Source organism: Nicotiana tabacum, chromosome 21, assembly GCF_000715075.1.
Source record: "Nicotiana tabacum cultivar K326 chromosome 21, ASM71507v2, whole genome shotgun sequence".
Lineage (NCBI taxonomy): Eukaryota > Viridiplantae > Streptophyta > Magnoliopsida > Solanales > Solanaceae > Nicotiana > Nicotiana tabacum.
Window position 1 is genome coordinate 3,146,402 of NC_134100.1, and position 72,089 is coordinate 3,218,490.

General features: G+C 38.8%; 1 protein-coding gene across 1 annotated transcript; it reads left to right on the forward strand.

Moving 5' to 3' along the window:
* The first annotated feature begins 41,743 nt into the window (after nt 1-41,743).
* On the forward strand, nt 41,744-47,410 carry LOC107785606 (protein transport protein SEC23 G-like). The gene is made up of 2 exons (XM_016606949.2): nt 41,744-42,658; nt 45,627-47,410. Exons 1-2 carry the CDS (start codon nt 41,990-41,992, stop codon nt 47,280-47,282), a joined length of 2,325 nt encoding a protein of 774 aa, XP_016462435.2. The 5' UTR covers nt 41,744-41,989; the 3' UTR covers nt 47,283-47,410.
* Nucleotides 47,411-72,089: the final 24,679 nt, after the last annotated feature.

The following is a 72,089-nucleotide window of genomic DNA, read 5'->3' on the forward strand; positions in this document are numbered from 1 at the left end:
TAGTATTAGGGCCAGTGTGAAGTTGGCCACGAAGTTTGCCAAAATTTGGGATTTGATGGCGGTTCGGGGTCGATATTCGATATCGTACCCGCTGATTACCACGGCCCATTTGGCCAATCGTCCTGAGAGCTCAGGTTTATGCAATACGTTTCTCAATGGATAGGTAGTTACGACACATATGGGATGGCATTGAAAATACGGCTTTAACTTTCTGGAGGTGATTAGCAAAGCCAACGCCAATTTTTCTAGGTGAGGATACATAGTTTTGGCCTCGCCTAGAGTCCTGCTAACATAGTAGATAGGAAATTGCATACCTTTCTCTTCTAGAACAAGAATCCACTTATCGCTATCTCGGATACCGCTAAGCATAGGTGCAGCTGCTCGTCTGCCTTTTGCAGTATGAAGCAAAGGCGAGCTCAAAAAGTATCTCTTGTTTTCTTCCAAGGCTTGTTGGCAATCCAGGGTCCATGAGAAGTTATTCTTCTTCTTCAATAACAAGAAGAACCGATGTCTCTTGTCGGAGGACCTTGAAATGAATCGATCAAGTTCAGTTATACGCCCGGTTAGCCTTTGAACAACCTTGACATTGTCCACCACGGTGATGTCCTCTATGGCCTTGATCTTGTCGGAGTTTATCTTGATTCCCTGGTTGGACACCATGAATCCAAGGAACTTTCCAGACTCGACTCTGGATGCGCATTTCTCTGGGTTCAGCATCATATTGTATCTCTTCAATATGCTGAAGGTTACCTAAAAATGTTTCAAATGGTCTAATGCTTGCAGGGACTTAACTAACATGTCATCAATGTAAACCTCCATTAATTTTCCTACTTGTTCTTCAAACATCCGATTTACTAGGGTGGGTAAGTGGCACCTGCATTTTTTAGTTCAAATGGCATTACGTTATAACAGTAGGTGTTGTATTTAGTGATGAATGATGTTTTTTCTTGGTCATACAAGTCCATCCGAATTTGGTTGTACCCAAAATAGGCATCGAGAAAGATAAGTATCTTATGGCCGGTCGTTGCATCGATCATGCGATCGATGTTAGGAAAAGGGAAAGAGTCTTTGGGGCATGACTTATTTAAGTCTTTATAGTCTACACACATTCTTAATTTATTTCCCTTTTAGGCACTACCACTATGTTTGCTAACCAATCCGAGTACTTAACTTCCCTAACGGAGCCTATTTAAGGATTTTGGATACCTTGTCTTTGATGAATGTATGCTTGACGTCGGACTGAGGCCTCCTCTTCTGTTTAATGGGGTGAAACTTCGAATCCAAGCTCAGCTTGTGAGTAGTTATTTCCGGCGAGATCCTTGCCATGTCAAGATGGGACTAAGAAAAACAATCTATGTTAGCTATAAGGAATTCAATGAGTTTTTCCGGAGCCCGGGAGTTAGTCTCGTGCCCAGGTATACCTTTCGATCGGGAAAATGCTCGATCAACCTGATTTTCTCTAGCTTCTCAACCCTTGACTTGGTGACATCAAAATCGTTAGGGGCTATGAAAGACCTAGGGACTCCGTAGTCGACATCCTCACCTGTCTCCTACGTCTTCAGTTCGGTTGGGTCCGGCATCAGTGATTTCTATTTGGTTGCTCCCTTGCTGACTAAAGTCGAGCTCTTCTATGTCGAAAATGCGGATATTAGGACCACCTCATCGACCGTGAACATTTATTTTGCAGCCTATTTTTTCCCGTAAATTGTTTTGATCCCTCCAGGTGTAGGAAATTTCGACGCCTGATGTAGCGTCGAGGGTACTGCCCTCATGTTGTAAATCCATGGCCTCCCGAATAAAGCTTGTACCTCATATCTCCTTCGATTACATAGAACTTTGTGTCTTGAATAGTCCCGGGCGGTGTTCACTAGTAGGGTTATTTCCCTTTTAGTGGTCTCGCATGCCATGTTAAATGAATTTAAGACTCGGACTGTAGGCACTATTTGGTCTTGCAGAACCCAGTTATTCCACGACCATCGATCTGATGATATTGGCCAAGCTACCCGGATCAATTAACACACGCTTAACTCAAGATTTATTTATGAGTACAAATATTACCATTGCATCATTGTGTGGTTGCATGATGCCTTCAGCGTCCTCATCGTTGAAAGATACAGTTCCCTCCAGTACATAGTCTAGAGTATGTTTTCCCTTGTAATAGATACTTTAGTGTGTTTTAATATCGGTATCGGCCCTTAGAGGATGTCAACTCCACCAACAATCATGTTAATAACGTGATAAGGTTCCTCTTGCTCGATCTGTTTGTTGGCGTCCCTATTCCTGAAGTGGTTTTTGGCTCGATCACTCAAAAATTCTCGGAGGTGGCCGTTGTTGAATAACCAGGCTACTTCTTCTCTCAGTTATCGATAGTCTTTGGTTTTATGGTCGTGGGTGCTATGATATTTACACATTAGATTGGGGTCCCTTTGGGCAGGATCGGACTGCAATGGTCGAGGACACTTGGTATCTTTAATATGCCTAATGGCTGATACATTATTCGCAGCATCGACGTTGAAGTTGTATTCGCTTCCTTGGACCCGATAGGTCTATCAAAATCGTTCTTGCTTATGAATCCCCGATTATTATGAGCTCAATCACTCCTTCTTTCACTTCTCGCAAGGTTGCGTCTGGGACCCACTTCTCCTTCGATCTCTACTATATGGTTAATACTGATCTCTATTCGGTCTCTATTTCATGATCGACGACTCTCTTGGATCTATCACTTGTCTTGATAGGGTAAATGGACCCAGAAGGGGCCCCGAGCTGATCATCTTCGACCCTGATTCTTGATTGGTACTTGTTATGGATGTCGACCCAAGTTACTGCCAAGTATTCTATCAAATTTTACTTCAATGACTGTGAAGCCAACAAACTTTGGGGATTGAGTCATTGGGTGAATGCCTGAACGTCCCAATCGTCTGCAACCAGAGTCAGATCCATCCGTTCCATTTGAAACCTTGACACGAACTCCCTGAGCATCTCGTTATCTTTTTGCTTTACCTTGAAAATGCCTGACTTCCTGGTCTTAACCTTGATGGCTCTGGCGTGCGCTTTTACAAAGGCATCTGCAAGCATAGCAAATGAGTCAATAGAATTAAGGGGTAAGTTGTGATACCATATCATGGCTCCTTCTGACAAGGTCTCTCTGAACTTTTTCAGTATAACGAATTCGATTTTATCATCCTCCAAGTCGTTCCACTTGATGGCGCATGTATACGAGGTCACATGTTCATCTGAATCAGTCGTTCCATTATACTTCGGGATTTCGGGCATACGGAACTTCTTAGGGATCGGCTTCGGAGCTTCGCTCGAGGGGAAAGGCTTTTGGATGAACTTCTTAGAATCCAGGCCTTTCAGTATCAATGGTGCTCCTGGATTTGGTCGACCATATAGTTTTAAGTCTCCACCTTTTTGTCGTTAGCTTCGATTTTCTTTTCTCCCGATTCTACCTGTTTTATCAATTCCTCGAGCATCTTTATTATCTCGGGGTTGGTACCAGATTTATCTTCACTCAGCCTTTCTGTGACTAGTTCATTTTTGCGAGTGTTTTCCCGGGATGGTTCGGGCTCAACTCTACTGAGAGCGCGGATTTGGTTCTGCAACTAGGCTATCGCTACCTGTTGAGCCTGTAGCATTTCGAAGATCACTTGCAAATTGATCACATTGCCTTCACCACCGTGTGTATCCCTGACTACCGACCTGGCTCCCCCGCGAACGTTGTTTTCCAAGTCGGTGGGCAAGTTAGCATCGATGGCCACATGGCAGTTGGCATCGAGTAGATCTACGACCGGGACCCTGTTGGGGTCAGAAGGGTGAACCTCGTTGCTAGGCACTATATTGTTGTTTTCGTTGTGGTGGCCAGATTCAGCATCAACATTTAGGTGAGCAGACTGAGAGTTTGACATCTTTAAGTCTTCCCAAAATTAAGATCTCAAAGAACAAGAGTAAAGCAGAGTGTGTTGTAGAAATTTGTATCAAGTAGCCACTATTATCCTTAGCCCTCGGTGGATGCCAAACTGTTTACCCTAAAAACGAAAAACAATTAAATTTTTATGTGATTTTAAGGATATGCGGATTAATTCAATACAAATGATAAATTGCGTTAGATTAAACACATAAAGGACGTAATAAATTGTCAAACCACTTAAGAGGAATGATTCCGGACTTAGTTACAGCCTTAATGGAATGCCTGCCTTCGATTCCGGATTCACAATATTGAAGCACTGATGAACAAAAGTAAGAACCTTGAATGATGGAGAAAATAAGAGTATATTGTCTTGGTATGCGCGTTACAATGTCCTCAATGAATATCAGACTCCCCTTTATATAGTAGCGGATTTTTACCCTAAGTAAAATTCTATAAAATGGAAAAATCTTTTGTTTAACTAATCACTTATTCTCTGTCGATATGTGCCGAGATTCACGCCGTGACATCCAGTCGGTCGTTGATATCACGACCTTCTGTTGGTCGTGCTCGATCGTCTGGTAATTCTCTCCGATGCCTTTGGGGTTTGAACCGGTCCTGGGGGTCATGACCCCGATATTTTCAAGGGCAGGTATTTTACTCGGACCCCAGATCGAGGGGCTCCTTACCTCGATTCTGGTTTCTTGCTCCTTTTACTTCATCAGAAATTGAAGCGTCCCATGGGCTTGATCTTACCGGTATATAATATTCATAGTCAAAAATCAGAAAGAAAAATCTACATTATTTGTTTCAGATTAAGGATTGCCTATTCAAGATTTCAGATCCAAATGAAAAGACAATCAACATCAAGGAAAAGAATATTAGTAAGTAGTTAAATGACATTAATTGAAAATATCTATTATTTTGTTTTTTTGCACTCTTTTTAAAATAAAATTAAGGAAATCTTTAGCAATCAATTCAAAGGAAGAAGATTAAGGTAATCTACGGTACTGGTTAGTTGCAAACTTTTCCTTACTTGTTGTTTTCCTTTAACTTTATGCAATTACACTTGCCTCCCCTTTATTTTTTAAAATACATTGACCTCCCCTTTTTTTTAAGTTTTTGTTTTTTTCTTTTTTTGGTTGCAAATATAACCAATTCCATGCAATAATTGTTTCTTTCTAATTTTATTCATTAGTAACTGCTATTTTACTATTTTTTTTTTATAATAAATTAAAGATACATAAAAATAAAGTGTAAGTTTCATTAAATTTGTAACAAAGTAGAAAATAATATAAGATTAAAGTTCCTTTTTATTATTATTTGAAACATACTAGAGGGATAAAAATTGGACACTCTTAATTTATTACTATTCTTTAATACTCCTTACAAATTTGAGTAAATAACATATCGAACGTCTTTCTCCATTTTCAGCATGAAAAATAATCTATTTGTGGAATTATTTTCTATTTTTTGTTTTTAATATCAATATTCTTAATAATGTCATAATCACATATACTATCTTCCAAAAGTTAGGCATTTTAGTTAAATTAATAAAGTAGAGGAAGGAAATTAATCTTATTAAATTACTGGGTAGGTCTTTGTAACTAGCAAAACTTGGAAGTTGAGGTTGCGCTCTAAATTTGAAGGTTTTCCTCGAGCCTGTAGTGAAACTTGTATCTTGTCATATCTTGTTGCGTAATCATGGCAAGAATGACATCTCAAATAAAAAGCAAATCCGAGAAGAAATTTCTGAAAGATAAGCGTGTTGAGAAGGTAGCACTTTCCAATAAGCAAAAAGCTCTTAGTAAAAGAGTGATGAATCTTTCCACCTTATGTGGAATTGATATAGCAATTATAATTTTTTTAATTATTGTTGAACCATTTTTCTTTGGTAATCCAAATATAGAATCGGTCCTCGAGCGATTTTCCCAAGCGAATCAATCATTATATACCGCATGTCAAGTCGTAAGACGACACATGAAAAGACTGGAGGTGGTGAAGAAAATGGTACAATGAAAAAGAAGAAAAAGAAGACAATAAATGAGGAGGAAAAAGGAGAATCTACATTGGAAATTTTCGAGCCAACTACTTTGGTAAGACTTGAGAAACTGAAGCAAGAGATTGACGAACTTGAAAAAGATTTGGCTGAAAAAATTGATGAGTTACAATCAAAAATAGGTGAAAAAAATCCAAATTTTGTACTCGAAATGAATGCAACAAAATGTTCAACCATGTATAATAAATAAAGTTTACTACATATGTTTCTATTTAATGACAATGTGGCATAAGAAACGAATTTATTATTGTTCATTGTTTATGCTTTGTTTCCTTCAATATATATGGCTTTCCTATATGCTTCTTATTTACACAATTTTCATATGCACACAAAAGGATAGTTTTGTGCTCAATTCGGAAGCTAGCACCACAAAATCTATATACTTAACACTTTTTGGATATTGAGTTGAGGTGAGAAAGTCCAAAATTGGTAAAAAGTTTGTAAAGTACTGTTGTGTTTGGAAATTTTAGCTTAAAAAAATCACGTGATTCATGTAACTAATGTTTTATTTTATTTTATTTGGTATGGTGTTGATATGAATTAAAATTAAATGGAAAAAATGAAGATTCATATAGCCGATCCCAATTTGTTTGAGAATGATGCATAATTATTGTTGTTATTAGTAATAGTAGTAATAATTAATCTGCTATCACATGTTATAATTCCTACGATTTATTAATACAACTTAAATCCTAAAAAAGTAGAACAAAATTTTGATAAATTAATGAAAAAAACGAAGAGTCCAAGTGAATACATTAAGAAAAATCTGAGCTTTTGTAAGAAAGAAAGGTTTTGTTTATGGGTACAGGAAAATAAAATATAGACCCTCTTTTATTTACAAAATCTTATAGGAAACTTATTTTATCCGTGGAAACAATAATATTATTCTCGTCTTTGTCAAAGCTTTTTCAAACATATTTTGGTGTCTTTTTTATCTTGGCATGTTTTAATAATGCTTGTAATAGTTACACCAAATCAGTTACTAAATTAATTTAGTTATAAATTAAATAAATCAAATTGTATATTTTGAATCTATGGATGGGCATATGACAAACTTTTTTATTCCATATCATAAATGTATACCATGCATATGATTTCTCAATATTTTAATTTGATCCTAAAAAGTCCAAATTTATTCATAAAATATTCTATTTATCTTATAATTTGTCTTATGTTTATCTTTTGATCCATAAAGCCTCTGCACCGCTAATTCTATCTCAGCTTGGTTCTGACATTTGCAAATGTGGAGCCACATAGACAAATAATTGATTTAAATTACCCCCAAACTATCAACTTAATTTATATATACCTTCTACTATAATTCCAAATATGCCCCCGAACAATTGAGAGGGTCCAAATATATCTTTGAATAATTAAAAAGGTCCAAATATATGCTACATGGACTAATTTTTTGATGGTATAAAATCATTAGTGGGAGCTCCTGAATAATTAAAAAGGTCCAAATATATCCTAATACATACTAATTTTCCGATGGTGTAAAATCGTTAGTGGGAGCTCCTACGAACCGAAAGTAAATGAAGTGCATATATAAGACAAATTTAAAACGTAGGGAATATACTTGAACCTTTTCCCATAAAAATAAAATAAATATTTGTTTACCTTCAAAAACGGATAACAATTAAATTTATATGTGGTTTTAAAGATATGCGAATTAATTTAATACAAATGATAAATTGTGTTAGATTAAACAGATAAAGGACGTAATAAATTGTCAAACCACTTAAGAGGAATGATTCCGGACTCAGTTACAGCCTTAATGGAATGCCTGTCTTCGATCCTGGATTCATAATATTGAAGCACTGATGAACAAAAATAAGAACCTTGAATAATAGAGAAAATGAGAGTGTCATGACCCGGAATTCCCACCTTCGAGACTGTGATGGCGCCTAACATTTCACTTGCTAGGGAAGCCAACGTTAGAGGATCTTTAAGCCAATTTTAATCAATTTCAATAAGTAAAATCTATTAAGTCGAGATGAAACTAAAACTGAGTGCGGAATGACATAAAAATCAATAATATATAAATACAACCCGAATCTAGAGTCACAAATTCAGGAGCTTCTAGAGTTTCTGCATACAGAGTTTGAAATAAGTACAATTGTCATGAATGATAAGAACAATAAATAGGGGGAAGGTGGAAGGGGACTTAAAGGTCTGCGGATGCCAGCAGATCTACATTGAGTCTCCAAAAGCAAATCCGAGCTGACACGCCTCAGGGGTAGCTGGGATCAGTACCAAAATCTGCACAAGAAGTGCAGAGTGTAGTGTGAGTACAACCGACCCAATGTACTCCGTCAATGTTGAGTCGAACCTCGACGAGGTAGTGACGAGGCTGTAACAGAACACCCACATAAATAAACCTGTACAGATAACAATATACGTACAATATAACAACAATTAAAGGTTAAACATGTACTATTAGGAGGGGACATGCGAAAGGGGTACAAGATACGGTAACTACAACAGGGAATGATAACAAAGAGCAGTCAATACAAATGATAAATTGCGTTAGATTAAACACATAAAGGACGTAATAAATTGTCAAACCACTTAAGAGGAATGATTCCGGACTTAGTTACAGCCTTAATGGAATGCCTGCCTTCGATTCCGGATTCACAATATTGAAGCACTGATGAACAAAAGTAAGAACCTTGAATGATGGAGAAAATAAGAGTATATTGTCTTGGTATGCGCGTTACAATGTCCTCAATGAATATCAGACTCCCCTTTATATAGTAGCGGATTTTTACCCTAAGTAAAATTCTATAAAATGGAAAAATCTTTTGTTTAACTAATCACTTATTCTCTGTCGATATGTGCCGAGATTCACGCCGTGACATCCAGTCGGTCGTTGATATCACGACCTTCTGTTGGTCGTGCTCGATCGTCTGGTAATTCTCTCCGATGCCTTTGGGGTTTGAACCGGTCCTGGGGGTCATGACCCCGATATTTTCAAGGGCAGGTATTTTACTCGGACCCCAGATCGAGGGGCTCCTTACCTCGATTCTGGTTTCTTGCTCCTTTTACTTCATCAGAAATCGAAGCGTCCCATGGGCTTGATCTTACCGGTATATAATATTCATAGTCAAAAATCAGAAAGAAAAATCTACATTATTTGTTTCAGATTAAGGATTGCCTATTCAAGATTTCAGATCCAAATGAAAAGACAATCAACATCAAGGAAAAGAATATTAGTAAGTAGTTAAATGACATTAATTGAAAATATCTATTATTTTGTTTTTTTGCACTCTTTTTAAAATAAAATTAAGGAAATCTTTAGCAATCAATTCAAAGGAAGAAGATTAAGGTAATCTACGGTACTGGTTAGTTGCAAACTTTTCCTTACTTGTTGTTTTCCTTTAACTTTATGCAATTACACTTGCCTCCCCTTTATTTTTTAAAATACATTGACCTCCCCTTTTTTTTAAGTTTTTGTTTTTTTCTTTTTTTGGTTGCAAATATAACCAATTCCATGCAATAATTGTTTCTTTCTAATTTTATTCATTAGTAACTGCTATTTTACTATTTTTTTTTTATAATAAATTAAAGATACATAAAAATAAAGTGTAAGTTTCATTAAATTTGTAACAAAGTAGAAAATAATATAAGATTAAAGTTCCTTTTTATTATTATTTGAAACATACTAGAGGGATAAAAATTGGACACTCTTAATTTATTACTATTCTTTAATACTCCTTACAAATTTGAGTAAATAACATATCGAACGTCTTTCTCCATTTTCAGCATGAAAAATAATCTATTTGTGGAATTATTTTCTATTTTTTGTTTTTAATATCAATATTCTTAATAATGTCATAATCACATATACTATCTTCCAAAAGTTAGGCATTTTAGTTAAATTAATAAAGTAGAGGAAGGAAATTAATCTTATTAAATTACTGGGTAGGTCTTTGTAACTAGCAAAACTTGGAAGTTGAGGTTGCGCTCTAAATTTGAAGGTTTTCCTCGAGCCTGTAGTGAAACTTGTATCTTGTCATATCTTGTTGCGTAATCATGGCAAGAATGACATCTCAAATAAAAAGCAAATCCGAGAAGAAATTTCTGAAAGATAAGCGTGTTGAGAAGGTAGCACTTTCCAATAAGCAAAAAGCTCTTAGTAAAAGAGTGATGGATCTTTCCACCTTATGTGGAATTGATATAGCAATTATAATTTTTTTAATTATTGTTGAACCATTTTTCTTTGGTAATCCAAATATAGAATCGGTCCTCGAGCGATTTTCCCAAGCGAATCAATCATTATATACCGCATGTCAAGTCGTAAGACGACACATGAAAAGACTGGAGGTGGTGAAGAAAATGATACAATGAAAAAGAAGAAAAAGAAGACAATAAATGAGGAGGAAAAAGGAGAATCTACATTGGAAATTTTCGAGCCAACTACTTTGGTAAGACTTGAGAAACTGAAGCAAGAGATTGACGAACTTGAAAAAGATTTGGCTGAAAAAATTGATGAGTTACAATCAAAAATAGGTGAAAAAAATCCAAATTTTGTACTCGAAATGAATGCAACAAAATGTTCAACCATGTATAATAAATAAAGTTTACTACATATGTTTCTATTTAATGACAATGTGGCATAAGAAACGAATTTATTATTGTTCATTGTTTATGCTTTGTTTCCTTCAATATATATGGCTTTCCTATATGCTTCTTATTTACACAATTTTCATATGCACACAAAAGGATAGTTTTGTGCTCAATTCGGAAGCTAGCACCACAAAATCTATATACTTAACACTTTTTGGATATTGAGTTGAGGTGAGAAAGTCCAAAATTGGTAAAAAGTTTGTAAAGTACTGTTGTGTTTGGAAATTTTAGCTTAAAAAAATCACGTGATTCATGTAACTAATGTTTTATTTTATTTTATTTGGTATGGTGTTGATATGAATTAAAATTAAATGGAAAAAATGAAGATTCATATAGCCGATCCCAATTTGTTTGAGAATGATGCATAATTATTGTTGTTATTAGTAATAGTAGTAATAATTAATCTGCTATCACATGTTATAATTCCTACGATTTATTAATACAACTTAAATCCTAAAAAAGTAGAACAAAATTTTGATAAATTAATGAAAAAAACGAAGAGTCCAAGTGAATACATTAAGAAAAATCTGAGCTTTTGTAAGAAAGAAAGGTTTTGTTTATGGGTACAGGAAAATAAAATATAGACCCTCTTTTATTTACAAAATCTTATAGGAAACTTATTTTATCCGTGGAAACAATAATATTATTCTCGTCTTTGTCAAAGCTTTTTCAAACATATTTTGGTGTCTTTTTTATCTTGGCATGTTTTAATAATGCTTGTAATAGTTACACCAAATCAGTTACTAAATTAATTTAGTTATAAATTAAATAAATCAAATTGTATATTTTGAATCTATGGATGGGCATATGACAAACTTTTTTATTCCATATCATAAATGTATACCATGCATATGATTTCTCAATATTTTAATTTGATCCTAAAAAGTCCAAATTTATTCATAAAATATTCTATTTATCTTATAATTTGTCTTATGTTTATCTTTTGATCCATAAAGCCTCTGCACCGCTAATTCTATCTCAGCTTGGTTCTGACATTTGCAAATGTGGAGCCACATAGACAAATAATTGATTTAAATTACCCCCAAACTATCAACTTAATTTATATATACCTTCTACTATAATTCCAAATATGCCCCCGAACAATTGAGAGGGTCCAAATATATCTTTGAATAATTAAAAAGGTCCAAATATATCCTACATGGACTAATTTTTTGATGGTATAAAATCATTAGTGGGAGCTCCTGAATAATTAAAAAGGTCCAAATATATCCTAATACATACTAATTTTCCGATGGTGTAAAATCGTTAGTGGGAGCTCCTACGAACCGAAAGTAAATGAAGTGCATATATAAGACAAATTTAAAACGTAGGGAATATACTTGAACCTTTTCCCATAAAAATAAAATAAATATTTGTTTACCTTCAAAAACGGATAACAATTAAATTTATATGTGGTTTTAAAGATATGCGAATTAATTCAATACAAATGATAAATTGTGTTAGATTAAACAGATAAAGGACGTAATAAATTGTCAAACCACTTAAGAGGAATGATTCCGGACTCAGTTACAGCCTTAATGGAATGCCTGTCTTCGATCCTGGATTCATAATATTGAAGCACTGATGAACAAAAATAAGAACCTTGAATAATAGAGAAAATGAGAGTGTCATGACCCGGAATTCCCACCTTCGAGACTGTGATGGCGCCTAACATTTCACTTGCTAGGGAAGCCAACGTTAGAGGATCTTTAAGCCAATTTTAATCAATTTCAATAAGTAAAATCTATTAAGTCGAGATGAAACTAAAACTGAGTGCGGAATGACATAAAAATCAATAATATATAAATACAACCCGAATCTAGAGTCACAAATTCAGGAGCTTCTAGAGTTTCTGCATACAGAGTTTGAAATAAGTACAATTGTCATGAATGATAAGAACAATAAATAGGGGGAAGGTGGAAGGGGACTTAAAGGTCTGCGGATGCCAGCAGATCTACATTGAGTCTCCAAAAGAAAATCCGAGCTGACACGCCTCAGGGGTAGCTGGGATCAGTACCAAAATCTGCACAAGAAGTGCAGAGTGTAGTGTGAGTACAACCGACCCAATGTACTCCGTCAATGTTGAGCCGAACCTCGACGAGGTAGTGACGAGGCTGTAACAGAACACCCACATAAATAAACCTGTACAGATAACAATATACGTACAATATAACAACAATTAAAGGTTAAACATGTACTATTATGAGGGGACATGCGAAAGGGGTACAAGATACGGTAACTACAACAGGGAATGATAACAAAGAGCAGTCAATAAGCCTTCAACCAGTAAAATGAATAAAATAATGAATGAAACAGCACGGCATCACCCTTCGTGCTTTTACTCTCAACCTCATTATGAAACAGTAATAACGGCACGGCATCACTCTTCGTGATTTCTCTCTCAATTTCATCATGAATCAATAGATACGGCATGGCATCACCCTTCGTGCATTAACTCTCAAATATGGCACGGTATCACCTTTCGTGTATTAACACTCAAATACGTCACGGCCCCCTTCGTGCATTAACTTTCAAATATTATATGGAATCACCCTTCATGCATTAACACTCTCCCATACCATATAACAACAGGGAGATAAAATTAAAAAGAACAAGCCTTACATCAACAATGGTTACACAATACCAACCTCAACTTTAGCAACAATACTCAATTATCACAAATAGCCCATAAACGCGGAAAGAACGATCAATTTAGTAATTAACTAATCTAAGCATGGATATTATGATCAAAGAAAACAATAAACTACAAGAAACAAGTCCCACCCGCATGCTTTAACCCCACAACAACGCATAAGTACTTGTCACCTCATATATATGTTGTACCCATCATTTAAACAATTAGCAAATATGCAAACAAATCTTAATCCCTCAAGTCAAGGTTAACTACGATACTTACCTCACTCCAAAAATCAACTCAAAGCTCAATCACAACTTTGTCATTCAAACAAGCCTCTAAACCAACCAAATCTAGCAAATTATCAACCAAAAGATTCAAAATAAGCCTTAGGAACTACCCACAATTGCAAAATATTCAATTTAGGTCATTATTGAAAAAGTCAACAAAAGTCAACTCCCGGGCCTGCTTGGTCCAAACCCGAAATTCGGACCAAAACTCGATTACCCATTCACCCCCAAGCCCGGTTATGTAATTTGTTTCAAAATCCGAGTCTAAATTCCAATTTTACAAAAATTCCTAATTTCCACCATGAAAATCTAGATTTTAGATTGAAATTTTATGAAAAGTAATGGAAAAGTTAAATAAAGTAGGTTAGAATCACTTACTAATGATTTAGGGAAGAAGAGCTTTTGGGAAAATCGCCTCTAGGGTTCTCTAGGTTTGAAAATTTGAAAGAATGAGAAGATTTCCGTCTAACTCAACTTTTGACCAGTTGCAGATGTCGCAATTGCGACCTAAGGTTTGCAATTGCGAACCTCCGCAAATGCAAAAAAGTACTCGCAATTGCGAAGTATTCGCACTTCTGTTATCATCGCATTTGCGGTGAAATGTTCGCAAATGCGAACTATGGTCCCCCGCAAATGCGACCGTTTGATTGCAATTGCGATTCCTTACTGAGCCAGCCATCTTCAGTGCGAGGTCAAGGCTCCAAACCAAATATGTGCACAAGTACAAAAATATCATACGAACTTGCTCGCTCGATCAAATCGACAAAATAACACCTATACTATGAATCGGACACCAAATCAAATGAAATTTTCCAAAAAACTTTAGAATTGCTATTTTAACAACCGGACGTCTGGATCACGTAAAACTAACTCCGTTTTTCACCAAATTTGACAACCAAGTCATAATTATAGTAATGGACTTATACCTTGTTCCGAAACCAAAATACAGATCCGATATCAATAAAGTCAAACATTATTCAAACTTTTAGATTCATTAAGCCTTTAAACTTCAAAATTTCGACAAAAACGATAACTCAAGCTATGGACCTCCGAATTCGATTTTGTGCATATGCCCAAGTCTCAAATCACGATGCGGACCCACCGGGACCATCAAAATACGGATCCGGGATCTGTTTACTCAAAATATTGACCGAAGTCAACTCAAATAGATTTCAAAGGCAAAATTTCATCTTTTATCAATTTTTAACATAGAAGCTTCGGTAAAAACACTCGAACTGCACACTCAAATCGAGAAAGGCTTAAAGAAGCTATTGGAGGCTTCAAAATACAAAATTTAGGTATAAAACTCCAGATGACCTATCGGGTCATCACAAAGAGTATATTACCTTGGTATGCGTGTTACAGTGTCCTCAATGAATAATCAGACTCCCCTATATATAGTAGGGGAGTTTTACCCTAAGTACAATTCTATAAAAGGTAAAAATCTTCTATTTAACTAATCACTAGTTCTCTGTCGATACGTGCTAAGATTTACGTCATGATATCCGGTCGGTCACGAATATCACAGCCTTCTATTGGCCATGCTCGATCATCTAGTCATGCTCTCCGAGGCTTTTAGGGTTTGAACCGGGCTTGGGAGCTATGGACCCAATATTCCCGAGGGCAGGCATTTTACCCAGACCCCGGATCGAGGGGCTCCTTGCCTCGACTCCGGATATGAGCTTGTAAGCCACCTCACCCACTCTTTGAAGAGTCTCAAAAGGTCCGATATACCTAGGGCTCAACTTTCCATTCTTTCCGAACCTCATCACCCCCTTCATGGGCGAAACCCGGAGCAATACCCTCTCTCCAACCATGAATGCAACATCACAAACTCTACGGTCGGCATAACTCTTCTGCCTAGACTGTGCTGTGCGAAGTCGATCCTGAATAATCTTGACCTTATCCAAGGCATCCTGTACCAAATCAGTACCCAATCGAGCCTCCCCTAGCTCGAACCATCCAACTAGCGATCGGCACCGCCTCCTGTATAATGACTTATAGGGAGCCATTTAAATGCTCGACTAAAAGCTGTTATTGTAGGCAAATTCTACAAGTGGCAAGAACTGATCTCACGAACCCCCAAAATCTATAACACAAGCGCAGAGCATATCCTCAAATATTTGAATAATGCACTTGGACTGTCCGTCTGTCTGAGGATGAAATGTTATGATCAACCCAACCTGCATGCCCAACTCACGTTGTAATGTCCTCCAGAAGTGCGAGGTGAACTGCGTACCTCGATTAGAAATGATAGGCACGGGCACACCGTGAAGATGAATGATCTGGCGGATGTAAATCTCTACCAACCGCTTTGAAGAATAGGTAACTGCCACAGGAATAAAATGTGCTGACTTGGTCAGCTTGTCCATAATGACCCAAACTGCATCGAACTTCTTCTGAGTCCGCAGGAGTAAAACAACAAAATCTATAGTGATACGCTCCTACTTCCACTCAGCAATTTCTAACTTTTGAAGCAAACCACCAAGTCTCTTATGCTCATACTTTACTTGCTGACAATTTAGACACTGAGCTATGTATACAAATATATCCTTCTTCATCCTCCTCCACTAATAATGTTGCCGCAAGTCCTGATACATCTTGGCGGCACCTGGATGAATGGAATCCCAGGAACTGTGGGCCTCCTCAAGAATCAACTTTCAAGTCCATATCACAATGGGTCTGTCACGACCTAAACCGATAGGCCACGACGGGCACCCGATATCTTACTCAACCGAGTACCAGTATAACGTATTTTTTCATGTCATACTATCTTAGATAACTAAGCCGGAGAGGCTTCCGTGAAATAGGTAGAACACAACAGGTAATGCCAACTTATACATAAGACATATAGGCCTCTAAATCCAAAATAACCACTTGAATACTAAACATAGACCGACAAAGCCATACGATATTTTACATATATGACATTTGTCTACAAGCCTCTAAGAATGCATAATTTTTATAAAGGTCGGGATAGAGTCTAGCCATACCAAACAATACACATCTAACTCATACTAACCAAACAGGCAACTCCGAAGCAAATGGAGCGCACCAACATCTTTTGCTGAGTTGATAGCCTACTTGGAGGGCTCTCGACCTGTCTATCTGGACCTGCAGGCATGAAACGCGGAGTCTCCAGGCAAAAGGATGTCAAAACGAATAATGTACCAAGTATTTAAGACACATAAATAAGTGCATAACCGACATAGAAGAAATATATAGTAAATGACTCAACCTGTAAGTCTGGAAAACTTTGTAAATCATGAAATACTTATAGTGTCATGAAATGTGTATGAATGTCATGTCGTGCATAGGTACATGTTTCATAACATCATCAGCCTCTGAGGGCATCCCACCATATCGTCTTGGCCACTATGGGCAAATCATCAACGTATACCAGCTGATCAGGTGGTGGTGCATATATAATGCCATAAAATATCAACATATACCAACTGATCAGGTGGTGGTGCGTATATAATGCCATAACTTTTTCCATATCCCATATACATACATATATAATACATATATACGCGTATATAATGTCATCTGGTCATGGGTCAATGTACATGAATGCAATGCATGAAAAGTACGTTAATAAAATCTTTCGGAATGTCATAAGACCATTTTGCCTTTGAGTAATATCATAAAGTTAATGCTTTTCAACTTTCATATTTTTCTGAGACCCATGAACAGCTGATAAAATATTATGACACATGGAAGATCAATAACATAGATATCTCTAATACTTTTATGAATAGAGTCATTTATGGAATTTGTGTATTTGCACGTTTTGTTTGTGCCATATAGATCATGCCAAAAGAAATAAGGGATAGCCTTAGCATACCTGAACCAATTCCCTTGACAATCCTTCTAATACCCATTGATTGCGACAATACGTACCGGTGGATCGAAGTAGAAGAAAATCCGTATGTTATTCTTGAGAAAGATTGCACCGTGCTCTCTTAGAATTGCAAATCCCGTTGCTATTACGCAGTGTAACTTTGTATGAAAATTTACCCAAAATCCATCACTTTCCTTAGTTTTAATTCTCGTTTATTGTGAATTAGACTTGAAGATTTGTGAATTGATCATATCTTGTGGGAAATGATCACATCTTGAATTGAAGATTTGCACCGTATATTTCTTATAATTGCCAAATCGTACATTCTGATATATAACTCTCATGTTCTTAAGATAGGAAATGGATATATTACTCTTTCTTAAGAGTAGATATATGACTATAGAACTCTCACGTTTCTTAAGAAGGATATGTTAAGAATAGGTATATTACTCTTTCTTAAGAGTGGATATATGTGACTCACATTTTTTTTAAGAATGCCAAATCACATATCTATAATTTTGCCACCTTGTTTTCTAATTCCATAGTCATTACTTTGGATATGAGTTGCTGCCACATTGGGTGGATTTAAGGTTATCCAAACTTTATCCATCCATTTCCTTAATTACATGATTAATCTTCCACCAAAAATCTACAATTAATGAAATATCCACATAATTAATAATTATCTCAAATTACTTTAAAATACTACTTACTTTTAACATACTTTATATGCCTTACTATCATGACCATGTGGTACCTTGTATGGTACTAGTCCATAAATACCGGGTATTTTAGCTTAGGCTATATTTTATCCCATCATGCCAAACTTTAATGAAACTCATTTTCTTTGATTTAGCTTCCCCTCTCACCTTCACGAATTTACTCATCACTTTTGAAATAGCATAATCCTTATAATCTCCAAATAATCTTTTACTTGGACTGATGTCAATTACCATACGACAAATTCAACGTACAATACTAAAGGGTGAAACATCGTTGTAACTTAATACTGCGAAGCGTAACATTACTGTAATGTAATACTACAGGGTACAACATTATCGTAACTTATTACTGTGAAGTATAACATTATCGTAATGTAATACTGCAAGGCGTAACATCATAGTAATATAATACTGCAAGACGTAACATTGTCATAATATTGCGGGGTGTAACACATACAAATACGACCCTACATCCTCAAAACTTTGTCATCTCTAACTGTAACCTGCTTGGCACCACCGTGTCGTACTGTGTCCCTAAAGACAAGCAAATAAGGGTCATCATACTGTTGCTCCCTGATGCACTCAAACAAGGAAGATCGAGCAACTGTACAAGCTAGAACACCACTAGGATCTGAAACATCCAACCTCACAAACTGATTGGTCAAAGCCTGAACATCTGATGCAAGCGGTCTCTCACCGACTGGAATGTACGTAAGGCTGCCAATACTCACTACATTTCTACTCAAGGCATCGGCCACCACATTGGCCTTCCTGGGATTGTCATGCCCCAACCTCGGGAGGCGCGACCGACGCTCAATTGAGTGAACCCAACTGATCAAGCCTTATCAAACACTTTCTACCCAACTCAATATAATTAAGGAAACCATGTTTTCGTTTATTTAGACAATAGGAAAAGTTGTACATTCAACATTGTTAGATCATTTCATATTACAACCTTAAACTGTAGTTAAGTTCCAAGATTACACACAGTTTCAGTTTAGAGAAACAAGAGTTTAAAATTACAACCTAGTTCATAGACCCATCCAACCCCTGTACATAACCCACACAAACGTCTACGGAGCCTCTAAGGATACAAAAGACAACTATGACAACGCCGGCAACAAGGCCCCAGCTATACCTCAAAAGTGAAAGTCCACAACAAAAGATGTGCAATATAATCCCTTGAAGGAGAAAGGGGCTCACCAATACCATGAGAGGAGGATACTCTGCTACGGTGATCAGCATTGTCCGCTATGGAGCCACCTACATTCATTTAAAAATGTAGTGCCCCTGGCAAAAGGGACGTTAGTACTATGGAATAGTACTAATATGTATAACTAGACACCATATTATTAGAAAGAACTATCATCCAAGAACAAGGAAATCACAAGAGACAATTAAAGCTTTAACCGAACACCACATCATCAATAAAGAATCATACAACTTTCACGTGATTTTCATAACTTTAGGTTGGGGCATTTCATAATGTTCATCATTATTCACATACCACCGATGTCTTGAGCGGAGTTCGATCACGACCCAATCGGCTAGGTTGCCTCATTTGAGGCATATACCTCAGTCACAATCTCATTCTCTTTTTCCGGAATTCGATATTAGCACATTACTACCATGTGTGCGGCATGGTGTCCGATCACGGCCCGATCGTCTAGGCCGCCTTACCTAGGCGTTGTTCCTTCCTCATTAATCATCTCATTTGAGTCTTTATTTCACATATATCATATCAATTCATTGGCACTTAGGGCCATAATTATCACATCATTTCCACTTTCAATGTCAACCTTGAAATTTATGATCATAGGCACATACAAAGCAATTCAAGTTGTATGCATAGGCAAGATTTCACATGATTAGCATGACAATTTCAGTTTTAAATCTTGACGTGAAGTCTAGGCAATTTCAACATATGGTTCATATCTTTTGCACATTTTTAATTATCTAGAATAGTACTTTGCACACATTGAGGCACACCTTTCATATATATATATATATATATATATATATATATATATATATATATATATATATATATATATATATATATATATATATACACACACACACACCAATTTATGTAAAATAACAATCAATACATCGATCAAATTTTCAGTCTTACCATATTCACACATACACATGCCAATGGAGCTCAATTTCTAATAGGAGGGAGTTTTAGCCATACATACCTCAGTAAAAATTTCCTTAATTTCTTAAAAAATACCGGGACTCTTAGAACTTCAATCTATTTTATGAAAATTACAAATTGAACCAAGAATTGAGACATGATTAAGATTCTAGCTCATTTGAGCACATTATCAAGCACTAGGTGTGCATTATGATGTGAGAGTTTCTATCATTTTACACCCCAATTGCTATTTTTTTAGTTCACAACCTCCCCATACCCTATTATCTTTTATGCATGCAAGAAAATCCATTCTTATACCCATGAACCCCCAAGCTAATTACTCATTCTAACGTGAATTTTGAAACCAAAGGTTAGGGCTCAAGTTCTTACCTCTTGGAGTGAAGGTCTAGCAGCTTTACTTAATAATCTTCAAGGTTTTAGGCAAGAATTGAGTGGGGACTTGATGAAGATCACCCTATCGCTCTAGAACTCCCTCTCTCACTCTATTTACAGCAAAATAACATAAAAGGGGTCTAATGGGGTATTTTTAATGGGATGGGGTCGGGTTTAAAAAGTTAGAAAATAGGAACCCCGACGAAATCTGTGATCGCATAATGGACATGCGACCCGCAAAAGGGACCGCAAAAATGGCCCCAAAAACCTAAACAAATTGTCCGGGTATGCGATAAAAATGCGGTCCGCATACTTGTTCTGCAGTCGCATAATGCACCGTAGAACTGCCCCTTCCAGAAATTCCAAGGAGATTATGCGATGACTATGCGGCCCGCATATTGATTATGCGATCGCATAATTGGTCGCATAGTTGACCTCAAATTTATCATCAAACTGTCTGACTCTACAGTGACTATGCGGTTCGCATAGCTATTATGCGATCATATAATGGACCGCAGAAACGCAATTTTTTGGAAAACATTATTCCTTAACTTTTTAATGCACAGATCGATCAAAAGGGTCTGAACCGTAGCAACACATATTCCTAATTTGGTACTACGAGCTTTCAAGTTTTTGAGTAGAAATTTCACTGGGACTTATAGGGATGATACAAGATGGTGATATCATAGTCTTTCAATAGCTCCAACCACCTCCTCTACCTCAAATTAAGATCCTTTTGTTTGAACAAATACTGCAAGCTCTGATGATCCGTGAATACCTCACATGAAACGCCGTAAAGATAGTGCCTCCACATCTTTAGCGCATGAACAATGGATGCCAAATCTAAGTCATGAACAGGGTAATTCTTCTCATGAACCTTCAACTGTCGTGATGCATATGCAATTACCTTGCCATCTTGCATTAATACTGCACCAAGACCAATACGAGATGCGTCATAATATACTGTATAAGATGTTGAACCTGTGGGTAGCACCAATACCGGTGTAGTCAAAGCAATCTTGAGCTTCTGAAAGCTTTCCTCACACTCGTCCAACCATCTGAACGGGGCACCCTTCTGGGTCAACCTGGTCAATGGGGCTGCAATAGATGAAAACCCCTCCACGAATCGACGGTAATACCTCGCCAAACCCAAGAAACTCCGGATCTCCGTAGCTGAAGTCAGTCTAGGCCAGTTCTGAACTGCCTCAATCATCTTAGGATCCACCTGAATTCCCTTTGCTGATACTACGTGCCCCAAGAAAGTGACCGAGTCCAACCAATACTCGCACTTTGAAAACTTGGCATGTAACTGGCTATCTCTCAGAGTCTGAAGTACAATCCGAAGATGATGCTCATGCTCCTCTCGGCTACGGAAGTAGATCAAGATATCTTCAATGAACACAATCATAAAGGAATACAAATAGGGCTTGAACACTCGATTCATCAAATCCATAAATGTTGTTGGGGCATTTGTCAGCCCAAAAGACATCACTAGAAACTTAAAATGCCCATACCGAGTCCGAAAAGCTGTCTTAGGGACATCGGATGTCCTGATTCTCAATTGATGGTAACCAGACCTTAAATCAATCTTTTAAAACACCTTTGCACTCTGAAGCTGATCAAATAAGTCATTAATCCTCAGCAATGGATACTTGTTCTTGATGGTGACTTTGTTCAACTGCCGGTAATCTATATACATCCTCATCTATCCATCTTTCTTATTCACAAACAACACAGGCGCACTCTTCGGACCTTGAATAATAGATAAAATGAGAGTGTCACGACCCGGAATTCCCACCTTCAGGATTGTGATGGCACCTAATATTGACTTGCTAGGCAAGCTAACGTTAGAGGATCTTTAAGCCAATTTTAATCAATTTCAATAAGTAAAATCTATTAAGCCGAAATAGAACTAAAACTAAGTGTGGAATGACATAAAAACAAATAATATCTAAGTACAACCCAGATCTAGAGTCACAAGTTCACGAGCTTCTAGAGTTTTTACATACAGAGATTAAAATAAGTACAACTATCTCGAAAGATAAGAATAATAAATAGGGGGAAGGTGGAAGGGGACTTCAAGGTCTACGGAAGCCAACAGATCTACCTCGAGTTTCCAAAAGAAGATCCAAGCTGATACACCTCATGGGCAGTTGGGACCAGTACCAAAATCTACACAAGAAGTGCAGAGTGTAGTATGAGTATAACCAGCCCAATGTACTCCCTAAGTGTCGAGCCTAACCTCGACGAGGTAGTGGCGAGGCTATGACAGGACACCCACATAAATATACCTGTGTAGATAAAAATATATGTACAACATAACAACAATTAAAGGATAAACATGTACTATTAGGAGGGGACATGCGAAAGGGGTAAAAGATACGATAACTACAATAGGGAATGATAACAAGGAGCAGTCAATAAGCCTTCAACCAGTAAAATGAATAAACATAATGAATGAAACTGCATGGCATCACCTTTCGTATTTTTACTCTCAAACCTCACTATGAAACAGTAATAACGGCACGGTATCACCCTTCGTGCTTTTACTCTCAATGTCATCATGTATCAATAGATACGACACGGCATTACGCTTCGTGCGTTAACTCTCAAATATGGCACAACATCACCCTCCGTGCATTAACACTCTCCCTTACTACATAACAATGAACATAAAACAACTGGGAGATAGAATAAACAAGAACAAGCCTTACATCAACAATAGTTCTACAATACTAACCTCAACTTCAGAAACAATACTTAGTTATCATAGATAGCCCATAAACGCGAAAAGAACGATCAATTTAGTAATTAACTAGTCAAAGCAAGGATATCATGATCAAAGAAAATAATAAACTATAAGAAACAAGACCCATATGCATGCTTTAACCCAACAACAACTTATAGGTACTCGTCACCTCACATGTACATTGTACCCAACATTTAAACAAGTACTCCCTCCGTTCCAATTTATGTTAACCTGTTTGATTGGGCATGAAGTTTAAGAAAAAATGAAGACTTTTGGAACTTGTGGTCCTAAACAAGTCAAAAAGGGGCCTAGAGTATTTGTGTGATTATAAAAGCTTCTCATTAAGGGTATAATTGTAAGTTTAAGCTAAATTGTTACCAACTTTAGAAAGTGGTCATTCTTTTTGAAACGGACTAAAAAGGAAATAAGTTCATATAAACTAGAACAGAGGGAGTAGCAAATAGGCAAACAAATCTTAATCCCTCAAGTCAAGGTTAACTACGACCCTTACCTCGCTCTAAAAACCAACTCAAAGCTCAACCACAAATTTGCCATTCAAACAAGCCTCCGAACCAACCAAATCTAGCAAATTATCAACCAAATAAATCAAAATAAACCTTAGGAACTACCCACGATTGCAAAAGATTCAATTTAGCTCATTATTGAAAAATCCAACAAAAGTCAACTCCCCGGCCTGCTTGGTCCAAACCCAAAATCCGAACTAAAACCTGATTACCCATTTAACTCAATCCCAGTTATATAATTGTTTTGAAATCCGACCTTAATTTGAGGTCTAAATTTCAATTTTACAAAATTCTCTAATTCTACCCAAACTCCCAATTTCCACCATGAAAATCCTAGATTTTAGGTTAAAATCTTATGAAATGTAATGTAAAAGTGTAAGAAATTAGATTAGAATCGCTTACCAATGAGTTAGGGAAGAAGAGCTCTTGGGAAAATCGCCTCTAGGATTCTTTAGGTTTGAAAATTTGAAAGAATGAGAAGATTCCCGTCTAACTCAGCTTTAAACCAGTTGCAGATATTGTAATTGCGACCTGGGGTTCGCAATTGTGAACCCCCGCAAATGCGATCCCTTACTGATCCAGCCATCTTCACAATTGCGAAGAAAATCTTCGCAATTGCGACCAAGATAGGAACCTGAGTTCCTCACAATTGCGAACACTGACCTCGCAATTACGAGGTCAGAGACCTGCACCGGAACTGAAGCACACTGGCATTTTCCTAAGTCCAAACTCACTCCGCAACCTATTTGAAACTCACCCGAGCCCTCGGAGTTCCAAACCAAACATGCACACAAGTCCAAAAAGGTCATAAAAATTTGCTGGCATGATCAAATCACCAAAATAACACCTAGAACTATGAATCGAACACCAAATCAAATGAGATTTTCAAGAAAACTTTAGAATTGCTATTTCAGCAACCGGACATCCGAATCACATCAAAATAACTCTATTTTTTACCAAATTTGATAGACAAGTCATAAATATAGTAATGGACCTATATCGAGTTCCGAAACCAAAATGCGGACCTGATATCAATAAAATCAAACATTGGTCAAACCTTTAGATTCACTAAGCCTTTAAACTTCAAGATTTGACAAAACGTGATGCTTCGAGCTAGGGGCCTTCGAATTTGATTCCGGGCATACACCTAAATCCCAAATCATGATACAGACCCCCAGGACTGTCAAAACACAGATCCGGGTCCATTTTGCTCAAAACATTGACCAAAGTCAACTCAAATAGATTTTTAAGGCAAAATTTTATATTTTGTCAATTTTTAACATAGAACCTTCGGGAAAAACATCTGTACTGTGCATGCAAATTGAAGAAGGCTTAAAGAAGATATTAGAGGCTTCGAAACACAAAATTTAGGTTTAAAATTCTAGATGACCTATGGGTTATCCCAGAGAGTATATTGCCTTGGTATGCATCTTACGATGTCCTCAATGAATAATTAGACTCCCCTGTATATAGTAGGGGAATTTTACCCTCAGTACAATTCTATAAAAGGTAAAAATCTTCTATTTAACTAATCATCGATTCTCTGTCGATACGTGTCGAGATTATGCCGTGATATCCGGCCGATCGCAGATATTATGGCCTTCTGTTGGTCGTGCTCGATTGTCTGGTAATGCTCTCTGAGGACTTTGGGGTTTGAATCGAACCTGGGTGCCATGGCCCCGATATTCCCCAGGGCAGGCATTTTACCCGGACCCTGGATCGAGGGGCTCCTTGCCTCGATTTTGGTTCCTTGCCTTCACGTTTCTCGCTTTTTTTACTTTATCGAAAATTGAGGCATCTCATGGTCTTGGTTTTACTCGTATATAGATGGCCCCCTCGTTTCTCGAAGAATAAGTTCTCTGAGAAATGACATGAGCTCATCGATTCCTTCTTTAATACGCTATGATGGAAATGACAAAGAACCTGAAACGTCTCATCAGTCATGTCATTATGACCTCAAACGCGTGTCAGCCATTGGTTGGCTATCTTTGGATGTGAAACATCGTGAAGTCTCTATAAATATCCCCCCCCCCTTCGCTCATTTTTCACTTTATGACCAAGCTTCTACCCTCGAGCCTTCAAGATGTCACTACCCTTCTTCATACTCTAGTATTTTTACCTCCATTCTTCGAGACTCCATAGTAAGTTGCAAGTTTTTACTCATTTTCTACCCAAACCAACACATTTTTCATCTTTCAACCTTGCTTCATCTTTTTCAAGCTTTTCTAGATAACAATGGCCAAAACCTCCAAATCTGTTCCCCAAAAAGTCGCTTCTTCTTCCTAACCAACTGCCGAATTAATGAAACCACCCTTGATGTGGTTGACCTCGAGAGGTTCGCTGCTGATGTAGCTACCAATAAACTAGTTGCTGAACCTTCCTTGAAAATGTTCATTCCCAAGGGTTGTTCGGTCGCTGACGACTTCAAGGTTGAGAAGCCCTCTTCGGTGCAGGGTCGACATGAAGAGGCATCGAGATATATTTGCTCAATCACCGAAGATGTCCTCCCCGAGGTCTGAAAGGACTGCAACTAGGCAGATAAGGACATAGTGGTCCCCGACACTAAGCAGGCCATTACTACGCATGTCGAGCGATATCTAAGTGTTTAAACTTATACCTTCACACTGGGCCCAGTGGAACCGGTCATTATAGACTTCTATAAGAGGTACGAAGTATGCCTCGGTCAAATACACCCATCGTTATGGAGGATCGTAATCCTCCTTCAATTCTTCTTGAACAAGATCGACTCCTGTCGGCTTACCATAGATCTTCTACTCCGCTTGTACAGTCCCCGAATCTTCCTAGGGGAACTGATAAAGCTCGTGTGCCGGGCTAGAAAATCCTCGTTCTCAAGAATTGATGGGACCATGATCGAGGCTTGTAGGGGCGCTTTGTCCGGGTGAGGACGTCGGACTTGATCCTTACCAAATTTAGGCTATTCCCCGAGAGGTAGAATGCATCACGTAAGCTCAACTTTCCTTTAAATGTTGATTTTATGTTCATCTCCTTTTTCCTCATTGATGTTTGTGGTGGTGTAGTTGTTTCTTGAGTCCCAAATGTTGTCCCTCGGCTCAAGGAGTGGATTTAAGGTATCATCTCACAGATGCCTTACTCCGAGCTCTCATGGAGCAAACTCTCGAAGGGTCACTGGGAGGCCCGTTCCAATGGTAAGATATCTTTCCTAAATAAGTTATATTAGGCTTCTCCTTCTAGTATCACGTTCTCATTTCCTTTATTTCCTTTTTGCAGGTTTGCCTAAGACCATCAAGCTTAGGCCTTCGATCGGGAATAAAGAATTGCCCATTGATTCCTCTGTTAGAACGAGAAGAGTGTAAAAGAAGAAGAAGAAGAAGAAGAAGAAGAAGAAGAAGAAGAAGAAGAAGAAGAAGAAGAAGAAGAAGAAGAAGAAGAAGAAGAAGAAGAAGAAGAAGAAGAAGAAGAAGAAGAAGAAGAAGAAGAAGAAGAAGAAGAAGAAGAAGAAAGGCTCTGGGTTCCCCAAGCTCAGAGAAGAAAAACCAAAGAGAAGATTGGCTTATAAGCCAAAGGAGGGTTCCAGATCTCTTTTGGCCACTCGACGTCATAGAAATTTTGGTGTTGCCTTCGTTCACTGAATCTATGTTTGACAAATCTCGAGCGGTGGAGAAGCGATCTAACGAAGGGGCCCATGGTATGGACGACCCTCTCTTTTGCTTTTTTGAAGGTGTAGACCCAACCGTCGTGGAAGACTTCTCCAGATTGGGTAATTTGGAGGTGTCGAGGAAAGACCCATCTTCTGAGGTTTATGGGCTGAACTCGAGCCCAAAATTAATCAACTAGTTCCCCACCCCAAGCATGGATCCCGGCCAAAAGCAGTCAATAATCATCAGCGGAGGATGCCCAGGTTCTTTTTGCCCCGTTGGAGTATCTAGCTACCTCTGGTGCCTGGTAACCGAAGAAGACTAAGTGAAAATGAACGAGGTGGACACGTCGTACTTGTTTAATGAAGCACAACAGGTGCTAAATCGGGTAAGGCATTATTACGTTCTTTCACCCTTTGACTTAGTTTTTTGATAATTCTCATGTCTTCATCTTTTTTTCAAGCATCAGTACTTCACCATGAGAGCTTTTTTCGATACTGGGCTGAGTTGAACCAGCTCGAGGCTAAGACTAGGGATCTCGCTGAGAAAAGATATATGTACAAGTTTCTCAGCGAGCAACACGAAGGGGTTGTCAAAGATCTCCGGGCCGAGATGGATGCAGCTCAGAAGGAGCATGCCGACCTGGTGGAGCAGGTAAAGGTATTTAAATTTAGATATGACGAGTTAGCCATGGCGACTAACGATCAAACCTCGCAGGTTTAGCAGAAGATTGACCGTATCGACCAACTCTGATTTAAAACGAATGATGTCAAGGCCATGGCCAATATCTGGAAGGAAAAGATGGATCGGTTGGCTTCAAAGAAGGAGACCACCTGGGAGCAGCTGGCATTGACTGAGGTCCAACTCCAAGTGGCAAAAGAGAAGGCCAAAGCACGGTCTCGACAAATCGAGGACCTCCAAGCTCAACTGGGCTCAGCTGCTGCTGAATGGGATGCCCTTGGCAAGGAGCTCGAATCAGCAAAGTTTGTGTCAGAAATAACCAGGGTAGATGCTAAAGAGATGGTGGCCCAGTACCAGGGCCGATGACGAGGTAGCCTAGGATCGCCTGAAAGTTACTGTTGAGTATGTGAAGTGCGTGTCCCGAAGGGAGACTCTCGAGGAGGTCCATGCCTGGGTTGTCGACCTATCACCGAGATCGAAGATGCAAAAAGGCTCGAGGCTGAGGCCAAGAAGCTAGATGACCCCAAGGATGAGGAGGGCTCTGAGGGCTCTGATGACCCCAAGGATAGAGAAGACCCTGACGGCCCCGGTGACGAGGTGGATTCTGGTGAAGATCAGGATTAGGATCCTTAGGGATTTTTCTTTGTTTTTGTATTTTGTTCATTTTGTTAAGGCCGTTATTGTTGGCCTTTGTAAAAACTTTTTATTGGAATATATATAAGTCTTTTTTCCCTTTGGCAATTTTTGAGTTTATTTCTTATCGCTTCCTCTTTATGATTTCAAAGATTTCAAATTCCTTAGCATGGAATAAAACGTAATACTAAGGTCTTGTTCGGAGGTTCAAACAAGACAAGACTCGTTCTCGATGTAATTTTTGTTTGAAACTCGTGGGGGCTCGGTATGACCGGAAGCTTTCCACGAAGTGCTTGTTTAGGTGTTTTTAAATTATAATATTGCCGAGGGTAGCCTTTGAACCGATTTGCAATTTTTTTGAAGGCCTTATGATTTAATTACGGGCTTCGGACGTCTCCGAGCCGTTTCTAAAGTTTGTGCCTCCGGGTTTCGATACCCGAGTCGTCCGAGTTTATTTTGGACGATAGTCCCCGAGTGGAGGTGATTTATTGGATCCGGATATGGGCGGCCCTTGGGCACGATATCTTTAAGGAACAAGATGTGGTAGTCTTAAGAGACAAAATATGTATCTGTAAGGTAGAAACTTTCTTTTATTCTTGAGCATAATATACAAGATTGTAAGTGTGTACAAGCTTCGTGTTATGGCTTAGGCGGTCTATGCGGGCACGATTCATTTGACTGTTTAGCCTTATAGTAAATCCTACCCACCGAGCCTAGACTATTTAAGCACAAAGTTTTCTTCCTTGCTAAAAATCATCATCATCCTACCCACCGAGCCTAGACTGTTTAAGCACAAAGTTTTCTTCCTTGCTAAAAATCATCATCTGAGGGTGATGGCCCCCAATATTCAAGGTCGATCATTGAGAGGACTCGGATACTGTTGACTTGACCATGAACTCCAGTTATGACCGGTCTTTGATTCTAAGTTAGCACGATCCACTGTAGCCTCGTTAAAAACCTTGCAAGAAAAACCATTTGGGACAAAACCGGTTCAAGGGAAAAAGAGTGTAATGCATTTTTTCATCCCTAAAACAACATTGTCCTCTAGCTGTTACCTGCAAGTGTTAGTCCAATTCATAATATATATATATATAAAAAGAATGAACGGGGTCATAACTTAGTAGTAATATCATTTTAAGTGAGTCATGTTCCAGTTGTTCGGTATCCGCTACCCGTTTCCTACTTCGAGTTTGTACGAACCTTTGTTGGTAACCTCGATAATTCGATATATACCTTCTCAATTCGGTCCCAGCTTCCAATCGTTTGGGTTCCGGGTGTTCAGTGTCACCTTTCTTAATACCAAGTCCCCGACATTGAAGTGTCGGAGGTTGGCTCTCCGGTTATAATACCTTTCAATCTGTTACTTCTGGGCGGCCATCCATAAGAGGGCGGCCTCACGCCTTTTATCCAACAGTTCCAGGATTGTGTTCATGGCCTCACCATTTGACTTTTCGGTCGCATATCAAAACCTGAAACTCGGTTCTTCCACCTCAACTGGTATAAGCGCTTCAACACCGTAGACCAATGAAAACGGGGTGGTCCTGGTGCTAGATTTTAGGTCGTATGGTATGCCTATAGGACTTTTGGCAAGATTCCTTCCATTTTCCTTTGGCATCGGTTAACCTTTTCTTAAGGTTTTGGATTATGGTTTTGTTTGTAGACTCCGCCTGTCCATTCCTGCTAGGGTGATAGGGTGTTGATAAGATTCTTTTGACCTTATGGTCTTCAAAAAAATTTCTCACCTTGCTACCAATGAAATGTTTCCTGTTGTTGCATACAATCTCGACCAGCATTCTGAACTGACATATTATGTGGTCCTAGATAAAATTGATAACTTCTTTTTCCCTGACCTTTTCGAATGCCTGAGCTTCAACCCATTTAGAAAAATAGTCAGCCATAAATAGTATGAATTGAGCCTTACTGGATGTCCATGGCAGGGGTCCGACAATGTCCATTCCTTATTTCATAAATGGCCAAGGTGACAAGATCGAATGTAGTAGTTCCCCGAGCTGATGAATCATTGGAGAATGCCTATGATAGCCATCACATTTTACATGAACTCCTTCGCATCTTTCTCCATGTCGATCCAGTAGTAGCTGGCCCTAATTATCTTACGAACCAACGATTCTACCCCCAAATGGTTCCCGTAGGTGCCTTTGTGAACTTCCATCAAAACATATTTGGTGTCTCCCGGTCCTAGACAGACAGCGAATGGGCCATTGAACATTCTTCTGAATAGGGTATTATCTTCGGACATGCTAAACCTGGACACCTTCGTGCAAAGAGCCCTCGACTCTTTAGGGTCCAAGGGAAGCTTCCTGGTCTTCAAGTAATCTATATAATTGTTTCTCCAATCCCAGGTAGCTTGTTGAGTTTATCTCGGCGTGGCCCTCTTCCACTACTGATTTCATGAGTTATATGACCGTTCCCGAGCTGAATTCATTGTCATCAATCGATGATCCCAAGTTAGCTAGAGCATCGACCTTGCTGTTTGATCTCGGGGTATATATTGCAGGGTCCACTCCTTGAATTGATGTAGTGCTACCTGTAGTTTATCCAGGTATTTTCGCATTCGTTCCTCTTCACTTCGAACGTCCCATTGACTTGATTCACCACTAAGAGGGAATCACACTTAGCTTCAATCACTTCGGCCCCCAAGCTTTTAGCCAATTCGAGACCTGCAATCATGGCCTTATACTCAGCCTCATTTTTAGTTAATTTTATAGTTCTAATAGATTGCCTAACTATATTACCCATTGGTAGCTTTAACATGATGCCAAGTTCGGACCCTTTTGCGTTCGAGGCACCATCCGTAAAGAGGGTCCAGATCCCTGAGGAAGTCCCCGAGTTTAACAATAGTTCCCTTTCGACCTCCGGTATTAGGGCCGGTGTGAAGTCGGCCACGAAGTCTACCAAAATTTGGGATTTAATGGTGGTTCGGGGTTAATATTCGATATTGTACCTGCTGATTTCCATAGCCCATTTGGCCAATCGTCCCGAGAGCTCGTGTTTATACATTACATTTCTCAATAGGTAAGTAGTTACGACACATATGGGATGGTATTGGAAATACGGCTTTAACTTTCTGGAGGCGCTTAGCAAAGCCAGCGCCAAATTTTCCAGGTGAGGATACCTAGTTTCGGCCTCGCCTACAATCCTGCTAACATAGTAGATAAGAAATTGCATACCTTCCTCTTTCCAGACTAGGACTCTACTTATCGCTATCTCGGATACCACTAAGCATAGGTACAGTTGCTCGTCTGCCTTCGGAATATGAAGCAAAGGCGGGCTTGAAAGGTATCGCTTGAGTTATTCCAAGGCCTGTTGGCAATCCTGGGTCCATGAGAAGTTATTATTCTTCTTCAATAATGAGAAGTACCGATGGCTCTTGTCAGAGGACCTTGAAATGAATCAACCCAAGGTAGTTATACACCCAGTTAGCCTTTGAACGGCCTTGACATTGTCCACCACGATGATGTCCTCGATAACCTTGATCTTGTCGGGATTGATCTCGATTCCCTGGTTAAACACCATGAATCCAAGGAACTTTCTGAACCCAACTCCAAATGCACATTTCTCCAAGTTCAGCTTCATATTATATCTCTTTAATATGCTGAAGGTTTCTTGTAAATGTTTCAAATGGTCCTCTGCTCGCAAGGACTTAACTAACATGTCATCAATGTAAACTTTCATTGATTTTCCTATTTGTTCTTCAAACATCCGATTTACTAGGTATTGGTAAGTGGCACCGACATTTTTTAGTCTGAATGGCATTACGTTATAATAGTAGGTGCCGCATTTAGTGATGAATGATGTTTTTTCTTGGTCGTCCAGGTCCATCCAGATTTTTTTATACCTGAAATAGGCGTCGAGAAAGTTGAGTATCTCATGGCCGGCCGTTGCATTGATTATGCGATCGATGTTAGGTAAAGGGAAAGAGTCTTTGGGGAATGCCTTGTTTAAGTCTTTACAGTCTACATACATTCTCAATTTATTTCCCTTTTAGGCACTACCGCTACGTTTGCTAACCAATCCGGGAACTTAAATTCCCTAATGGAGCATATTTTAAGGAGTTTGGATACCTCATCTTTGATGAACGCATGCTTGACTTTGTACTGAGGCCTCCTCTTTTGTTTAAGTGAAACTTCGAATCCAAGCTCAGCTTGTGAGTAGTTTTTTCTGATGGGATCCCTGTCATGTCAAGATGGGACCAAGCGAAATAATCTATGTTAGCTATAAAAAATTCAATGAGTTTTTTCGGAGCTCGGGAGTTAGTCTCGTGCCTAGGTATACATTTCGATCGGGCAAATACTCGATCAACCTGACTTGCTCCAGATCCTCAGCGGTTGACTTGGTGTCATCGGAATCGTCATGGGCTATGAAAGACCTAGGGACTCCATAGTCAATATCCTCGTTTGTCTCCTGCTTTTCCGGTTCGGTTGGGGTTGGCGTCAATGATTGCTATTTGGTTGCTCTCATAGTGACTGAACTAGGGCTCTTTGATTTTGAAAGTGCGGATATTGGGACCACCTCATCAACCGCGAACATTTCTTTTGCAGCCGGTTGTTCCCCATAAATTGTTTTGATCCCTCCTAGTGTATGAAATTTCAATGCCTGATGTAGCGCCGAGGGTACTGCCCTCATGTTGTGAATCCATGGCCTCCCGAATAAAGCTTGTACCTCATATCTCCTTCGATCACGTAGAACTTTAGTTCTTGAATAGTCCCGGCGGTGTTTACCGGTAGGTTTATTTCCCCTTTAATTGTCTCGCATGCCATGTTGAATCCATTTAAGACTCTGCAGGCACTATTTGGTCTTGCAGACCCAGTTGTTCCATGACTCTCAATTTGATGATATTGGCCGAGCTACCTAGATCAATTAACACATGCTTAACTTGAGATTTATTTATGAGTACAATATTACTAGTGCATCATTGTGTGGTTGCACGATGCTTTCAGCATCCTCGTCGTTTAAATATATGGTTCAGTCTAGTACATAGTCTCGAGTCTGTTTTTCCCTTGTAATGGATACTTTAGTGCGTTTTAACATCGGCCCTTGAGGGATGTCAACTCCACCAACGATCATGTTAATGATGTGCTAAGGTTTCTCTTGCTCGATCTGTTTGTTAGCATCCCTATTCCTGAAGTGAATTTTGGCTTGATCACTCATAAATTTTCGGAGGTGCCCATTGTTGAATAAACGGGCTACTTCTTCTCTCAGTTGTCGGCAGTCTTTGGTTATGTGGTCGTGGGTGACATGATATTTACACATTAGATTGGGGTCCCTTTGGGCAGGATTGAACTGCAATGGTAGTGGCCACTTGGTATCTTTAATACGTCTGATGGCTGATAGGATACCAGCAGCATCGACGTTGAAGTTGTATTCCGATAACCTTAGTGCTTCCTTGGACCCGATAGGGCTGTCAAAACCGTTCTTGCTCATGAGTCCCCGATCATTATAACCTCAATCACTCTTTCTTTAACTCCTTGCAAGATTGCGTGCGGACCCACTTCTCCTTCAATGTCCATTGTATGGTTGATACCGATCTCAGTTCAGTCTTGATTCGTGATTAAGGTCTCTCTTGGATCTGTCACTTGTCCTGACAGGGTAAACAGACCCAAAAGAGGCCCCAAGCTGATCATCTTCGACCTTGATTTTTGATTGGTACCTGTTATGGACGTCGACCCAAGTTACTACCAGGTATTCTTTCAAATTTTGCTTCAACTACTGTGTAGCCAACGAACTTTGGGGATTGAGTCTTTGGGTGAATGCCTGAATGGCCCAATCGTTTGTGACTAGAGGCAGATCCATCTGTTCCATTTGAAACATTGACACGAACTCCCTGAGCATCTCGTTATCTCTTTGCTTTACCTTGAAAAGGCCTGACTTCCTGGTCTCGACCTTGATGGATCCAGCATGTGCTTTTACAAAGGCATCTGCAAGCATAGCAAACAAGTCAATAGAATTAGGGGGTAAGTTGTGATACCATATCATGTCTCCTTTTGACAAGGTCTCTCTGAACTTTTTCAATAGAACGAGTTCGATTCCATCATCGTCCAAGTCGTTCCCCTTGATGGCGCATGTATATGAGGTCACATGTTCATTTGAGTCAGTCTTTCCATTATACTTCGGGATTTCGGGCATACGGAACTTTTTAGGGATCGACTTTGGAGTTGTGCCTGGGGGGAAAGGCTTTTGGACGAACTTCTTGGAATCCAGTCCTTTCAATATCGGTGGTGCTCCTGGATTTGGTCGACCCTAGAGTTGTAGGTCTCCACCTTTTTGTCGTTAGCTTCGATTTTTTTCTCCCTATTCTACCCATTTTGTCAATTCCTCGAGCATCTTTATTATCTCGGGGTTGGTCCCGGATTCAGCTTTACTCAGCCTTTTTGTGACTGGTTCATTTCTGCGAGTGTTTTCCCGAAATGGTTTGGGCTCAACTCTACTAGGAGCACGGCTTTGGTTCTACAACTGGGTTATCGCTGCCTGTTGAGCCTGTAGCATTTCGAAGATCAATCGCAAGTTGATCCCATCGCCTTCACCACCGTGTGTATCCCTGGCTACCGACCTGGCTCCCCTGCGAATGCTATTTTTTGGGTCGGTGGGCAAGTTAGCGTCGATAGCCACATGGGAGTTGGCATCGATTAGATCTACGACCGGGACCCCGTTGGGGTCAGCAAGGTGAACCTCGTTGCTAGGCATTATATTGTTGTTCTCGTTGTGGTGTCCAGATTCAACATCAACGTTTAGGTGAGCAGACTGAGAGTTTGACATCTTTAAGTTTTCCTGAAATTAAGATCTAAAAGAACAAGAGTAAAGTAGAGTGTGTTGTGAAAATTTGTATCAAATAGCCACTATTATCCTTAGCCCCACGGTGGGCGCCAAACTGTTTACCCTAAAACTGGATAACAATTAAATTTATATGTGATTTTAAGGATATGCAGATTAATTCAATACAAATGATAAATTTTGTTAGATTAAACAGATAAAGGACGTAACTGATTGTCAAACCACTTCAGAGGAATGATTTCGGACTCAGTTACAGCCTTAATAGAATGCCTGCCTTCAATCCCGGATTCACAATATCGAAGCACTGATGAACAAATATAAGAACCTTAAATAATGGAGAGTATATTGCCTTGATATGCTTGTTACAATGTCCTCAATGAAGAATCAGACTCTCCTTTATATAGTAGAGGAGTTTTACTCTAAGTAAAATTATATAAAAGGTAAAAAAATTCTATTTAACTAATCATCAATTCTCTGTCAATATGTACCGAGATTCACGCTGTGATATCTGGCCGGTCGTGCATATCATAATCTTCTGTTGGTCATGCTCGATCGTCTGGCAATGCTCTCCGAGGCCTTTGGGGTTTGAACTTGACCTAGGGGCCATAGCCTCGATATTCCCAAGGGCGGGTATTTTACCCGGACCCCCGATTGAGGGACTCCTTGCCTCGATTCTGGTTCTTTGCCTTCACGTTTCTTGCTCCTTTTACTTCGTTGGAAACTGAAGCGTTGTTTTACCCGTATACAATATTCATAGTCAAAAATCAGAAAGAAAAATCTGCATTATTTGTTGCAGATGAAGGATTTGCCCATTCAAAATTTCAAATCCAAATGAAAAAGCAATTAGCATCAAGGAAAAGAATATTAGTAAGTGGTTAAATGACATTAATTAAAAATATCTATTATTTTATTTTTTCACTCTTTTTAAAATAAAATTAAGGAAATCTTTAGCAATCAATTCAAAGGAAGAAGATTAAGGTAATCTACAGTACTTGTTAGTTGCAAACTTTTCCTTACTTGTTGTTTCCCTTATAACTTTATGCAATTACACTTACCTCCCCTTTATTTTTTAAAATATATTGACCTCCCCTTTCTTTTAAGTTTTTCTTTTTCCTTTTTTTTGGTTGCAAATATCACCAATTCCATGCAATAATTGTTTCTTTCTAATTTTATTCATTGGTAACTGCTATTTTACTATTTTTTTATAATAAATTAAAGATACATAAAAATAAAGTGTAAGTTTCATTAAATTTGTAACAAAGTAGAAAATAATATAAGATTAAAGTTCCTTTTTTTTTTATCATTTCGATCATACTAGAGGGATAAAAATTGGACACTCTTACTTTATTACTACTCTTTAATGCTCCTTACAAATTTGAGTAAATAATATATTGAACGTCTTTCTCCATTTTCAGCATGAAAAATAATCTATTTGTGGAATTATTTTCTATTTTTTGTTTTTAATATCAATTACTTAATAATGTCATAATCACATATACTATCTTCCAAAAGTTAGGCATTTTAGTTAAATTAATAAAGTAGAGGAGAGAAATTAATCTTATTAAATTACCGGGTAGGTCTTTGTAACTAGCAAAACTTGGAAGCTGAGGTTGCGCTATAAATTTGAAGGTTTCTCCTCGAGTCTGTATTAAAACGTGTATCCTGTCATATCTTGTTGTGTAATCATGGCAAGAATGACATCTCAAATGAAAAGCAAATCCGAGAAGAAATTTCTCAAAGATAAGCGTGCTGAGAAGGTAGCACTTTCCAATAAGCAAAAAGCTCTTAGTAAAAGAGCGATGGATCTTTCCACCTTATGTGGAATTGATATAGCAATTATAATTTTTTCAATTACCGTTGAACCGTTTTTCTTTGGTAATCCGAATGTAGAATCGGTCGTCGAGCGATTTTCCCAAGTAAATCAACCAATTTACCGCATGTCAAGCCGTAAGATGGCACATGAAAAAGCTGGAGGTTGTGAAGAAAATGATATAATGAAAAAGAAGAAAAAGAAGGCAATAAATGAGGAGGAAAAAAGAGAATCTACATTGAAAATTTTCAAGCCTACTAATTTGGAAAAATTTGAGAAACTGAAGCAAGAGATTGACGAACTTGAAAAAGATTTGACTTAGAAAATTGATGAGTTACAATCAAAGATAGGTATAATAAATCCTAAATTTGTACCCGAAATGAATGCAACAAAGTCTTCAGCCATGCCATCCAATTGGTTGAGTCTTTAAATGGAAATTTCGATATTATGAATCTAAATAAAGTTTAGTATGTTTCTTTTAAATGTTGATGTGGCGTAAGAAATGAATTTATTATTATTTATTGTTTACATTTTATTTTATGGCTTTCCTACGTGCTTCTTATTTACACAATTTTCATATCCCAACACACAAAAGGACAATCCGGTGTATGAAATATCTCGCGCTCACACAGGGTTTGGTGAAAGGTTACATCCTAAGGGGTGTGATGTAGGCAATCTCCCCCGACACAAGCATCAATGGTGGATTCACGACTCGAACTCGTAACTTATAGGTCACATGAAGACAACTTTCACATCCCCACACGTGTGCTATAAATCAAATCTAACTAATGGAGTTATTATACATGATCAAATTTACGTAATGATATTAGTGTTTCACAAGAGTGTGATAAATTTAGGTTATTCTTTTGAGATATTATTATTTTGTGTCAATATTTTATATAATTTAATAACATTCACAAAAGATTGGACTATGAACCTTAATTTGATGAGTTTAGTAGAGATCTATATGTTAAATCCAAATTTAGTGGTTTAAATGTAATTCATAAAATAGAGAGAATCATATCTAGTGCTCAACTTGGAAATGGTTAGCACCACAAGTCTATACTAAACACTTTTTGAATATTGAGTTGAGGTGAGAAAATCCAACAATGGTAAAACATTTGTAAAGTAGTGTTGTGTTTGGAAAGTTGTATCTTTAAAAAAAAATGTAAAAGTTGAAGATTTGTCAATTAAAGTTGAAAATTATATGGCAAGTCCTTGTAATAAAATAAAAATTTTAATATAAAACGATTCATCGCAAAACGATAAAGACTGACCAAGCCAATTGTGATAGAGCGTTACAAGTAAATACAATCTTAACAAACTAGAAAGGTGGAAATTTTCTCTATGTTTTAATTTGGAAATTGTTAATTAGCACCAAAATAAATTTGTCGGCATAACTTTTGGACAACCATTAAAGTAAAAAGGTGAGAAAAATTAATTTGAAAATAAAGTTGAAAAAAAGTTTCTAAAGTATTTTTCATGTTTGGAAAATTGTAATTTCTTAGAAAAATGAAGTTTGCAAAAGTTGAAGATTAGTGAATTGAAAAAAAAATAGATCTTATCGAAACAACTATTATAAAAAGAAAATTCATAAAATGATTCGTTGTGAAACAACAAATGCTGATAAAGCTAATAATGCTTAGCTGGTTTTTCCGAATAATCGACTACACTACAACTAAGATACAACAAAAATTCCAACGGAATATAACAACATTAAAAAAAACGATCTAGTGAAGAATTTGAACATGGTAGTTCAATGAATCTTGAGTCAACCATATACAAGTAACTTTTGTTTACCAAGAGTTCGAATCTTTCTCTTTCTTTACTTTAACCTAACTCAATAATGTTAGTGACAATATTTTTACTTGAGATGCATCTTCAAACAACAAACAACAACAACAACAACAACAACCCAGTGTAATCCCACAAGTGGGGTCTGGGGAGGGTAATATGTACGCAGACCTTACCTCTACCCCGAGGGGCAGAGAGGCTGTTTCCAGGAGACCCTCGGCTCAAAGAGGCAACAAGAGACACTATATTAGTACTATCAATAGACTCATAATAAAACAACATAAAGTACCATAAAATCCATAACATAACATAAATACCATAAAAACAAAGTAACAACAATATAAGAGATATAGGAAATACGAGAAAGATGTAAGGTATTAATACACAGGAGATAAAGCCCATCATCAGTAGTTGATCAATAGCATCCTAAGACTACTTCCTAACTGGCTAGTCTCACTCTAGTGCGCTGTAACAAAGACATCACAATTTCCCTAACCTACCACCTTAATGCTCGATCTCCACAATTCCCTGTTTAGGGCCGTGTCCTCAGTAACCCTAAGTCGCGTCATATCCTGCCTGATCACCTCTCCCCAATACTTCTTAGGTCTCCCCCTACCTCTCCTCGTACCCACCACTGCCAGTCGTTCACACCTTCTCACCGGTGCATCAGTGTTCCTCCTCTGAATGTGCCCGAACCATCTGAGTCTTGCTTCCCGCATCTTGTCCTCCATGGGGGCCACACCCACCTTCTCTCGAATATCTTCATTTCTAATCTTATCCTTCCTTGTATGCCCGCACATCCACCTCAACATCCTCATCTCTGCAACTTTCATCCTCTGGATGTGTGAGATCTTCACCGGCCAACACTCGGTCCCATACAACATAGCAGGCCTAACCACTGCCCTATAAAATTTACCTTTCAGTAACAGTGGCACTTTCTTGTCACACAGGACTCCCGTCGCTAACCTCCATTTCATCCACCCCACCCCTATACGGTGTGTGACATCCTCGTCGATCTCCCCGGACCCCTGAATAAACGACCCCAGGTACTTGAAACTACCCCTCTTAGGGATGACTTGAGAATCAAGCCTCACTTCCACTCCCGCTTCCGTCGGCTCTGCCCCAAATTTGCACTCAAGGTATTCCGTCTTCGTCCTGCTCAACCTGAAACCTTTGGACTCAAGGGTGTGTCTCCAAACCTCTAACCTCTCGCTGACGCCGCGTCGTGTCTCGTCGATTAGAACTATGTCATCAGCAAATAGCATGCACCATGGCACCTCCCCCTGAATATGATGTGTTATAGCATCCATCACCAGGGCAAATAGGAAAGGGCTGAACGCAGACCCTTGATGCAATCCTGTAATAATCGGAAAATAATCTGAATCGCCTCCTGCTGTCCTAACCCGAGTCTTAGCTCCATCATACATGTCCTTAATCGCCCTAATGTAGGCAATCGGGACCCCTTTAGCCTCTAAGCATCTCCATAAGACCTCCCTAGGAACCTTGTCGTACGCTTTCTCTAGATCGATAAACACCATGTGGAGATCCTTCTTCTTATCCCTGTATTGTTCCATCGTCCTCCTAATAAGGTGAAAAAGAGAACAAATTCAAGTTAAAATTCAAATTTGTCTCCAACACATAAACAAATACCAATTTGTAAGTTGAATATTATTTCTCACTTGAAGTTTACCTATGTTGCTTGAATGTTTTAAAAATATTTGTAATATTTTTGTTGAATTCTTTAATAGTACTGACACATATTAAGTGACATTTTAATGATTCGACCAATATATACATAGTAGCATCTCCAAAAGTATCGGCATATACCCAATAATATTTTTAAAGGATTCGAATAACGTACTAATATTTTAAAGAGTCCAAATAAGACAAAAAAATCACAAGTAAGATACTCATGTTGCTCGGATTCTTAAAGAATGTTGGATCCTTCAAAAGTAATTAATATATACTTGTATTGATAGGTGATGATGAAATTAGTCGAGATATATATAAATTAATTTGAATATTATTATTATAAAAAATTATATATTATCGTTATAAAAAACTATATAAGTTGTTCCTAGGAAAGATTATGGGTTTCGGGTATCTAATCAATTAATCCCACAAACCGGGGAAGCTTAAGAGGAAATGAAAGAGGAGGGTAAGGGAAGCCACTAAATTGAGGGCTTCGCTCGCTCGCTCTAACGCTCGTTTAGTAGACAGCGAGTGGAGTGCATAAACCCCTTTCGATAATACTTTTAAAGGATTCGAACAACATAGAAAAAAATAAAACTACCTAAAATCTAGTCCTAAAACATGTGTCACATAAACCCTCAGGGGTTGGCCTGGTGGCAATTGACTTGAGCCTTGGGGTTTGCTCCCTTTCAAGGTCAAGTTCGAAACCCACTGGGTGCAAACAATTTCTGAGGGTCATCGGACTGGGTAAAACCTGAATTAACCGTGGTGCACTTGCGGGAAATTCCTTGCCGAGGGCCTGTGCACCTCCGGGAATAGTCGGGGCTCGAAGATACTCGGACACCCAGTGCAAATCAAAAAAACATGTGTCACATGACTTCATCACGTGTTCACACACTTTCACTATCAGAAGAGTCTTTCTTTTCCCCGTTAAATTCATTCCTTCGCTCGGCGGCCCACCTTTTTCCTTTCTCCGTTGGCCGTCCGACGGAATCTCTCTCTAAAAACCCTAAATGATGTAAATTAATCATCCCAAATTTTTCCTTCAAATTTCAATAAATTCCTAAATTAATTTCATTTTCCCATGGATTTCGTGGAACTGGAGGCAATTGAAGGTCTCCGGTGGTCATGGAATTCATGGCCAATTTCAAAATCCGAATCTTCTGCCCTAATTATCCCTTTATCAGTTATGTGCAATCCGTTAATGCAATTTAACGAGCTCCCTATACTTAATTACGATCCTGTTATTTGCTCTCAATGCGGCGCCGTTTTAAACCCTTACGCCCGTGTTGATTACGTGTCGCGAATCTGGAATTGCCCGTTTTGTTACCGGAAAAACCCGTTTCCGAGATCGTACCTCGGAATTAACGAAAATAATGTGCCAGCTGAGCTTTTTCCGACTTATAGTACTGTTGAATATCACTTGGGTAAAAAGGGTTTGACCCAAAACCCGAATTCCAGCTCTAATTTTGGAAATGTGTCGATGTTATCGAAAATGCCTTCATTTTCGAGCTTGGATTGGGCGGGTTATGGGCTTGGCCCGGCATTTGTGTTTGTGGTTGATGCCTGTACTAGTGATGAGGAGCTTAGGGTGGTGAAAAATGAGCTACTTCATGTTATTGCTCAATTGCCTGAAACTGCATTGGTTGGGTTGGTGGTGTTTGATTCAATGGTTAGAGTTCATGATCTCGGGTTTGGAGAGTGCTGTAGGGTTGTGATGTTCCACGGTGAGCGTGAGCTTTCTTCTGAGCAGGTAAAATGTGAATGGATTTCAGTTATATGCACTGACTATGTAAAGACTGTAATATAATTGGTTATAACAAGTTCACACTTTGTTTATTAGGTTATTATACATGCTTGAAAGAAAGAGTTACCTATTATGGTAGGTTAATCTTACTTGATGGTTTAAAAAATCTTTACATTGTCAGTGCATAGAACTTAAATCCTGAATGTGAAATATCATCCAAGTCTTTGCTAATGGGGTTATCCAGTTCAATGTACTATCTGGTTCAATTCACTAATATATCCAATTTATCGATAGTGAGCTACTTTTGAAACGCATAATACTGATGAAATATAGCATATCACGTATTATAGCAAAAATAACACAATTTAAAAAGTGTAAGCTTCCCAAATGTTTTATGCATCAGAAAGCAACAAGAGAATTTTTTGTATTAGTGCTGTTATGCATGTTGCGTGCTTGCCTGAGTTGTAGCTCTTTGATTGAACCTTGATGAAGTAGGGGACACGCTGATAATTTCTTTCAATAAGAAATGGGAAATATACAAGGAATGAGCCTTTATGATTCTCGGAATTTGTGAAAGAGAATAAAAAAGAGGAACCTTTGGGTATGGTGGGGATGTGCACTCTACTTTTAAGGAGAATAAGAAATTCTACGCATTAGGTTTTTTAATCTGTTTTTTCTGTCAGCAAAGAAGTGTCAAATGAAAGTTGAAGGGTTGCCATTTTGAAGTTCCTGGTTCTACAGATGAATATACGGTTCACTTTTTATCGATACAGAACATGATATTTGCCGTTATAACGAGTATCGTCAGCTGGGCCTGTTTGCTCCAATTTGTATAGTGCATTTGATCAACAGATCATAGAATTTATGGTCAAACAATGGTATTCAAATTTGAAAGGAATGAATATATGTTATGATGAGAGACACGCAAGAGGTAGTTAGCTTAAGAGGAAGTGCTTTGGTGTCTTAGGTAGCCTTGTAGCCAACAAGGCTATGCATTTACTAGATTGAGATGTATTTATAGCTTCTCCTTCTACAACTTTATATTGGTGTCATTTTGATTAGGGATCTCATCGGTATAACATATCTATGCCTTAATTCTAGTCTAAAACTTTGTGCTAACTAATGAATATGTACCTAACATAATTAAATTCTTTTGGGACATTAAAGTGCTGCAGAGCTCCTTATAACAGTTGCAAATTTGGCAGCTTACCCCATACACCATCTTTCATGACATATAACCACCTAAACATTTAAAAGGTAGCAACTAATCCCTTCCGACAGTTCTTAACTAAAGTCAATGTCAACTTTGAGAGAATTATTGGAGATTCCAGTTTCTCTACTCTTCTTCTTGTCATGCTCACCATTTTGGAGAACCAAGTCAGCTACTTCATTAGTTTTCCCCTTTCTTTTTTCTTATGTTTTTTCTTTTCTCTTCTTTTCTTTAGAATTACTTACTCATAGTTTTCCCTAACCCCAAGGCCTAATTTCATTTCGTGTGCTTTCTTGTTATTTTCTGCTTTCCCCCACTTTATTTATGTTACTTCGACCCTACTTTAATGAGTATATGCTCCTTCAACATCCTCTTTACTATTACCCTACAACTCTTTCTCTTCCTTGGCGCCACCTTATTCTTTTTCATATCTCTTCCAGTCATCTTTTATTGACAGCCAGCAGGACACCCCACCTGCAGAGGCTAGCAAAAACTTGTTTTCCAGCAACTTATCCATTTTTTTTCTTTTTCTCTTATTTTTATATTTGTAATTTTGTTGGTTGGTGGTGGTAGTGGTGGTGGGGATTGTTTCCTTCTTCTTCTTCATTGGGACAAAAAGAATTGGCCAGAGAAGCAATGCCTAACAAGAGTAGGAGTTGAAGAAATAAAGAGAAAGCACAAAAAGATAAAAACCGAATGATGGGAAAAAAGATGGAGAAACAATGCATTTGAAGTTCTAGATTGATGCTTAGCAATGTTGGTCCGTAGTTGAGTAAAAAGACAACAAAACAGGAAAACAGTATTCGTACTGCACCCTTAGACTTAATTCTGCTTAGTGAAAACTAATGCAATGGAACAGTTGCTTCTTGTTTGTAAGTTCAAAGGTTTGCTGCCAAAAAATGTTATTTTAAGGGGTTAGTTAGTTTTGAGATGTATTTTCTTCGCTTGGTTGACGGCTAGGGGTGATTATGTCAGCCGAAAACATGAGGAAGAGGAGGATTACATATTCTAGCTATTGCTTCATCATGTGCAAACAATTTGGAGATGACATGTATAATCTCTTACTGCATTACCAGGTAGCATCACGTTTGTGGTGGAGCTTTTAAGATGGTTCGAGGTAGCATCACGTTTGTGGTGGAGCTTTTAAGATGGTTCGAAATACAATGGGTTATGCCGGGTATGGGTGAAGGATGCACTATTAGAAGTTATGTTGGTAGTATGAATAGAAAGAAATAGGAGAACTTTTGAAGGGAAAAAGCTTGATTCTGTACACGAGGAATAGCCTCCTGCTCCTGGTAAAAAAAAGACCTTTCGTGCAACCATGAGGTTCCTATTTGTATAGAAGATTGTATGTCTTTTGAAGAGAAACATATCTACGGTAGATTCTTTACTTTTTGGTATACCTCTCATGCACGTCTTTACCATTATCAATTAAATTATACTTGTAAAAAAAGGGGTTATGTAGTTCAAGGCATTAGATGCCAAAAATTCTTAGTTTAATTGTATGTTGCCTAAGCTCACAATAATTAAAGGGCTTTGGAGCGGTTAGTCGTGGATAACCAATTTTTCTGATCAATATCTGAACCATAAAAAAAAGTAATAGCTTTAAATTGTCAGCTTCAAGCACCCCCCCTCCCCCCCCCCCCACACACAAAAAAAAAATAGAATTAATTGCAAAGAAGATAAGTGCCCAAACCGCAATTTCTAGAAATTTGTTGTGCATTAAATTTTAACCATTTTCCCTTTGTTTTTCTGTATCATCAGACCAAGCAACTCCTGGGAATTCATCATGTGAAGTACCAAGCAGGAAAGGTACCTATGGCTCCAAAACAGGGATTTCTAATACCACTATCAGAAGGGGAGTTCAGCATCACATCAGCAATTGAAGATATACAATCATCAGCACAGGTTATGCAAGGGCATAGACCTTTTCGAGCTACTGGAGTAGCAGTATCAGTTGCTGTCGGACTACTAGAAGGATGCTTGGTCTCTGCAGGTTCACGTATCATGATCTTTACCTCAGGGCCAGCAACAATTGGCCCAGGGATGATCGTAAGCTCTGAGCTTGGCAATGCCATTAGAAATCATCGAGACATCGGTAATGGTCATGCTGCTTACTACAAGAAGTCCAGTGAATTCTATAAGCAGATATCAAGAAGATTGTCTAATTCATCCATTGCACTTGATCTCTTTGCTTGTTCATTGGATCAAGTTGGAGCAGCTGAGCTTAGAGCTTCAGTTGAAAGCTCAGGAGGGTTCATGATGTTAACAGAGTCATTTGACTCGGACCAGTTCAGAAAGTGTTTACGTCACATATTTAGCCATGACGAGGCTGGTAATTTGAAAATGTGCCTTGATGCAACTATAGAGATAGTAACAACAAAGGATGTTAAAATTTGTGGGGCTCTTGGTCCATGTGTTTCTCTGCAGAAGAAGAATGGTTCAGCCAGTCACAAGGAAATTGGCGAGGGAGGTACCTATACGTGGAAATTGGGGGCACTTACTAACAAAACGTGCATTGCCTTCTTTTTTGAAGTAGGGGATGAACAGAAAGCCCAGCCTAGCTCTGCATTTTTCATACAGTTCATAACACACTATAGATATGGAAACACGGGAATTCGAAAGAGGGTGACCACTGCTGCAAGAAGGTGGGTTGGGAACCACTCTCCGGAAATTGCTGCTGGCTTTGATCAAGAAGCAGCAGCTTCAGTGATGGCTAGGCTTGCCATTCATAGAGCAGAGAGCAATTTTTCTCAAGATGTTGTGCGGTGGCTAGATAAATGTTTGATACGTTTTGCTTCAAAGTATGGGGATTATATCCAGGAAGACCCCTCATCATTCCGTCTTGCAACTAATTTATCCCTTTTCCCACAGTTCATGTATTATTTAAGGAGGTCTCAGTTTATTGATGTCTTCAACAGCACTCCAGACGAGACTGCTTTTTTCCGGCTGTTGTTGAACCGTGAGGGGGTAGTTGGCTCACTTATTATGGTCCAGCCAACCCTTTTCCAGTATTCATTCGAGGGTCCCCCTATTCCAGTTCTTTTGGACATCTGCTCCGTCTCTCCGGATGTTATCTTGCTCTTTGACTCCTACTTCTATGTGGTTATTCATTATGGCTCTAAGATTGTACAATGGCGTAAACTTGGCTATGAGAAGGATCCAAGCCACGACAGTTTCCGCAAGCTATTAGAAGCTCCAGAGATTGATGCAGAGCAACTGGTTTCGGAAAGGATTCCTGTGCCAAAGCTGATAAAATGTGAGCAACATAGTAGTCAGGCTAGGTTTCTCCTTGCCAAGTTGAATCCATCGGTTACACACAACTCAACATACACAGAAGGCAAAGAGCTTATATTTACGGACGAACTGAGTCTACAAGTTTTTATTGAGCACTTGCAAGCTTTAGCAGTGCAGGGTTGATTTTGAGTGTTGTATAGAGATAGTTAGTTGTTCAAGTAGTTATACAGAAGCAATGTTGTACATTAGAAGTTAGAACCAATGTAAAATGTATCTTCGGCATTTTGATTTTTTTTTTCTTTTGGTGAAAAGGAAAGTAGCATTTCCCGCTGCCTTGCGTACGAGAAGTTCTAATATCATAATAGTTTTTCTCATAAACCATAGTAGGGGACCTAAAATTTTCTTGGCCACACAAACATTTGGGACAGAGGGAGTAATAGAAGAGGGGAAGAGGGAGAGATCCCTGTCAAGTTAAACACCGTCATAAATTGGAACGGAGGGAGTAGTATATTTAGTGTTGTAAAGTTCTGTTACGTTGTATGTCAACTCCAAATAATCCTCCCCTTATACGGCACGAATCCAGATTAGTCGAGCATTAATGTAGGTTGTTGCTTGGAGGCTACTCTACCAAACCCTAGTCAGTGTTGTAAAGTTCTGTTACGTTGTATGTCAACTCCAAATAATCTTCCCCTTATACGACACGAATCCAGATTAGTCGAGCATTAATGTAGGTTGTTGTTTGGAGGCTACTCTACCAAAACCCTAGGTCACTCCTATAAAAAGGGTTACATAATCCTTTAAAAAATATCTCAAAAATGGAAATCATCTCGAAATTCCCATAAACTCACCGGATATTCACAAAGAGATCAAGAAGTGGCCGGATAATTCTTGATGATCAAATACTTCAAGAAGATCCACAACATACTTCATGGATATCAAATAAATCCATGAAAGCCCGCAACATCCTACGTTCGAGAAACACGCTGTTCTAGCCCTCGAATCACGGAGATAGTGGAATAAACCCCTTACCAAAATTATATTCACGGTAATAAAGCGGAATAATAATGTAGCACCGAGATACAGTAATTAACAAGAATAAAAGAGTAACAATGACACCAAGATTTTTACGTGGAAAACCCTTCTGAATAAGGGAAAAAACCACGATCCCGAGAGGAGCAACTGATATCACTATAGTAAGGAATTTTACACTTTGTAGGTCGGAGATAAATACTCCAAAGACCACTACAACACTCAAAAGAAATAACCCTCTTTTGATATTCCCACCTCACACAATATCGCTCACTCTCTATTTTTCTCACAGACTATTTTCTTATACCTTGTCTGTGAAACATCACTCTTTCTTTCTCTCTTTGTTGGTGTGAAGAAATGAGAGTTGAAGCTCTCCTTTTATAGCCAAAGCTTCACCCTCTAAAGCCTACAATATTTGACAATTTACACACACTTTTCACAATTCAACAAAGTTGGCCACCAAACCAAAGAAATTCAACAAGATTGGCTACCAAACCAAACTAATTCAACAAGGTTGGCTACCAACCAGACCAAGTCAACAAGGTTGGCTACCAAACCAAAGAAAACTCTTATTAGGCACATGCCTAATACTTCTTCAATGAGATGGACATCATCAATCTCCCCTCCAGTCTCATTCATCCAGAGGAGGTAGCACTGTCTTCTAGTTTGAGTGCATGCCGACAAGTTCTTTGCATAGCTCGAACTTGTTCCTTGGTACCACCTTGGTCAGCATATCTGCGGGATTCTCATTTGTAGAAATCTTCAAGACTTTTAGAGATTCATCATCTACCATTTCTCGAATCCAATGATATCTCACATCAATGTGTTTGGTCCTTGCATGGTACATAGAGTTCTTGCTAAGGTCTATTGCACTTTGACTGTCACAATAGACGACATACTCCTTCTGATGCAATCCAAGCTCTTGAAGGAATCGCTTGAGCCATATCATCTCCTTGCCAGTTTCTGTAGCGGCAATGTACTCTGCTTCAGTTGTTGAAAGTGCAACGCACTTCTGCAACTTAGACTGCCATGATATAGCTCCCCCTGAAAATGTAAACAAATATCCAGTAGTGGATTTTCTGTTGTCAATGTCACCCGCCATATCAGCATCTGTATAGCCCTTCAGGATTGGATCAGATCCTCCAAAGCACAAACAATCTCCCGTGGTACCTCTCAGGTACCTGAGTATCCACTTGACTGCTTCCCAATGTTCCTTTCCAGGATTTTCAAGAAACCTGCTGACAACACCAACTGCGTGAGCAATATCAGGTCTAGTACATACCATTGCATACATCAAGCTTCCGACTGCTGAAGAATAATGAACTTTAGCCATGTTCCCTTTCTCCTCCACTGTTGTAGGACACATCTTCTTACTCAACTTTAGATGACCAGCAAGAGGTGTACTGACTGGCTTAGCATTCTTCATGTTGAAGCGTTCTAGTACACGTTCAATGTACTTCTCCTGAGATAGCCACAACTTTCTACTTGTTCTCTCTCGAACTATCTTCATCCCTAGAATTTGTTGTGCTGGGCCCAAGTCCTTCATATCAAATGACTTGGACAGATCTCCTTTCAACTTTGCTATCAACCCCTTGTCTTTTCCTACAATTAACATGTCATCCACATACAACAACAATATAATAAAGTTATTCTCAGAAAATCTTTTGAAGTATACACATGGATCAGAATAGGTCTTTAGGTATGTTTGACTTTTCATGAATGAGTCAAACTTCATGTACCACTGCCTTGGTGCCTGCTTCAATCCATAAAGACTCTTATTCAATTTGCACACCATGTGTTTCTTTCCAGCTACTTCAAATCCTTTTGGCTGCTCCATATAAATCTCCATGAAGAAATGCAGTTTTCACATCCAACTGCTCCACTTCAAGATCTAGGCTAGCTGCTAAGCTCAAAATTGTTCGAATAGAAGTCATTTTGACAACAGGTGAGAAAATTTCGTCAAAATCAATACCTTTCTTTTGTTCGAAGCCTTTAACCACCAATCGAGCTTTGTATCTGACCAGCTTGCCATTTCCATCTTTCTTGAGTTTAAAGACCCATTTGCATTTGAGTGGTCTTTTACCCTTTGGAAGTTCAACCAGCTTGTATGTGCCATTTTTCTGTAGAGATTCCATCTCTTCTTGCATAGCTTTCATCCACTGGTTCTTTTCTGGATGGGACAACACCTCCTTAAGACTTTCTGGCTCCCCCTCATCACTGATGAGGACATACTCTGTGGAAGGGTACCTGCATGACTCTACCCTTGGCCTCTCTGATCTCCTCAGAGGTTGAGGTTGTTCTTCTCCCTGAGTGGGGTGCTCCACTTCCTCTACACCTTCATCAAGTTGCTCCCCTGCTCAATAACCTCACCAGGTTGCTCCACCTGCTCGGCAACCTCGTTGGTTGTACTTTCTACACTTGTGGGATTGTTAGAAGTAGAAGGAATAGTAACAAAGTTAGGAAGTATACCATTCTTCGCCTTTTCTAACATATCAGCAGCAGTTCCAACTTCACTTTCTCGGAAGACTACATCTCTGCTTCTGATGACCTTCTTCTTTACAGGATCCCACAGTCTGTACCCGAACTCTTCATCTCCATATCCGATAAATGTGCAAGAAACAGATTTATCATCCAGCTTTGTTCTCTGCTCTTTTGGTACATGTGCAAAAGCTCTGCAACCGAACACCTTCAGATGCGAGTAGGACACCTCCTTGTTGGTGTAAGCACGTGATTTTTGCCCTATATGAGAATTACTCCCAAAAATTCAAAAATAAAATGATTTTTCTTTGGTGTGCAATTTTGTGATATTTTGAATAATTATTTGTAGTTGTCTGTGCGTGTTTATTTGTTAAATTAATAAAAAATACAAAAATATGTCGCATTTTGCATGTAGGATTTAAATCTATAATTGATAATAATTAAATTTGTTTTACAAAAATAAAAAAATTACAAAAATAGGCATCGTTTGCATTTTTAGCATTTAATGTCCAAATATACAATTTTATGCTTAATTAATACTTAATTGTGCGTTAATTGTTATTGGGAGTTAATTTGCGCTTTTATAACTTAATTTAGTTCTTAATAATAGTTTAAGTATTTTTATAATTTAGTTTTAGATAAATAAAAGAAGAAAAGAGAGCGAAAATATAAAGAAAGTCGGAATTGGGCCTCTTCTTCAATTTCAAGCAACAGGCCCAAAAATGGCCCAATCTTCCCTACGACCCAGTCCATTTCAAACTGGGTCAACCCGGTCCATAACCCAACACCCTATTATCTTGCATTTCAAAAAATAAAACAAAGAAAAACAAAAAAAAATTAAGAAAACCCTAAGAAATGCCTAAAGCATCCCCCCCTATTCTCTTTCTTCTTCCTCAAAACTTCAAGCTCCAATGGCTGCCATAGCCAACCATGGCTACTCACCTTCACACCCGCGCACAACCCCTCCATCGACCACCCTTTGCTAGTAGTCGAACAACCCATCGTCAACGAGCAACCATGGCTGCCCAGCTTCCCGTCGATGACCCACCCCGCTGCCTTCGGCTTCACCATCACCAAAGTCGCAGCTACTTAGTCTTCGACCATGAGCAGCCCAGGCGACCACGCGACTGTTTCTGCTTCATCTTCATCGTCCGGCGTCAAGCTCGAGCTTGAGCTCGACGTCAATGGCTGCTTTCCTCCTCCCCGTGTAGATGCTCCATTCTTATCTTCCTCCGAGCTGCTGTTGCGCTATTGCTTCGCCATCAACCTACTGACCCATCTGCTTCCGTTGCTGCCTTCATCTTTTTCACGCGAACAAACCAAACGAACCCCCAGCTGCTTCGTCGTCGCTTCTGCTGCGCGTCCACCATTTACGCGGCCAGAATGCTGTTGCGTTCTTCTTCGCCATGGTTGTTGCTGGACGTTGTTGCCTCACCCTCATCTTCTTCCTTCTGCTTCGCGTACAAAACCAAACGCACCCCCCAGCTGCTTTTGTTTTGTTCGTTGCTGCCCGCACCCTTAAGTCGGCGTTGCATCAGCTTGCTTCTTAGATTCGTTCATCGTCGTGTGGTCGAGCTTTGGTCGAAGTTCGTCGAGTCAGTGCATACACTTTTCGTTTCAGTCCGGTTAGTAGTTTTTGAATTTTATTTTGTCCGTATTTTGTTTTGATATTTCTTGAATCTAAAATCAACAAATGTTTGTTTTGTTTATCGTTTGAATTAATTTTTACTTTGTTCATGTGTTTTGTTAAATTAATTTTCAGATTTCAAATGGAAGTTAATTAGTTGTTTTTCATGTTTATTTCATGTTTGTATTATTGTTTAGATAAATATTTGTTAGTTTTAATATTTGTTAGATTCAAATTGAAATTTAATTAATTGTTTCTTCAATTTATTTCATGTATTTGATATATTTTCCGGAAATTGTTAATATTGTTAAGTTCAAGTTTAAATTCATAATTGTTTCTTCTTAGTTTTTGTTTTGTCATTTGCCTAAAAGAATTTAGTTGTAATAAGGAAAGTATGTTGGTTTTAGTCATTTGAATCCGTCGTTTTTATTTTTAGATTTAATTCATGTTCATATTATGTTTGTTTGATTTTGAATCCGTTTGATTTTGAATCCGAAATGTGTATAGTTTGATTCCTTGATTACCATTTATGATTATTTCTTGAATTGTTCTCATAATCTTGTTTAAAGTTTAATATAAGAATTGTTTGTTGTAATGTTGTTAGAGTTGATTTTAAGTTCAATATGATTGAATTTAGAAATCTTCATACTTTGTTTGTTGTTGGTGTTGAATCCGAAAATAGGATTGTTTGTTGCTAAAATATTGTTCAATCAAATTTTAGTTGTTCTTGGTTGTTCAATTTGTGTTCATGTGATTTGTTGTTGAAATGTTGTTAAAATCATGTTCATGTGATATTGTTGTTATGATGTTCATCCGTGTTCATATTGTTGTTTGAACATTGTTAGAAATTGATCATATTGTCTATATTTTGGTTAAGTTTGATTAATTGATGTGTTACAGCTGATGGGTAGTTTGTTAAATTTGTAATACGTTTAGGGGTAGTTTGGTAATTTCAGTAAGGTCGGAAGGGGTAGTTTAGGAATTGTACATTTTGTAATTGTTTATTTGAAGCATGGGGGACAAAATGAAATGGGGTGGGTTGTGATATGATTATTTAATATAAAAGGGGGGACAAGATTTAATTTAAAGGGGAATCTTGCATTATTTTAAATGAAGCATGGGGGACAAAATATAATGGGGTGGTGTTATATTTATTTAATGTAATGGGGATGAGTGGGAAGATAATGGGTTTGGTAGAGAAAGGGATTGATTTTAATTGATTAAAGGGTGGGGATTATATATAGAGAGGTCTGAAAAAATCAGAGACAGAAAAAAAAGAGAGATTAGAGAAAAAAAAAGAGCTGAACATTTATTCCGAAAAAAACATTGAAACTCTCAAGAAAAGAAAAACATACAAAGAAAAAATAAATAAATAAAGTTGAAAATTAGAAGAGAAAGTAGTATACACCTGATAAATATTCTAGTATACAGGTGTAGAAATTAAGGGTTGAAGATTAACTAGCCTTTCAAAAATCTGAAAATTTCTCTTGGTTTCTGTCCATTATTTTCGGCATTCCTGGATTTTATTTTGAATTTTTCAAAGCTGTCACTGGGATTTTCGTTGACTGGTTATTGCTGGTTATTGTTGTTGTTGCTGTGTTACGTATTACGTTGCTGACTTTCTTCTTCTTATATTGACAATATCAGGTACACAACTATAATTTTGGCATTTTGTAAGCTGAAATGAAGAATGGAGTGTTAAATTTTTAATTTAGTTTAATTTAATTTTTTGTATTGTATTTAGGTTATTCATGTATTATTATTCTGTAATCACTGTCCTTGGCATAACTAGGCATATTATAGCGACATATTAAATAATGACTTAACCAGATTATTAGGAAATATATTTAAGCCTGATTATTAATTAAAACTGTTTAATAAAAAAAATAGAAGAAATAACGTAAAAATAGCGTTATTGAATCAGTTTGGCAAAAATTAACTAAATTCCTTATTCATAAGGTTTTTCTTCAACGATAAGTTAATCGGAATCATGTAGTCAATTTCAGTTAAAACATGAATTAGTTTGCGAACAAGTATTAGGACATGATGTGAATTAAAACAAAGTTAGTTAAGGTTAAATTGTTTAAATTTTTTAGAAATATGGTTTAGTAATTAAGTTTTTTTTTCTTTCTTTCAATTTTCAGTATTTATAAATAATTAGTTTCAATAAGCTTAAGTCTTACTAACAATTTGAATTTTAATCCAACTATGGGATAATTTTTTTATTTTATTTTTCGACAATTCCATGTTGTATTTATGATTATAATTTTATTACTTTCTGTTAATATTTGTTTTTCTCTTCTATTTAATATGTTATTTTCAAGAATGTAGATATTGATTTTATATTTATAGATAAACTTGGTAATAATAAAAGGTAGTTATTAAGGGATATTCTTAAAATAAGGAAGGATTTCGCTAAAAATAAATAGATGTAAATAATACAAATTTACAGGATTCTCCAATCTCATTTATTTATTTAATTATTTAAAAAAAATTACTTAGAATTTGGGATGGATTGTTTAGTGAATTTCACTTCCTTCCCCAAAGATAATGACGCGCTAGACTCTTTAGGCGCGATTTAATTAATTTTACCTTCTTAAACTCGGATGCGCATTTCATGCGACCCAAATCTAAATCCTAAAACATCAAATAAAATATGTTTCGGATTGTGGGTGCATTTCATGTGACACAGTCCAAAGATATGTTTTAAGCGATGTTCACATTCCTAAAAAATAATGATAATAAAGCGGTAAAAGATAAAATTTGCACATGGTTCATAATTGTATTAAAAATCAGATAAATAAGCCGAATATAACAGTTGAGCGACCGTGCTAGAACCATGGAACTCGGGAATGCCTAACACCTTCTCCCGGGTTAACAGAATTCCTTATCCGGATTTCTGGTACGCAGACTGTAATATAGAGTCATTCTTTTCCTCGATTCGGGATTAAAATTGGTGACTTGGGACACCCTAAATCTCCCAAGTGGCGACTCTGAAATAATTAAACCAATCCCGTTTCGACTGTCCTTTAATTGGAAAAAACTCCTTGTACCCTCGCGGGGGCGGAAAAAGGAGGTGTGACAGCTCTGGCGACTCTGCTGGGGAATTGGAACCCAGAATCTCTGGTTCAGGGTTCAGAATTCGAGCTTGGAATAATTGTTGTATTTGGCTTCGTTTGATTTTGTTACATGATCTGTGCTTAATGTGCTAATTAACTGCTTTTACCGCTTTGATTTTATGTGAACTGTATATAAGCTGTGCCGAAACCCATCTCCTCTCTGAGTCTTCTAAATCATGAAGAAGGGTGCACTTCGTGTGACTTCTTTTCTGTATAGTGTCTAAATTCCCTATTTAGAACGAGGTTGGATAAGTTGCAAAGCCGGTGAAACTTCTGTATTCCCGGTACGCTGCCTCCCCCTCGGCTCGAGCTGTCCGCTCGGGTAAGCCAGGTCTAGAACAAACACCCAAGTTCTGAACCTAGAATAACTCAGCCACATGCCGGATCCCTAGTAGGAACGTTTGTTTGCATCACGTGCATCTGACTTTGGAGGCTCAACACAGGGGTTGGGTCTGTCTAGGACAGGTGCACCAAATATGAAAATGACCATCCTGATGCATCTTATTTGTTTTATGTGCATTTATTTGCTCGGTCTTGCATGTTGACCGGCTTCTGAGTCTCGGGAGTGTAAAGAATAAAATAAAATAAAAATAGCAAGTGGAAAGTTAGATGATTAATTTAGAAAAATCAGTGTCCAAGTACTGTCGAAATGCTGCCGAATTTTTTTTAAAAAAAACATATATATTTTTACTTTTAGAATTGTTTGTTTGCCTAGAAAGCAGAAAGTGTGTAGGAATAAGTCTTTTATTTTAATTTGCTTTATTTTCAAAAAAAAAATATGAAAAAGGAAAATAGTTTATTTTGCTATAAAAGAAAAAGGAAAAAATTTGTTTGTTTTCAAAAATTAGTTAGTTTATAGCCTGAACTACGCGGGTCTGATTCTCACCGGATGTGAGATCAGAGGATAACCTCTTTGGTTTCGGCTCACTGTATTCAAAAAAAAAAATCCAAAAATATTTAACATTACTCACTTCTTTAGAAAGTTTTTCTTTTAGACCTCAATTTTTTTTTTAAAAAAAAATATTTCCTTTTAATCTCAAAATCCCAATTATTTGTTTAAAAGATATTCAAAATAAAATTCAAAAATATTTTTTTCTGTAGTATTTCTTTCATAAATTCAGAATATTAGTTCAAAAATATTTCCTTTCTCCTTAAAAGATTTTTCAAAAAAAAAAAATATTAAAATCCAAAAAATATTTCTTTAGAATAAAGATAGTTTTTAAGTCAAATAAAAGTTTTTCCTTCTTTAATCACTATAATAAATGTGCAGGATGAGCACAAGTCAAAATGAACCATTCTCAGTGTGTAGCGAGGTCCCTTCGCAACTCCACATGTGGTGGAATGATATGGGAAAGGATAGTATAAAGATAGTGGAAAGAGTTTTGGGAGGTTTTGTCGATCTGTTGAATATCAAGCCAAGGACAGATATCATCGAGGCTCTAATACCGTTCTGGGACCCAACACGCAACGTGTTTCGTTTTGCTGACTTTGAACTTTCACCTACACTAGAGGAAGTCGCCGGATATGCGGGGTTGAATGGGAAACTAAGAGGGCAGTATTTACTTTCACCAAGACCAGTATCTCCGCACGCGTTCTTGGATTTGCTAAGCATTAGTCGGAAGGTGCAGAATGATGATTTGTCGAAGGGATGTTGTACTCTCCAATTCTTGTATCAACGGTACGGAATTCCTCAGGGTTTGGAAGAACCAAACCTCGGATTAATTCACACTGGGAACAGAATCAAGTGGGAAGCAAGACGTACTTTGGCATTTATCACAGCATTTCTGGGAGTTGTGGTCTGTCCCCGCAAAGATAAAAAATAGAGATAGGCCTTGTAGGGATGGCCGATGTTGCAATCAAAAGAACCGACAGTACTGTGGTTCCTTTGATTTTGTCCGAAATCTACCGAGCTTTAACTATATGCCGAGAAGGAGGCAAGTTCTTTCAGGGATGCAATCTGTTACTCCAGCTGTGGATGCAAGAACACCTCCATCACCGAGTGGGATACATGAACCACGGGTTGACTGAGAGAAACTGCATTAGCGGCTTTGAGAAACGAATGACAGGCGTCACATTTCCCGAAGGCGTCGAAGCATGGCTTGCACAATTGAGGTCAACAACAGCCGACCAAGTTGAATGGGCATTTGGGTGGTTGAATGATACTGAGGTAATATACATGGCGGCCGAGGAATGTCATGTTCTTTTGATGGGACTTCGTAGCATCCAGCCATATGCTCCTCATCGGGTACTGCGCCAACTAGGAAGATTTCAGGTAATTCCCACTGATGAGGATCTAAGCAAGCACGCCATTGAGTTGAGTCCAGGAGTCGTGTTCCCCGAAGGAAAAATTAGAAAGCTGTGGCACGAATGTAGATTCCTTGAACCCAAGACTATGGTTCGAGAGCTGGCTAAGGGTGAGGTAGACCCAAAATACGATGTTTGGTTCGGGAAAAGGTTCCAGATTCGTCAGAGGCCTGCCAAAAGAGCTCACGTCCAACAATTTACGGATGATTCGCAGGAACAGTGGGGCTGGTTAGTAAGAGAGGAAGGCTACCGGGTTGAAATCGGGAAGCTGAAGCGACAAATGGAAAGGCTTATGTTTGAAAACAACGTTCAAGTAGCCTCAGAGCAGGGTGAGAAGAACAAATTAGCCAAAGAAAACCAGGCACTGAAAGCCCGAATTCGCCAAGTCGGTAAGAGTGATAGCGACCGACAGAAACGTCGCTCTGATGAAAGGTTGATAGCGGAATTGAGAAATCAAGTCAGCCAAAGCCGAGAAGACTTGGAGAGATCCCAGGCTTGTATAACAAGAATGCGGGTCAGGTGGGCCACAGTTACAACATCACGGAGAGAGCACCTATGGCAAGTAAAAAGGGACTACGAAATGAGTGTTGCGACATTGAGAGAGATAAACTCCATTCTCAATAATCGGGTCCTCAAACAAGCCCAGGATGCTAGAACAGATAGAGAACGCTGCTATGAGTCGATAGCCCGGATGGAAGAACAAATGGAGAGGTTCCAAGAGCAGCTCATTGACAATACTCGAATATTGGGACTAAAGAATCAACAGATAGAACAGCTGTGCATAGAGAGAGATAGAATCAGGGGTAGGATCAATGATATAGGGCGCTATATCACCACGAAGTGCCTAACATGTGAAGAGATGCCTCGTGATATCCTTTTTGCCTCAGTCATGGGTTATGTCCATCAGATCATGGAGGAACTAAAAAGCTTGCAAAGAAGCCTGGCCCCCAAGCCCGCGGAAAGGCCGAATGATGCCTCGCGGGCACCAAAATTCAAAGCTTTAATGTATCCCTAGTTCAATCTTGCACTTGTTTGTTTTTCGAGTCTGTTGTCTACCCATATGTTTTTTTTTCTTTCTTCAACATTCTCAAAATATATATATATATATATATATATATATATATATATAAAGTCTGTATTTTTTGTTTTTTTGTGATGGCTTGTAATAGCATTATTTTGAGTAATAAAAAAAAATTGGTCTTATGGCACGAACTACGCTTGGTCTGATTCGTGCGGGGTCACGATACGTAGGCAATCTCTATAGGATTCGACCGTAATTATAAAATATATATATATTTGTCAGAGCAAAAATAAGCCGGGATGATGCATGCGGTCAGAGCAAAAACATGTTAGAAATGATTAACTGCCTAGGAGCATTGCATCCCCATAACGTGCAATTACAATATCTGTTAAGACTCTAACACTGACAAGTTTGTTATTTTTCCAATCAATATCAGTTAGTTGTTAGAGCGTACTGGCACTGTACCATTATCAAACAAGATCAAAAGGTCCTATACCAGAAAGCATGACTGGGTCAGACAACAGCGTTGAGTCAGAAAAAACGGCCAATCAGATGCTGAAGGAAGCCCTGGAGAAAATGGAAAAAATGAGGCTAGAAATGAATGAAATGCAGATAGCCTTAGCTAGAGCCCAGAAAGGACAAGAACTATCCGTTACTCCTACCCTCCAACCAACACACACGCCGGATTACCCCTCTCCCGGTCCTTCAACAAGTTTCCCAAGCCATCACTATTATCAGGGAAGAGAGGCTTATGATTCTCAAGCTCCACCACCCACTCAAAACCCTCCTCCACCAAATGTTCCCGTCTTTGTGGCACCTCCCCCAACCCCATTGCACAGATCATCTAGTGAGCCACTGTTTCAGGCTCACGATACACAATATTACCCCCCTGAACTCACATTCAAAGCACCCGAGCTACATACCTATAATCCCCACTTTGAGGTCCCGGCGGAGATTGAAAAGCCGGCTAAGAGCCCAGAGCAGGACGAGGTGATGCGGAAATTTAAAAGCCTGGAGAAATCTTTCAGGAACATACACGGGTTAGGTAACCAGGTCAGCGTGGCTTACAAGGATCTATGCCCTTTCCCTGACGTTCAATTACCAGCAGGGTTCAAGATGCCCAAGTTCGATTTATACGAAGGGCATGGTGATCCTATGGCACATCTACGGGGTTTTTGTAGCAAAATGAGGGGAGCAGGGGGCAAAGATGAGCTATTAATAGCTTACTTTGGCCAGAGTTTGAGCGGGTCGGCATTAGAGTGGTATACAAGACAAGATCCGAGCAGGTGGTACACCTGGGATGACTTGGCACAGGCTTTCGCAGGACATTTCCAATACAACCTTGAGATAGTCCCAGACCGTCTCACATTGCTAAAGCTCGAGAAGAAACCCGGAGAGAGCTTCCGGGAATTTGGGTTCCGATGGAGAGAACAGGCAGCTAGAGTTGATCCCCCAATGAGAGAAGGGGAAATGGTGGATTACTTCTTACAAACTCTCGAGCCAACTTACTTTGGTCACTTGGTGACGTCAGTTGGCAAATAATTTAATGAAGTGGTGAAAATGGGAGGTATGATAGAAGAGGGACTTAAGTCCAATAAGATCCTGAGTTATTCGGCAATTAAGGCAACAACTCAGGCCATTCAGAGCGGCACGGGAGGTGTGCTAGGGAAGAAAAGGAGAGAGGAGGTCACGACATTAGAGGCCGACAATTGGTCCAGATCTAGAGGTTCTTCCCCTCATTACCAACCCAGACCCCATCGTCTAAACTACCCACACACTCCAAATTACCCTCCACAACTCTACTACCAACCACAAGAACAACATTTCACCGTCCATCAAGCCCAGACATACACCCAACCTCCAGTTCGCCCACAATGGTGCGCGCCGGTTCCCCACAATACATACCCACCTCCACATAACACATACCCACCACCACAAAACACCTATCCACCACCAAGAGCCTACAGGAACCCTCCAGGGATGGGTTTCAGGGGAAATCCGGCCGCCAGAAATGAAAGATTGCAGAGGCAAAGAACTTTTACTAAGTTGGGGGAAACTTATATTGCCTTGTTCCACAAATTGAGGCAGTTGGGTTTATTAAATCCTGTTGAGCCTAGATTACCAAATCCCTTACCCCAAAATATGGATCACTCGGTAAGATGTGAATATTGCTCGGGAGCTCCCGGACATGATACCGAGAAATGTTGGAGGCTGAAACATGCAATACAAGATCTTATTGATACCAACAAGATCGAGGTACAGGCACCGGAGGCACCCAACATTAACCAGAACTCATTGCCAAAGCACCCTGAAGCCCACATGATCGAGCTTGTGCACGAAGGAGGGGAGCCGAAGAAACCCTCACAGACAGTGATGATGATTCGTGCCACTCCGAAAGAAAAATCGATCAATGAGGAAGCAGGGGTACAGTTAAAGGGGGAATATGTCAAGCCAGTGGTGATATTGGGGAAGAATCCATCTGCCGCTACAAGGAAACCAGAACCAGCCAAGTTAGTAATAACGGGAGCATCATCTGCACCCGTGGTTGTTGTGAAGGGGGTCTGCAGGGAACCGGTCATCATAAAACCAGTAGTCCAAACACCAATGATTGATAGCAAGGTCGTGCCTTGGAAGTATGAGAAGGCAGTGGTGATGTACAAGGGACAACAAGTGGAGGAGAATAGTTGTGAGGCGCAGGGACTGACTCGATCAGGACGGTGTTTTGCTCCGGCGGAGTTGAGAAGACCCAATCCAGCTGCAACAAAGAAACCTGTGTCAGAAGAAGAAGCTGAGGATTTCTTAAAGAAGATGAAAGTGCAGGATTACTCCGTGGTCGAACAGTTGAAGAAAACACCGGCCCAGATCTCACTGCTATCATTACTAATCCATTCGGATGAACATCGTCGGGCCCTGATGAAGATACTGAATGAAGCTCATGTGCCCAACGAGATTTCTGTAAATCACCTGGAAACGATTGCCAACAAAATTTTCGAGGTGAACAGGGTAACATTTTCAGATGATGATCTGCCAGTGGAGGGCACAGAGCATAATAAAGCTCTCTACCTAACTGTCAAATGTGAAGATTCGGCAGTTACCCGGGCATTGGTGGATAACGGCTCAAGTGCCAATATTTGTCCATTATCCACCCTGAACCAATTGAAGATCGACCACGGAAGAATCCACAAGAATAGCATTTGCGTCCGAGGATTTGACGGAAATGGAACAGCCACTGTGGGGGATATTGTACTTGAGTTGACCATCGGTCCAGTCCAGTTTACCATGGAATTCCAGGTATTAGATGCTACGGTATCTTATAATCTTCTGTTGGGACGACCGTGGATCCATGCAGCCAAAGCAGTGCCATCCACCTTGCATCAGATGGTCAAGTTCGAGTGGGATAGACAAGAGGTCGTGTTGCACGGCGAGGACACTGCGTGCACCGTAGGAGGCGCCATTGTACCCTTCATAGAGACCAATGATGACAAAGGTCCCTGGGTCTACCAGATTTTTGATGCAGTGTCGGCAAACAAGATCCCCGAGGGTGAAATCATTCAGCATCCTAGGATAACTTCCGCAACGGTTATGATGGTTTCAGAAATGCTGGGTAATGGGTTTATGCCAGGAAAAGGCTTGGGAGCTGAACTTCAGGGAATTGTTCAACCTGTTTCCTTGCCCAAGAATTTGGAGACCTTTGGGTTGGGGTTCAAACCGACTGCGGCAGATGTAAAACGAGCTCGGAAAATGAAGAAGAAAGTTTGGTTTCTTCCCAAACCTGTGCCACGTCTCTCAAGATCTTTTGTTAGAGCAAGCGCCAATGGGTCACCGGTCCCGAAAGTTCTCGGGACATTGATTGGGATTGACGGAGATCTGAATCAGAGCTTTGAAAGATTGTTCACTGATGTCAATATGGTAGAAGTCGGAGAGGGTTCCAGCGGAACAGACATACAGTTTATGGGGCCTGAGGCCAAAACCAACAATTGGACGGTTACTCCTCTTCCTACTCGGGGAGAGTCCTGGTAGTAGGCTTTGATTTTTGCTTTCTTATTTTTCGGATTATTCAGGGTGTAATCCAAATCTTATTTTATCTTGTAAAAGTGTGAACCCTGTTATCCCGCATTTTAATAAAATTCTTTTCTTGTCTCATTTTAATTTTGTTTTATTCGTTTCTCTTTCTGAACAGTTCTCTTTTTACTGGTTCTAATGACATGGCATGCACGACGGATCTTCGACCTAGTCTAATAAATCAATCTGACTCTGATTTAATGATACAAGAGATCGATTATGACGATGAGTCTGAATATGATGAGGATAAAGCCTTCGAAGAAATAAACCGAGAACTATGCCAATTTGAAGAGAAACCCAAGCCTAATCTGAATGACACCGAGGCTGTAAATCTAGGGGATGCAGATAATGTCCGAGAAACCAAAATCAGCATCCACATTGAGCCTGGCATCAGGGAAGAATTAATCAAAGCACTCATTGAGTTTAAAGATATTTTTGCATGGTCGTATGACGACATGCCGGGTTTAAGCACCAAGCTAGTGGTTCACAAATTGCCCATTGACCCGGCATGCCTTCCCGTCAAGCAGAAACTGAGGAACTTCAAGACAGATATGAGCGTGAAGATTAAAGAAGAAGTAACCAAGCAGCTGCAAGCAAAGGTTATTCGGGTCTCTCGATATCCTGATTGGTTGGCTAATGTGGTGCCAGTACCAAAGAAAGATGGGAAGATCAGGGTATGCGTCGACTACCGTAATCTGAACAGGGCAAGCCCAAAGGATAACTTTCCATTGCCCAATATCCATATCTTGATCGACAATTGCGCCGGGCGAGAAATCGGCTCCTTTGTGGATTGCTACGCTGGGTATCATCAGATTTTGATGGATGAAGAAGATGCAGAGAAAACAGCTTTCATTACGCCATGGGGGACTTATTGTTATCGGGTAATGCCATTCGGTTTGAAGAACGCTGGGGCAACGTACATGAGAGCAATGACTATTGTGTTCCATGATATGATACACAAAGAGATCGAAGTGTACGTAGATGATGTGATCATCAAATCCAAGCGTCAGGAAGACCACGTAGCAGACCTTAGGAAGTTTTTCCAAAGACTTCGAAGGTACGACATTAAGCTCAACCCAGCCAAATGTGCATTTGGTGTTCCATCTGGAAAGCTGTTAGGATTTATCGTCAGTCGGCGAGGCATTGAGTTGGATCCGTCAAAGATCAAATCCATCCAGGAATTGCCGCCACCGAGGAACAAAACAGAAGTAATGAGTCTGTTGGGAAGATTGAACTATATCAGCAGATTCATCGCTCAGCTCACAACAACTTGTGAACCCATCTTTCGATTGCTGAAGAAAGATGCCGCGATAGAATGGACGGCAGAATGTCAGGAGGCATTTGACCAGATCAAAGGTTATTTATCCAATCCACCTGTATTGGTTCCACCTGAGTCGGGGAGGCCATTAATCCTTTATCTAACGGTCCTGGATCATTCGTTTGGTTGCGTGTTGGGTCAACACGACATCACAGGAAGAAAAGAGCAAGCCATCTATTATCTCAGCAAGAAGTTTACAGTCTATGAGAATAAGTACACCCAACTTGAGAAGACATGTTGTGCTCTAACTTGGGTAGCACAGAAGTTTAAGCATTATCTGTCGTCACATACTACTTACCTTATTTCACGTCTGGATCCATTAAAGTATATTTTCCAGAAGCCTATGCCCACAGGAAGATTGGCAAAATGGCAGATATTACTCACAGAGTTCGACATTGTCTATGTGACGAGGACGGCCATGAAAGCTCAAGCATTGGTCGATCACTTGGCTGAGAATCCTATTGATGAAGAATACGAGCCTTTAAGGACGTATTTTCCTGATGAAGAAGTGATACATATAGAGGAGTTAGAACTGAATGAGGAACCAGGGTGGAAGCTTTTCTTTGACGGGGCTGCTAATGCAAAAGGAGTTGGAGTAGGAGCAGTACTTATTTCAGAAACAGGACATCACTATCCTGTTACAGCTCAGCTACGTTTCTATTGTACCAACAACATGGCTGAATATGAGGCATGTATTTTGGGCCTACGATTGGCTGCAGACATGGATGTTCAGGACGTCTTGGTCTTGGGAGACTCGGACCTCCTAGTACATCAGATCCAGGGTGAATGGGAAACACGGGATTTGAAGCTTATACCATATCGACAATGTTTGCACGATCTGAGCAAGCGATTTCGATCAGTGGAGTTCAGACACATCCCGAGAGTTCACAATAAGGTTGCCGATGCTTTGGCCACTTTAGCATCGATGTTGCACCATCCAGACAAAATCCATGTTGACCCATTGTATATTCAGGTTCGTAATCAGCATGCCTACTACAACATAATAGAAGAAGAAATGGATGGCGAGCCATGGTTTTATGATATCAAGGAATACCTCAGGATGGGAATATACCCGGAGCAGGCAACCGGAGATCAAAAGAGAGTCATTCGACGACTGGCAAATGGATTTTTCCTCAGTGGAGGAATGTTGTACAAAAGAGCCCCAGATCTGGGATTGCTGAGATGTATTGATGCAGGTCAAGCCACGATAGTAATGACAGAGGTACATGCTGGAGTCTGTGGGCCCCATATGAGCGGATATGTGTTGGCAAAGAAGATTCTGCGAGCGGGATATTATTGGCTCACTATGGAGCATGATTGTATCAGTTTCGTACGAAAATGCCATCAGTGTCAGATACACGGAGATCTGATTCATTCTCCACCAACGGAATTGCACACAATGTCCGCACCATGGCCATTTGTAACATGGGGCATGGATGTCATTGGGCCTATCGAGCCAGCAGCTTCGAATGGTCACAGGTTCATTCTGGTAGCCATCGATTATTTCACTAAGTGGGTTGAAGCCAAAACTTTCAAGTCTGTAACCAAGAAGGCAGTGGTGGAATTCGTCCATTCCCATATCATTTGTAGATTTGGGATCCAAAAAAATAATAGTCACGGACAATGGTGCTAATCTTAATAGCAACTTGATGAGAGAAGTATGTGAACAGTTTAAGATTACACACCGTAATTTCACCCCGTATCGGCCCAAAGCGAATGGAGCAGTTGAGGCAGCCAACAAAAATATAAAGAAGATATTGAGGAAAATGATTGAAGGATCCAGACAATGGCATGAAAAGCTACCATTTGCGTTGTTAGGATACCGCACTACTGTTCGTACTTCAATAGGTGCGACTCCTTATTTGTTGGTATACGGAACCGAAGCAGTAATACCAGCAGAAGTTGAAATTCCTTCCCTTCGAATTATCGCTGAGGCCGGGATTGACGATGATGAATGGGTCAAAGCCCGACTAGAGCAGCTGAGTTTAATGGATGAAAAAAGATTGGCAGCAGTATGTCATGGCCAGTTATATCAAAAGAGAATGGCAAGAGCATACAATAAGAAGGTGCGCCCCAGAAAATTTGAAGTAGGGCAACAAGTATTGAAACGGATCCTCCCACATCAGATTGAGGCAAAAGGCAAGTTCGCCCCGAATTGGCAAGGGCCGTATATTGTGACCAGAGTATTATCCAACGGCGCTTTACGTCTGACAGATGTTGAAGGAAGATGCGTCGACATGGCTATCAATTCTGAGGCAGTCAAAAGATATTATGTGTAATTTCTTTTGTTGTGTATTTGTTTGTTTGTACTTAGTGCTTATCGGATAATGAAATGACGGAGGCAATTCTTTCTTCTATCCAAACACTTTTAACCTTTGTTTTACCCCTTTGAGCCATACTTATCTTTTTATACCCCTCTCTTGGAATCATTAATGAAAAATGTATGAAAAAAAAACTTTTTGAAGGTCGCAAGAAAACAAAGGAGTCAGTGAACTACGTTCGACCTGATTCCTCAAAGAGGATACGTAGGCGCCTCACGGCTCGGTCATAAGGTAACAAAAAAAAAGGAAAAAAAATCAGAAGAAAAATCCCCAAGTAAGAAAACTGGGGCAGAAATTATGTTTCTAAATTTTGAAAAAAAACGAGTTTGATTCCAAGAGTTGTAATACTTTACCCATCAAAGTTATTTTGAATTTTATATCCTTTTCTTCTAAAACCTATATTGATATCCAAAAAAAAAAAAAACTCTCGATCAGTATCCGAGAGGTGTTAAGATAGGCAAATGAAAACCAAGAATAAAACGTCGGTCCCTGACTGAATGAGGATCATGAATTGAAAGAATTAATAGCCAAAAGAATTCCCGGCAGAGAAAAATCTTATCGGCAACACTCCAATCCCAAGCTGAGAAAATAAGATGAGAGAGTCTTATCGGCGAAAACCTTCACAGGCGCCATAAGGCGACGTAAGCTGAGAAATACAAAATGAGAGAGTCTTATCGGTGAAAACCTTCACAGGCACCATAAGGCGACGGGAGTTGTGAGAAATGAGAGAGCCTTGTTAGTGAAAACCCCGCGAAGGGCACTATAAGGCGACAAGATAGATTGACGGAAAAGATCCGTATTTTGCGAAGAATTGGGCACCTATTTATCCCCAGCAAGTGAAGACATCAGAAAGTTTGATCGACACAAATAGACTGGGTTGATTAATCCGGAATGCACAACATGATCATTGGAATCGGTTGTATCACCCAGATAAGTTCATTTTTTTCCATCATTTGTTCAGAAAGATTTTCTCATTTTTCTATCTTTTCATTTCTTTGTTTAAAAGAATTTTTCTAGAAATTTATGTTTTAAGGAAGGTCTTTCAGAGCTTACTACCAGTTGCCAAAATGGTACAACATAAAATGTGAAAAGGGCAATCCAGAGACAAGGCAATAAGACAAAACCCGTAAAATGCGGGAATACTTTTAAGTTCTAGGTTGCCCACCAGTAAAATGCGGGAATACATTTCAGTTCTAGGTCGCCCACCAGTATAATGCGGGAATACATTTCAGTTCTAGGTCGCCCACCAGTATAATGCGGGTATGCATTTATGTTTTCATTTCAGTTCTAGGTCGCCCACCAGTATAATGAGAGAATACATTATGTCTGTTCATTCCATATTTTAGGTCGCCCACCAGTATAATGCGGGAATACTTTTAAGTTCTAGGTCACCTACCAGTATAATGCGGGTATGAATTTCTCTTTTCATTTCATGTTCTAGGTCGCCCACCAGTATAATGCGGGTATGCATTTATGTTTTCATTTCATGTTCTAGGTCGCCCACCAGTATAATGCGGGAATACATTTCTGTCTTTTCATTTCTGTTCTAGGTCGCCCACCAGTATAATGCGGGCTTACATTTCAGTTTTTCATTTCCAGGTCGCTCACCAGTATAATGCGGGTATACATTTTCATTTCATGTCCAGGCGCCCACCTGTATAACGAGAGGAATACTTTTCAGTCTTATACTGCAGATTTTGAAGTCAGTAACCCCACCGGAAGGCAGAAGGTTACAACAAGAATCCCCAGCAGGAAACAATAAAAATCCCAACACCGGAAGGCAGAAGGTGGCAACAAGAAGTCCCAGCGCAAATTCAAGCGCATGAGTCAAAAGAAAGAAAAGACGCGTCTTGAAAAATGGTGTGTGAACATTAAATCATGTCCAACCTAAGGAACTGATGAAGATAATCGTGTCCCCAGAGGAACCGCCAAAAAGCATAATGAAGAAAGTCATGTCCCCAGCGGACCGAACAAAATGATGAAAACTGGTATTCAAAAAAAAGCCAAGGGCCAGAAGTCTTGGTAAAAAGGCACCAGAGGAAACACAAACCGACAAAAAGCAAGGCAACCGGAGCAAGGGGAAAACAGATAAGATTCTGTAATTTCTAGCTTAGTCTAGCTTCTTATTTTTTTAAGCATGGTGTAATAAGGAGGTCAGCAAACAGTAAAAGTAGCATGCAACAGCAGTAACATTGCAGTCCCATGGTAGTCCCAGCTACCAAGACTTCCCGAACTACATTGACATGATTCCTGTTTAGCCCAGGATATGTAGGAAACCTTTGAAGCAAAGGTTCGGTCAAATCTTTTTCAAAAAAATGCTTCAACAGAGTACTCGGATGGGCAAAAAATCGCTCGCTTTATCTTTGCACGAAAACCCTTCGTGTCTCCGGGCAAAGAGGGGCAGCTGTAAGCACGTGATTTTTGCCCTATATGAGAATTACTCCCAAAAATTCAAAAATAAAATGATTTTTCTTTGGTGTGCAATTTTGTGATATTTTGAATAATTATTTGTAGTTGTCTGTGCGTGTTTATTTGTTAAATTAATAAAAAATACAAAAATATGTCGCATTTTGCATGTAGGATTTAATTCTATAATTGATAATAATTAAATTTGTTTTACAAAAATAAAAAAAATACAAAAATAGGCATCGTTTGCATTTTTAGCATTTAATGTCCAAATATACAATTTTATGCTTAATTAATACTTAATTGTGCGTTAATTGTTATTGGGAGTTAATTTGCGCTTTTATAACTTAATTTAGTTCTTAATAATAGTTTAAGTATTTTTATAATTTAGTTTTAGATAAATAAAAGAAGAAAAGAGAGCGAAAAAATAAAGAAAGTCGGAATCGGGCCTCTTCTTCAATTTCAAGCAACAGGCCCAAAAATGGCCCAATCTTCCCTACGACCCAGTCCATTTCAAACTGGGTCAACCCGGTCCATAACCCAACACCCTATTATCTTGCATTTCAAAAAATAAAACAAAGAAAAACAAAAAAAAATTAAGAAAACCCTAAGAAATGCCTAAAGCATCCGCCCCCCCCCCCCTATTCTCTTTCTTCTTCCTCAAAACTTCAAGCTCCAATGGCTGCCATAGCCAACCATGGATACTCACCTTCACACCCGCGCACAACCCCTCCATCGACCACCCTTCGCTAGTAGTCGAACAACCCATCGTCAACGAGCAACCATGGCTGCCCAGCTTCCCGTCGATGACCCACCCCGCTGCCTTCGGCTTCACCATCACCAAAGTCGCAGCTACTTAGTCTTCGACCATGAGCAGCCCAGGCGACCACGCGACTGTTTCTGCTTCATCTTCGTCGTCCGGCGTCAAGCTCGAGCTTGAGCTCGACGTCAATGGCTGCTTTCCTCCTCCCCGCGTAGATGCTCCATTCTTATCTTCCTCCGAGCTGCTGCTGCGCTATTGCTTCGCCATCAACCTACTGACCCATCTGCTTCCGTTGCTGCCTTCATCTTTTTCACGCGAACAAACCAAACGAACCCCCAGCTGCTTCGTCGTCGCTTCTGCTGCGCGTCCACCATTTACGCGGCCAGAATGCTGTTGCGTTCTTCTTCGCCATGGTTGTTGCTGGACGTTGTTGCCTCACCCTCATCTTCTTCCTTCTGCTTCGCGTACAAAACCAAACGCACCCCCAGCTGCTTTTGTTTTGTTCGCTGCTGCCCGCACCCTTAAGTCGGTGTTGCATCAGCTTGCTTCTTAGATTCGTTCATCGTCGTGTGGTCGAGCTTTGGTCGAAGTTCGTCGAGTCAGTGCATACACTCTTCGTTTCAGTCCGGTTAGTAGTTTTTGAATTTTATTTTGTCTGTATTTTGTTTTGATATTTCTTGAATCTAAAATCAACAAATGTTTGTTTTGTTTATCGTTTGAATTAATTTTTACTTTGTTCATGTGTTTTGTTAAATTAATTTTCAGATTTCAAATGGAAGTTAATTAGTTGTTTTTCATGTTTATTTCATGTTTGTATTATTGTTTAGATAAATATTTGTTAGTTTTAATATTTGTTAGATTCAAATTGAAATTTAATTAATTGTTTCTTCAATTTATTTCATGTATTTGATATATTTTCCGGAAATTGTTAATATTGTTAAGTTCAAGTTTAAATTCATAATTGTTTCTTCTTAGTTTTTGTTTTGTCATTTGCCTAAAAGAATTTAGTTGTAATAAGGAAAGTATGTTGGTTTTAGTCATTTGAATCCGTCGTTTTTATTTTTAGATTTAATTCATGTTCATATTATGTTTGTTTGATTTTGAATCTGTTTGATTTTGAATCCGAAATGTGTATAGTTTGATTCCTTGATTACCATTTATGATTATTTCTTGAATTGTTCTCATAATCTTGTTTGAAGTTTAATATAAGAATTGTTTGTTGTAATGTTGTTAGAGTTGATTTTAAGTTCAATATGATTGAATTTAGAAATCTTCATACTTTTTTTGTTGTTGGTGTTGAATCCAAAAATAGGATTGTTTGTTGCTAAAATATTGTTCAATCAAATTTTAGTTGTTCTTGGTTGTTCAATTTGTGTTCATGTGATTTGTTGTTGAAATGTTGTTAAAATCATGTTCATGTGATATTGTTGTTATGATGTTCATCCGTGTTCATATTGTTGTTTGAACATTGTTAGAAATTGATCATATTGTCTATATTTTGGTTAAGTTTGATTAATTGATGTGTTATAGCTGATGGGTAGTTTGGTAAATTTGTAATACGTTCAGGGGTAGTTTGGTAATTTCAGTAAGGTCGGAAGGGGTAGTTTAGGAATTGTACATTTTGTAATTGTTTATTTGAAGCATGAGGGACAAAATGAAATGGGGTGGGTTGTGATATGATTATTTAATATAAAGGGTGGACAAGATTTAATTTAAAGGGGAATCTTGCATTATTTTAAATGAAGCATGGGGGACAAAATATAATGGGGTGGTGTGATATATTTATTTAATGTAATGGGGATGAGTGGGAAGATAATGGGTTTGGTAGAGAAAGGGATTGATTTTAATTGATTAAAGGGTGTGGATTATATATAGAGAGGTCTGAAAAAATCAGAGACAGAAAAAAAAGAGAGATTAGAGAAAAAAAAAGAGCTGAACATTTATTCCAAAAAAAACATTGAAACTCTCAAGAAAAGAAAAACATACAAAGAAAAAATAAAAATAAAAAAGTTGAAAATTAGAAGAGAAAGTAGTATACACCTGATAAATATTCTGGTATACAGGTGTAGAAATTAAGGGTTGAAGATTAACTAGCCTTTCAAAAATCTGAAAATTTCCCTTGGTTTCTGTCCATTATTTTCGGCATTCCTGGATTTTATTTTGAATTTTTCAAAGCTGTCACTGGGATTTTCGTTGACTGGTTATTGCTGGTTATTGTTGTTGTTGCTGTGTTACGTATTACGTTGCTGACTTTCTTCTTCTTATATTGACAATATCAGGTACACAACTGTAATTTTGGCATTTTGTAAGCTGAAATGAAGAATGGAGTGTTAAATTTTTAATTTAGTTTAATTTAATTTTTTGTATTGTATTTAGGTTATTCATGTATTATTATTCTGTAAATCACTGTCATTGGCATAACTAGGCATATTATAGCGACATATTAAATAACGCCTTAACCAGATTATTAGGAAATATACTTAAGCCTGATTATTAATTAAAATTGTTTAATAAAAAAAATAGAAGAAATAACGTAAAAATG

Excerpts from the sequence above, each read along its gene's own strand:
- LOC107785606 (XM_016606949.2), top strand. The coding sequence starts at position 41,990 with ATGGATTTCGTGGAACTGGAGGCAATTGAAGGTCTCCGGTGGTCATGG. Across the intron at positions 42,659-45,626 it reads GTGAGCTTTCTTCTGAGCAG|ACCAAGCAACTCCTGGGAAT; the intron begins GTAAAATGTGAA and ends CTGTATCATCAG.